Raw genomic sequence first — 72,089 nt, 5'->3', positions numbered from 1 at the left:
ACATTTTTGCAGTTATAGAATCTTGTGCTAAACAAGCAACTTGACTGAAAGAAGAATTAATAAATCATAAGTTCTGCAATTTGTAAATTTCTGCCTGTAGTACTGGGAATTATATCTATTTGAGATACAGTTGTGAGTATACTACCAGTCTCTTACATCTCCAAGTTTAGAGGATGACAAGACATCCAGTCAAGAAATGCTAAAGTAGGAGAAACTGACAACTAGATCAAGGTGCAATTAGGGCAGGCAGTATACCTGGCCAGTCTTCTGTAGACAACTATCTGATGGCTTTTTACTTCTAACAAACGCTGTACTTTATGTGACCTCAAAAGACTAGTGAAGTTCATCAATCTGTAGTAGGAAGACTTATTGAACTAACAGCCATTTTAACTGCTGAATAAGAAAAGTATGGTAAAAAATATTCCATGGAAAAGACAGTGTCAAACAGATATGAATTTGTATCTATATCTCCTATTTATTATCTGAAACTTGGTCAAGAATATCACTTAACCTGTTTTCTCCTTTGTAAAAGAGAGTAACAATACTAGTTCACTGAGTTTTTGTGAAGATCAAAGATATATATCTATTTATATTTATATGCACTAAACATGAGTTTTGGTACATAGTACATATTCAGAATATGTTCGTGACTGTTATTATTATGTACCTATTAAATCTGCTAACTTCCGTATATCCATTATATTTTTTTTTGTTATAAAATGGTGGTGATTTCTGAATTCTCTTTGTTAACATGAAAATTTATTCGGATTTGGCACTCATATATGATAAGTAAAAAACAGACTTAAGCCTTGGGGACCAACACAATCCTAGGCTTGATTTCTCCTATCCATTTCCTCAAAAAAAAAGTTCACCCTATTTCTCCCTTCAGTGTATGTTGTGGAGGTATATTCTTGAAGTATAATTGACATATAACATTAGTTTCAAGTGTAAAACATAATGATTTGACATTTGTATATATTGTGAAACAGTTACCACAGTAAGTCTAGTTAACATCTGTCATCAGAGTTATATTCTTAAGGATGAAGAATTAAATATTTGAGAATCCATTACTCCCAATATCTACTGTGCACTGAATAGTATTATATTTTTATCCCTGAAGGAACATAGATAAGAGGTGATGGTAATCTGACAATGCTGACAGCAGTGAAACAATTGTGATGAGTGACTTTAGTCCATTAAGATTCATTTCTAATGAATTTATCTGTTTCTCTTTCTGCTCCTTTACATTTATTTCACTGCTATTTGGCTCTACCAATTTTCTCACTTTTCCTGGGTCTTGATCTCTCTTAACTTACAACCAATAATATAGAATTGAAATGTATTTTTAAACTCTTTGATACATACTTTAATAATCTTTTTTTTTTACTATAAATGGCAATTGAGTTTAATAAACTTTAAGTAACTTATCGTGAGAATAGTTTTCTTACCCTCCGGTCCAGACATTTGAAAAAAAATATCCCCTCAATCTAAGACATGGGTTTAAAGTAATTTTTCAGTGATAAACAATAAATACTTCTCTGTCTTTATTTTTAAATGAAATTAAGACTTTAAGTAGGAGTCTTCCCATGTTTTCATATAGTGACTCAGAAGGAAAAAATATGTACTATTTTATCACTTTGTACCACACCTTCATGTTTTAAAAAACAAAATACTTTAGCTAAAATAAAGAACCAGAGGTATTTCAAACAAAATAAACTACTGAAGATCATTTGTGTTAACTTCTAGCCTTCAAGCAGATAAATTTATTATTTCCATATTAAAAGTAAAGTGTACAGCCTATTGACTTTTGTGCAGTATTCAAAAATAATGCCGCCATATTCTGATAGTCCGTTATCTTATGGGATAATGGTACGATATCTTGATACAACTTGACACTTGAGCATTCAATCTAGAGTATTCACAATGTATCAGATAATTTAGTAAATAAAATACCAGCTGTTGGGTAAATTCATTTAGACCTGGTTGAATACTATGTCTCAAAAGACAGGTCTACGAGAACACATGAATGTGACCTTATTTGGAAAAATGGTCTTTGCAAATGTAACTGAGTTAAAGCTCTCAAGGAGATCATCTAGGTTTATCCAGGTGGGCCCTAAATCCAATGCCAAGTATTTCTGTAAGACAGAAAAGGAGTAGACACAAATACACAAGTCCAAGAGGCAGAAAAGGCTATATGAAGACATAAAGAGAATAAAGCCATAAAGAGAATAAAGCCACATGAAGTCAGAGGCAGAGATTCAAGCTGTGCATCCCTAAGCCAAAGAATACCTGGAGCCATCTGAAGCCGAAAGAGGCAAGAAAGGATTTTCTCCCAGAGCTTATGGAGGAAATGTGGCTTTACTAACACTGTGATGTTTTACATCTAGCTTCCAGAACTATGAGAGAATAAATTTCTGTTGTTTGAAACCACAAGTTTGTGGTAATTTGTTATGGCCGCCCTAAGAATCTACTATACCCAATATTCGGCTTCTTCAAGTAAAAACTAAAGAGCTAGATCAACACTGTTAAATAAAATCATATAATGGATTATATTAGATATAATATATATTAATTATATATAACTACTTCCAATTTAAATTCATAGACATTAATAGTAACAAACTTTACTCAATTCTATCAAGAAAAACTAGCATGTTTCTCACTTTTCTATATACCAAGAAGAAAATTCACATCTCCTGTTCAATTATTAAACTCCCTTCATTCTCACCTTTATATGGTCTATGCGATCATCTGTACTCATTTTTCTTTGAAAAACAGAAGAAATTAAACTTAAATTCCTTCATCTTACACTGGTAAACCTGTAAACCTCCTGCACTAACAGATATTTCATCTTATTCCCAAATGTGACAATGGAGAATGTCCAAATCCACCACCTTTTATCAAAGAACATCTATCCAAAATGTTCTGAGGACCCACTCTACTCTTGCCTTCCCAATGAATGAACTTTAGTTTGTCTCTCTTTTCAGCACAGTCTGACTTTTTATCTGTTCTGAAGCACTCCAATAAGCACACAAGCATGTTCTAATATAGGCCATCTTATAAAACTCTCCATTGACCTCTTATCTGCCTTTAACTCCAATTCTCTAATTGTTTTCATAGAAAAGATATTGAGATTTGCTCACTTCCCAATAACTTTTAACATTCTTCAATCTGCCTTCTCTCTCCACCATGTTTTCAAAAGGACACATCAAGGTCATCAGGAACCTTTAGATTGTCCAATCCACTGAATAATTCCCTATCCTCATACATTAGATCTTTCAGTAACCATTAATATGGATATCCCCTTTCCTTCTTTCTTGAAGCTCAATCTTCTCTTAATGTCTTTACCACTACATTCTCTTGTTCTTTCTCCTTGCTTTGTGGTTCCTCTTTTTCTACTTGAGGTTTTAATCTTAATACTCTTCATGATTCAGTTCTAGGTCATCATCTTACAAAAAATAAAACAAAAAAAAAACTTCCTTTTCATGTGATGTCATCCATACTCATTTCTTTACATTACTGAGAATCTAACTCACATTTTTTTTTTTAATCTGAAGCTCAGACCCCAGTATGTGAGTTATAGTCCGTCTATCTACTTGCCTGCTAGACATCTTCACTTACATGTCTCACAGAACCACGCCCCAACCCCCACCTAGTTTTTACCTACTTCTGTATTCCACAAATAAATGGTATCACTCTCCACCTGGCTGTTAAAACTAAACATAATAAATCATTATAAATTCCATACTTCCCTCCACCCTCCACATCCCACCCAGCATAAAGTTTTGTTTATGATACTTACCAAATGTATTTCAACTTTGTCTAATTTTATTGTTCTCCACTGCTACCTTCCAAACAAAGGCCACAACTGTCTTTTACCACTATCTCCCACTAGACCAAAAGCTTTGACTGCATTACCTACTTCTACTCTTTTCCCTCCTCCAATTTATTAAGTCTCGTCATTTCTCTGATAAAACTTTTCAATTATTTATTCTTTTACTTAGAACAATATTGAAATTCTTTCCAATGGCTACAGACCCTCCAACATGTAGCAATTACCTATTTCCTTAAATTTACTGCATATACTTCTCTCTCTCTTTAATCATTGTATTCTGGCCTCATTGGTCTTTTTTTCAGGTTTTGAACATATCAAATATACTTTCTTTAGGGTACTTGTAATGTTCTTCCGTAGCTCTTCTCACATGGATTCTTTTTCATCTTCCAGTTATGAGCTTAACTTATCTAATCAGAGATGCTTTACTTGACCACCCTATATAAATAGCTCTTCATTCTATTATTTTCCATTCTAGTCTCTTATTTGTTTTCTTAGTGACATTAATAATTTGTAATTGTTTAATCTGATTTCTTTATAGTTTCTTGCATTAGAATGAAAACTCTATGATAGTAGGGGAGCGTATCTCCTTTGCTAATCATTGAATGTGCTTAAGAACAGTCTCTGATGATAAAAAAAAAAAAAGCTAAGTCTGCTTGCAGACTATCCATTTTATTAGCTTCAGAAAATTAAAATTGTACAATCGTTAACAAATGATGCCCAGGTAATAAGAGATAACTGAACTTTGAAAGTAATACTCAAGGGTTTCCTTATTTATTAATGTATTTATTTTAAAATAATTACTAATTGTAACTTTGTATCCAGAACCATCGGCTCTGGATGAGCTCAGACTATAGACCAACTCTCAGTATAATATCTTTATACAGTAACATAAGCCACTTAATTAAGGGAGGAAACTAGACACAAGACAAGTGTTAGAGGGAAGTTCTGTTATGCATGGTAACAAATCTACACTATTGTTGGCCAGTGTGGAATTGAAAGCGAGACATTAGATGACTTCTTCAGGGATATTTATATGAAGAAGTCCATAATACAAGCCTCTAATATCAGACTCATACACTTTTCAAATAAAATCTTCTGTTTTTTTTTTTTTCCATTATCATTATCAGAGATTCCTCACAGTAGCATTTTGAATTACTAAAGCAGATATGAAAAAAAAAAAAAATCAGAGACCTAAGTTAAGACCTCATTTCTCAAACATTCTGGATAAGAGGAGTTTACAGATCATTTTAAAAGAGGGAAAAAAAGGTAATTGATGGCAGACACATAGATAAGGATTGTATAGGAAAACTTCTGTCTGCATTAAATATCCCAGGGGAAGTGGCATGGTGTTATTTCTATATCAAGAGATGAATGTGATTTGCAGGTTGAGCCCTGTAATTAGGAACAAATGACTCTTGACTCTACAAATGAAACAATCTTGTTTTTTTCTAAAACCAAAAAAAGAAAGAAACAAACAAACAAACAACAAATGTGTCAAAGCAGAAACATAAATAATACAGATCAGATTAGGAAACAGTATGTTACAAACCAAGCTACCAGCTTGTGGATAGAATCACAGACTATAAAAAAAGCATGGTTCATATTTTTCATGTACTTTCTGAGAATACAGAAAATGCTTAATATCTTATGCTCAGGCTTTTAAAACAAAATAAAAATTATCAGTCTGGTTAATACATTCTCATTTAGTTTCATGTGGTATTAACAGAAGGGAAATGTAAACTTTATTAATTTCTGAACCTTTATAAGGTATTTACAATGAAATTCTAAGTAATTATATATTCTATTTTTGTTTTATATGAATATTACAGCTTTTATAAATGATATTCTTAAATACCATTTCAAAACATTACTAACTTGGCAGGCTATTTTCCTATTTGCTCATAATTTTAAAAATTTAAATCAACAGATGAGAGATCTTTAACCATAAAATAAATATGTGACCACTCCCAAGTCTAATTTTCTATGGAGAGTGACAAAATACTCATAGTCTGATGGCCTGCCTGTTTCAGCCCTTCTGTGGTCCCCTCATATGGAAGGATACCATATTTGAAGACTAGAACATGTTTGTCATTGTGTTTTGTTTTTTCTTCTGCCCATTGCAAGTACTCTAAATGGCTGAAATTCAATGGTTTCGTGTAATAGATCAAGGCATTGGTTTAGGGAAAGCTATGTTATTGTGGAACTAAGCATTTAGGACTTGATTGATTCAAAAAGTCTTCAGGGGGAAGGAAAGAGATCTAGCCAGATGGTGCTTAAGAAAAAAAATCTGAATCACTTTCACATAAATCAGCCAATTAATATGCTAAGTCACAAAAGGGTAAATCCCCAAACTGCTCCTTTCCAATTCCAAAGCTGTCCTTTTCTGACGTTCGCTCAATTTTTAAGCTACTTTTCAGTTTTTCCCCACTAATTTTAATGTTTAGATATAGAACTAAAGATTACTACTAAATATAAAAAGAAATGTATATTTATCCCAGATGTTGGCACTGGTCTGGTGGCAAGAATACATAGTAGGAGTCTGCTTTTCACTGACCTTATGCTGCTTAAATATGAACCATTCATATAACCTAATTATTAAATTTTCTCATGCACATGGTAGGGTGAGCATTACCTTCCTCCAGAGTTGTTGTAAGGATTCAATGAAGTAGAGGATTCATGGTTAAAGGATTCACCATTAGCTTAGGTAATGCCCAGCTGAAATGCAGACATATACAGACAACTCTTTCAAAGCTTGGTGAAGATGACCTAACAGCAGTTTATTTACCTAAATGCACAAGTGGCTTTCTGGTAGAAACCATTTTTAAAAAGGAGATAGAGAAAGACACAAAAGATGCAAATTAGAAGTCTCAGTTTCCTGAAAAGAAAGGTAATTTTGAGCCCAATATAATGATGATCACTTACATCTATTTTCTGCCCTAACCAATGAACTCATGAACAAATCCTAAAGATACTGTCCAAAGAAAACAAATAAAAATTCAAATAGGACAAAAAACTGTTTCATTAAGATTTTGAAGATATTGGACAACAAAAGTAGTCATTTTCAAACTATAGCACTAAAATGAGAAATTTGAATATTTTCTGCTTATACATGGAACTTGGCATGGCTATGCACATTTACTGCATATGAGAGCACCTGTCAGCTCTGTCATATCAAGGACTTCGGGGGACCATGGATATCCTTGCCAGGGACAACCAGAGATATCTGGCATCCTGACAGCAGTGGCTATAAATATGAAACTCCAAAGGCCTCTATTTTAGTGGCTTCCAGAGCTACAGACAACATTTATATCTGAATTGGGAATTTAATTTTGTTTTTTGAGAAAGAGGGTAGGGGAGAGGGTCAGAGAGAGGGAGAGAGAGAGAATCTCAAGCAGGCACCACCCTTACTGTGGAGCCTGACACGGGGCTCAACGTGACGCTCAATCTCACAACTGTGAGAGCATGACCTGAGCCAAAATCAAGAGTCAAACACTTAACTAACTGAGCCACACAGGTCCCCTTGAATTGAGAATTTTAATTGAGTATAGCCACAGGGGTGATATCCATATGGAAGTATCACATTTAGTGATATTTAATAAGGTAAAGTAAGTATAAGGTACAAGACAAGACACAAGAAAATGGCTACTTGGTACTCTGGGTCAGGGGTCAGCAAACTTTTTCTATAAAGGGCCAGACAATAAATATTCTAGGTTTTGTGGGCCATTTAGTCTCCATTGCAACTACTTAACTTTATTTCAACCACTCAACTACCAATGTAGTGAGAAAGTATCCATAGGTAATTGGGACATGAATGGGTATGGCTGTATTTGAACAGTTATTTTGTTAACAAAAACAGGTTGGGGTTGGGTTCGCTGCTGTAGTTTGACAGGACCTGTTTGTGAGTGTAATAGAATGATCCTTGAAGATTATTAGAAATAAATAACTAAATACTTAAAAAAAACTTGAAGCTATGACTGCACTGGCAATGAGTGTCAAATAAACAATGTTTCACACACTGATGTGATACTCTTCTTAATACCAAAGGAACTATAGTTACATATCCAATCTTCTTCAAATATAGGAGTCAAACAAAATTATTTCTCTCTCTCTCTCTCTCTCTCTCTCTCTCTCTCTCTCCCCACCCTCTCTCTATATATCTTCCAGAAGAGAAGTTTTTGAGCCTGTTCTTACATTTCTAACAACAGTTTCACTGTACCAAATTCCACTTTTCTGATAATGTAAATAATTACATTGGTCAGTGTCAACCTGATAGTTTGCCTACTGACTGACCATATATCCTTGATTTTAACCAAGTTCTGAGAATGTAGGATATTTTAGGATTCAAAATTCTTAAGAGTGACAATCATTAAGATCATTAGTAATTTTCCTTAAGAATATGGAACTGGAGAGTATGCAAGATATGATAATTTACAAGAATGAGGGTTATAGATGATTACTTTTGGAAATGATTGTGTCCTAATTCTGCTAATAAGTTATAAAATCAAGTATGCTGAAGATTATCTGGGAAGGATATCCTCATTGTTAAAAAGACAGATTCCCTACACTTACATCCTTCTTTTCTACCACTGTCAGCATCTTGTTCTCTTGGGCAACTATTTTCATAATCTAAGAATATTTCCAGGCACCATTAAAGACAACAAAATTGGGACCTGTTGGTTCTTTTTAAGAGTGCAGAAAGCTTTCCCAAAGGGTCTCCAGTAGCTTTATACCTAAAATGTTATGTAGATGTAATATATATCACAACTGAAGCATAAAAAGAGATTGGTAAATGTACCCATGTGGTTGAAGGCTGTAGTTTACTTAAAGTAAATATTTATCTTTAAGTAGAATGTAAAAGTTAAGCAATTATATTTGCAATCCACCACAGCAATACATAAAAACTATAGAGGAAATGGAGTGAAAAATTAATAGATAAATTATATGAAATAATAATTCAAATAATCAAAAGGAGATAGGAAGAAAAAAATTAAAAGATGGTATGGACATAAAACTAATAATAAAATGGTGGACCTGCATTCAACTGTATCAGTGACTACATTAAATGTAAGTGGTCTAAACACTTTATTAAAAGACATTCTGATACTGAATTATTTTAAAAGACCAAAATATATGCTGATATACATAAGAACTTCATATAAGAACTTGAAATAGAATGATTAAGGAGGCTGAAAGAAAAACAATGGAAAAAGCCGTATCACACAAACACTAATAAAAAGATGCCTGGGGTCACTATATTGATATCTGGAAATAGTGACTTCAGAAAAAAGGAAAATTAGTAGAAATAAAGAAGGATATTATGTAATGATAAAAATGTCAATTCATCACAGAGATCTAATAACACTGTGCCTACATGTAATAACAGTATTTCAAAATACATCAAGCAATAACTGATTATTCTAAAAGGAGAAACAGATGAATCTACAACTTCAGTTAGAGAGTTCAACACTCGTTTCTCAGTAATTGATAAAACAGGTAGACAAAAAAAAACAGTAAAAATTTACAAGTTCTGAAGAACATCATCAGTCATCCTGTTATTTGTAGAACATTCCACCCAAAATCAGTTAAAATGCACATTCTTTTCAAGTAGACATCAACATTTACCAAGATAGACCATATTCTTGGTTATAAAATACACTTATTAAATTTAAAAATTAAAAAGTAAATTCTTGGATCATAATAAAAATAAAAACAAAATTAAAAGAAATGTTTGCTAAAATCAAATATTTTGCTAACAAACAATATACTTCTAAACAATACCCAGGTCAAAGAATGTCATAAGGATATTTTTTTAATTTGAAGTGAATAAAAATGAAAATATAGCATATCAAAAATCAGTGTTTTAGATAAAGCAGCACATACTGTAAATGTGTATGCTAGAAAGAGGGAAGAACATCAATAACTTAAGCTTCTAACTCAATAAACTAGAAGAGAAAAAAATGCAATAGGAAATAACAGAAATTGATTAACTGAACACTGAGAATCATAGAGAAAAATCTATTAAATCAAAAGCTGCCTGACTAAAAAGATCAATGAAAATTATAGACCTCTTAATCAAAATGAAGGATTTAAAAACTGATGACTCAATTAGCATCGTCAGAAATAAAAGGAAGAAGACACTAAGAAAATGCTATAAACCCCTCTATGAACACACATGCAACAAATTCTATGAATTGGATCAATTCCTTGAAAGATGTAAATTACAAGAAATTGAATTCATCATTAAAAACCTTCTGAAAACGTCAAAATAAAAATAAATCCCATGTTTAGATGGTTTATAAGTAAATTCTACCAATAATTATAAAATATCACCAAAGCTACAAAATTTCTTCCAGAAAAAAGAACCAAAAAAAATATTTCCCAAATCATTTTATGAAGTACCATTACTTTAGTAGCAAAACTAGATAAAGACAATAAAAGAAAACAGGGCAGTCCAATATCCTTCATGAACACGAAAATCTTTAACAAAATATTAGCCAAATGAATAAGCAATATATAGAATGGATGAAACATCCTGATCATGTGGAGTTTGTCTCAGGAATGCAAGCTTGCTTCCACATTCAAAAATAAATAGACCTATTTACATCACCATATTAACAGATAAAACAATAGAGACTGATAAAATTCAGTATCTATTTATGATAAAAAAAAAAACAAGTGTAAATAAAAACTTTCCAAACCTGATAAAGTCCATCTACCAAAAACTTAAACCTATCACCATACTTAATCTTAATGGTGAAAAACTGAATGTTTATATCTGTTCTTTATACTCCTACTCTATATCATATTAGTTGCTATAGACTGATAAAGTGAAGGAAAAAAAAAAGTGTCAGTTCTCCCTAAATTAATCTATAGATTTCATGCCTCCCAATTAAAATCTTAACAGATATTTTGTAGGTATTATCCAGTTAGTTCTAATGGAAAGAGAAATGTACAAGAAATCTCCAACCAGGAGTGCTTGGGTGGCTCAGTCAGTTATGCTTCCAACTTTGGCTCAGGTCATGATCTTATGGTTTGAGAGTTCAAGCCCCACAACAGGCTCTAGCTGTCAGCACGGAGCCTGCTTCTGATTCTCTGTCCCCTTCTCTCTTGGCCCCTCCCCCACTCACTGTCTCTCTCAAAAATAAATATTTAAAAAAAGAAAAAAAATGTCCAAGCAATTTGCCAATAAAAGAGCAAAGTTGGAGGTACAATATTACCACACATTTTAAGACTGACTACTGACCTACAGTGATTAAAAGACTGTGCCATTAATAAAAAGATCAACATAGATGGAAGAGACAGAACAGATAATGCTGAATTAGACCCATGCAAATAGACCAATTGTTTTTTACCAAGGTGCATATATAATTCAATGGAGAAAGATTTTTTTTTTAAATAAATGTTGCTGGAACAATTGGACCACTGATTATGAATAATTCAAAACCAAAGAACCTCTAATTGTATCTCATTCAGTACAAAAACATCATTTCAAAATGGATCAAAAACTATAAAATTTTGTAAAAATACAGTAGAAATCTTTATAACCTTGGATTATGCAAAGAATTCCTATATAAGACACCAAAAGCATGATTTGTAAAAGAAACAACTGCTCAAGTAGAATTAATCAATATTTAATATATTTTCCCTCCAAAATACTTAAAAACTAGACATATACTGGACAAAAATTTCCAAATCAAATATCTGATAAGGGAATTTGAGTAGGTGAAAGATCTAAACAGATTCTTTACAAAGAATATATGCAGATGACAAGTATGTACATGGAAAAGATGTCCAATAACATTAGCTATTAATAATAAGAGTTAAAAATTAAAAAGTATTCAGGTACTACTACATACCTATTAGAACTAAAATTAAAAAAAAAAAGCCAAACAAGCAAAAAATTAAAAAATAAAAAAGTTAACAATGGCATGTGCTACTGAGAATGCATTTTGCTGATGAGACTACAAATTAATACAACCACCCTGTAATAAAGTGTCATTTTTCATCAAGTTAAACATAGACTCATGTGATCCAGAAATCCAGGTATTTTAGAATAAAGGTTCTTATTGGTGGGTGATTTTTTCACCCAGGAGATATTTGTTAAAATGTTGGGATATTTTTGCTTGTTACATCCATGGATGCTACTGGCATCTAGTTGCTAGAGGCCAGGGATACTACAAAACATCCTACAATGCCCAGGACAGTCCCCTGGAATAAAAAAACTGTACAGTATGAAGTATCAATAGTTTGGAGGCTAACAAATATTGTCTGAGAAAAAGGAAAAGGTTTGCTATGCAAAAACCTGCAGACAAATAGCACTATTATTCATAATTGTCCCCAAACAGAAAACAACCCAAATACCTTACAATTGGTGAATGGATAAGCAACCTGTGATACATCCATACAATAGAATACTACTTAGCAATAAAAGAAAATAAACTACTGATACATAAAACAACATGAATAAATCTCAAATGCATTATGCTAAGTGAAAAGATACCAACCTCAAAAGATTACAGTATGTATGATGCTTTTATAGGATGTCCTTTTAAATTTTTTTTTTTCAACGTTTTATTTATTTTTGGGACAGAGAGAGAGAGAGACAGAGCATGAACGGGAGAGGGGCAGAGAGAGAGGGAGACACAGAATCGGAAACAGGCTCCAGGCTCTGAGCGTCAGCCCAGACGCGGGGCTCGAACTCACGGACCGTGAGATCATGACCTGGCTGAAGTCGGACGCTTAACCGACAGCGCCACCCAGGCGCCCTAGGATGTCCTTTTAAAGAAAAACTCTAGGAATAGAGAGAAATCAGTGGTTTCCAGGAAATCAGGGGAGTGTCTGACAATGAAGGACATCAAGAGGTGATTTGGGGAGCTAACATAATTGTCCTGTATCCTGCCTTTAGTGGTGGTTATACCAATCTGTAAATATGTTAAAACTCAAAGAATTGTTTAACAAAACAAAAAAAGAAATTTATTGTATGTAAGTTTTCAAATGATTTTAAAAAGCACATAAATATTTTTTTTTAAACTGACAGAAGCAAAAAATTTTATATATTTATTTAAATGATTACATTTCTTAATGACATATTGACTTAATAGATTCTGGAGCAATGACAACTGGGTTTAAATTCCAGCTCTGCCACATATTAGCCCTGTGACCTTGGACACAGGGCTCATCTAACCTCTCTGAACAACAGTATCCTCATCTATAGACTGGAAATGATAATAGTCTCTATATCAGAGGCTTGTTGTGAGTTAATATACAATAACATACTTAGAGTATTGCCTGACGGATTATAAATACACTATGAAATTCAGTTATTTATATTATAAATGACAATATTTATATTGTACGTACTTTTATATTAATTTTTTAAAGTAGAAGAATTTGAAAGACGTTACTATATTAAAATTTTAATACATTTTCATCAAAAAATAATAGGTTGGATATTGTTACATATATCATACTTCATAATTTTTGTGCCATATGTTGGTGCACTTTCATGAACCCCATCAATGTCTTCTTTTCCCACTTATTGGATCATCAATACTTTTCCATTGCAGCAAGTATGTACATAAAACCCCATTTAAATGATCTAATATAGATAGATGATAGAGTACAGATATAGAATGATTTAACTGATACCCCACTACCAAACATTCAACTCATTTCCATCTTTTCAAAAAGTATCTTTTTCCTATAGAATTAGTTTTATACTAAATTAGAACTTGGTAATTCTTTCTCCAAGATATTTTATTAACATCTTTTTCAAAAACTGAAGCCCTATCATTTTGCAGTTGCTAGTTACTGAATATCCTTAGAAAGAATTCCCATTCTGCCTTTAAAAACAGTATGAGATGATAATCAATTTGAGAATGCAAATTTATATTTCCAGAACCACATATACATATATGTATATATGAAAAATATCATATATATCATATATATATATTTTTTTTTTTACCAAACAAAGCAATATGCCCCATTCTATCCTCTATGAAAAATGAATTTGTAACTTTATCTTAAAAAAGCAACCTCAGACTCTGTACTCTGCTTATTCACTTTTGATTCCCAGCTCCCAGCCTAGACAGCCATGGAAGATGGGTCACCTGCTCTGAAAGAGGACTCTTGTTTCCAAGAGAAAGCATCACTTCTATTATTTGTAGTGGCACAGGTCAGGTCTCCATCATGAATCTTTAGAAGAACATGTGTCAAAATAATTTGAAGTATATACTTCATTGGTAAAGAATCTGACTTTTGAAGATGTCTGAATTGCACACTTCCTAATCATGTTATCTAAAAACAGAAACAAAACACTGTGTCCAATAATAAATATTTTTTCTCACTAGACTACAACCTTTTTAAACCAGGAAACATAACCTTACTTATTTCATATCCCTGCAACATGCAGAATGCTCAAATGTGATTTAAATGAATACTTAGTGGATGTATTTTTAAAATAGATATATGTGCATTTGATAAATGCTTAGATTTCTTACTTGTAGGACAAGAGGATAAAAATGTTCTAAGCCAGAACTCTGCTTTGCTGTATAATAATATGATCATATAACCATATAATGACAAAGAATTATCCAAATAAGCCACAGACTCTTCCAATTTTTTCCCTTATGGTTGAAATGTGATATTACTGTTGCTCTTTGTTACTTAAAATTATAGATAGATAGATAGATAGATCTAAAAGTTATATATAGAGAGAAATGAGACATAGATATAGATATATACACACACTCAAAACATCTACAAACAAGTACTGAAAAGGAAGAAAAATATACTAACTTCCTTAAGGTTAGTATATTTACATTTAGGTTATTTATAATCTACATTAAGTGAAATGGTTATCTTCATAGTTATAGAATTTCCAATTATCTTATTTACTCTTATGCATTTTAAAATTTGTAATTTAGGAATTACCTAAACTCTACTATCTGACATTAATGATTTCTCTTCATGGTGATGGTCCTACGTGCTAATTTAGTTAGCTACAAAGAAATTTAAAGAGAAATCAGATGGATAATTATATAATTCTTTTGTTGGATGAACACTTACTATTTTTGATAGTTTAGGTAATGCCCAAAATTATCAGTAGGGAATAATAATACTCATTTTAGGTTAATCTGGCAATCAAAAATAAATATATATATTTTCCCCCATTGATCATATGTTAGAGACAATCATGAAATCTGAGTGGGAACATGTTGGGAAACATACTACCATAAATTTACAGCTGGGCTTAAGATGGCTAAGAGATTGATGACCCACTTGTTAATGTGGGAGAAATATTCACAGGGTATATAGAGTTACTTTATTGTGGGTAGTTTGATGTGTTGTATTATGTTAGAACTACTCTATTTGACCTCTGTTCAGTGATGCATTAAAAATGTGAAGTATTGTACTTCCTTAGAAAGCAGACTCAATGCATTTCAACCCCATGCTGGTTGTTACCCAAAGCAAGCATGGTTAAATTACACGCATCTCTTGGTTTTAAAGGAAGGGAAAAATAAGGGGAGGAGACACATTTCTCATGGATTAGCATCCTCTGATCTATTTTTGCAACTAACTTAATATAAATTCTGTAGATCATTTTTTCATGGTTGAAAAGAAAGATGTTTTATGTCTGTGTTTTTAATGTTGAACAGATCTGAAAAACATTTAAAAACAGTCCTAGCAAATGAAGTGGTCACATTAAATATAAATGTTTTTACTTTTATTTAAAATATTTAAAATGTAATAAACTGTGAACATGAAAGGTATAATGTGTATTCGGGGTGGCAGTAAAGTACATATTTCAAACAATAAAAATTTTATTGATTATAAATCTTTAAAATTGGATTTTTTCTTTAAATTGTTGATTTTAAAGACTGACTTAAAATAATGATCATTATTAATCATTCGTTGCAAGATGATTATCAATATAAATTTTTTATATAAATATAAGGGATATTAAAAATTATCTGCTCTGGGTATCACATATGCAAGATGTTCTTTTGTTGAAATCAACAGGGGAGAAGTTGGGGTAGGAAAAAGTAAAAGTAGTATGTTACCTAACAGTTTCTATCACATCAGAACATTTCTATGTCTTTAATTTTTTTTTAATTGTCACTTTTTTTTTCTTTTTTCCCCCGTGATTATAGCATTTCATTCAAGAAATTATTATTCATGATGCCTGATTAAAAATGTTTTATTTTCTCATATGCACTTGTTTCAAGGCTAATAAATGATAAATTCCCCCTGCTTGAGTTATTAAGATTGAACCATGTCTTCAAACTGACACTTAGACTAGCCTATAAAGGATGCATTCAGACTCTTCATGAGCTGTATTTCTTAGAAGCCAATAGGAAGTGAAGCCATGCTTATATAACATCCAATTTGCTCAATATTTTAATATAAATAGTATGTAGTTCCACACATGAACCCCTGAGGCTAAAAATTCTATGGGACATGTTTCTTTGAAATTTGAGAGGAGCCATCAGGGAACTGATATGGAATCATTCATTATTGTGAAACCCAATAAATGAAAAAAAATGAAATAACAATATTAACTCTTAGTAAATGTCACTGTTAACTGTAACTTATTTATCCAACATATCATTAACTAAAATGACATGTCTTGTGGAGTGCTGGGATTTTTCTGGGTCTGTCGCAGGAGGATGGTGGTGGTTGTGATTAGAAGATATTGGAAGAAGCAGAAAAGAAACAGGTATTGATTGGAAAATAAGAAAATAAATTTGACTTATGAGAGATGCTCTACTGAAAAATAAAGAATGAAGATGTGTTTCTAAAAAAAAAATCAGGAATGGAACAATAAATATAGTATTAAGCTGTTAAAATGAGATCGAAAATCATAGATGTTTAAGTTACCCAACACATTGTTGATGTTAAAGAGAAATATTGCTCCTCTAAAGTTCTAGTATTTTATGGTAACCAGGATTTTAAAACAACAGCAAAAATTGCTACATGAGAGTAGTACTTTAAGAAAATAATGATCTATCTTTCTATGCCCTTAACTAACATATTAGCTCTCAAGTTTTATTCTGGGGCTTAGTAAAATGAGCCACACATCTCCCCACATCAACTGTGGGCTTGCCTCTCCTCCATTCCTTTCTTTTTCTTGGCTTTCAACTCCTTCATTTGTGGTAAACTTTTCTTTCTTCATTATTCCTGTTTCCTGCCTCATCTTTTGGTTTAAGTTCTTTACCTAAGCATTCCTCTCCACCATATACTTCTGGGTGATATGGATTATTTGAGTTTTCAGGCACAAATGAGTAACGTTTGCATGAAAATGTAACTAATAGTAGAATAGCTCTCTGTTTGCTTTCATGGCAGCTATTCAATAGTGGTTATTCATTAACAAGTTCTCTTCCAGAGTAAAGTACTTGGAAAGAACTGGTTCAGAATGTAGTCTTTGTTTCCAAGTCTTCCTTTTATCTTGGTTTTTTCCCTATGTCCTCATGCTTGAAGCAGTTACTCTGTTCTTGCATGTCAAACTGTTACAATTACCTTCACATTCTACTCGAACAGTCATCACTCACAAACTCCCACTCAACGTCTCTGTATCAGTGGGAATGAAGCACAGTTGATATGATTTCCCACCAATTCAGCATTGAAGTCAGAAATATACTGCATGGTTTAAAATATATTTCATGGTTTTAGACTTAAAGACACTCCTATTGAAGGATATAAGGCCAAAGACTAATATATATGCAATAAGCTGTGAATGTATGGAACCTTGAGGATTTAAGCAAGGAGACAAAGCAAAAGAAAACAAAAATTCAAGTGCTCTGGAAGACAGGTGTAAAACCTATTGTGGGGCATCTGGAGGTAGTTACCTATTGATTCGGCTACTAAACATTTTCCACTGAAGATTAAAAATATGTAGGTAGCATTAAACACAGTTTGAGACTATTCACAAGATGTATAAATATAATGAAAGACACTGTGAACTTTTGTTTAAAAAAATGTATCCTTTTCAGGTGCCTAGGTTGCTCAGTTAAGTGTCCGACTTTGGCTCAGGGCCATAATCTTGCAGTTTGTGAGTTCAAGCCCCACGTTGGGCTCTGTGCTGGAAGCTCAGAGCCTACAGCCTGCTTTGGATTCTGTGCCTCCCTCTCTCTCTGCCCCTCCCCTGCTCATACTCCATCTTTCTCTCTCAAAAATAAACATTAAAAAGTATCCTTTTTAAATTACCAAAATAATAAAAAGGCAATACAATACTTGGAAATAAATAAAAATAAAATATATCATCCGTATCTTCTGTTATGGATTGAGTTGTGTCTCTTAAAAAGTCAAATATTGAAGTCCTAATTGCCAGTACCTCAGGGTGTGTCCTTTAATTGTGGACACAGAGGCATGCAAACGGTGAGAACACAATGTGAAGTGGCAAAGGAAGTAAATGGCGATCTACAAGCCACGGCAAGAGGGTTGAACAGATTGTTCCCTCATAACGCTCAGAAGGAACCAATCCTACTAATACCTTGATCTTGGACTTCAAGCCTCCACAACTATGAGACAATAAATTTCCGTTGTTGAAGCCACCTGTTGTGGCTATTGCTATTATTGCATCTACTGTGCTATTGTTGTGGTACCTTGCTATAGCAGCCCTAGCAAACTAGTGCACCCTCATTACCCAGAGATCATCTCTATAAAAATTTATTATAAATTATTTAATCTGTGAAGATTTGTTTTTTAGTATAGTTTTATGTTTTTTTCCACATAATAATAAATTGTGAATGATTGTTTTTTAGGCTTTGGCAGTGAGTATTTGTGTCCTATAGTGAAATCTGGTATTCCATCCTCCTGGTAGTAATACACCTATTTTGGGGCGCCTGGGTGGCTCAGTCAGTTCAGCATCTGATTTGGGCTCAGGTCATGATCTTGCAGTCCCTGGTTCGAGCCCTCTGTCGGGCTCTGTGCTGACAGCTCCAGGCCTGGAGCCTGCTTCCCATTCTGTGTCTCCCTCTCTCTGCCCCTCCCCCACTCATGTGCAAGTGCGCGCTATCAAAAATAAATAAAAACATAAAAAAAAGTAATACACCAACTTTACTGCTAAGCTAAATAATAACATTCCTCAGGCTCCCTTGGTTCTAGGTATACTTATTTGCCTAAATTGAACTAAGGGAAATTAGAAGAAATGGTGTGACACTATGAAGAACTGCAAAGTCTCCACAATCTTATACTTCCTACAATCAAGCAAATAAATTGGCACACCACAGTCCCTTAGAAGCTAGCAGAAGATATGAGATTCATGGGTCAGAGTTAAAGGATTTTATTTCTCACAGCAACAGCAGTAGTCAGAATATCCGCATTTTCCTATTTGTTAAAGAGCTAATTCTAAGCCCTTCAACAGGGCTCTGAGAAGAGGGCCAGGAAACATTTGTGCTTCTGGAGCCTGAAACTTATAACAGTCAGTAAGCCTGCCTACCCTCTGCCCAAGAAGGAGACATTATATGTATTGTCCAAGTATGATGACTATAAAAGCATTCTTTACAAGATGGACCAGTAGCCACATTCTAAGGTGCAACCATGTTCTGAGCCTGGCAGCCGTGTTCTCAGAATGACAGCAGAAAGAGAGGAAACTGAATTCCAGGCCACTACTGGCCTGTCTGACCCTACATTTCTTTTATGCCTGAGAAAAATTAAATTTCTATAGTTAAATCACTATTCTTTCAGAATTTTCTGTTTCATGATTCAAATCTAGTCCTAATTAATAAGAAGTCATATTAAAACATATTTAAAACATCCGTTTTCATAATGGTTAAGAAATTCATATACAGTTATATCATTTACTAATCTAATCCTTTTTATTTTGTCCCCTTTATTCTGTTTCCATGTTTTACTCTAATACAAAAAAGTTTAATGCACATTATCTCTGCATTTTTTGTTCATTAAAATTATTTCCACAAGATTGGTTAATGCTTTTCTTTTCTGTTGTGAGGTTGTTTTAGTATATTTTTATGTAAATATGTGCATTATGCAGACAAAAAATTAAAATCTTAAGTTTAAAAAATAGAATCACCATTTCTATCTCTGCCTTCTCTATTTTCTTTCTACATATATATAAAACACCAATCCAGGGGCGCCTGGGTGGCGCAGTCGGTTAAGCATCCGACTTCAGCCAGGTCACGATCTCGCAGTCCGTGAGTTCGAGCCCCGCGTCAGGCTCTGGGCTGATGGCTCAGAGCCTGGAGCCTGTTTCCGATTCTGTGTCTCCCTCTCTCTCTGCCCCTCCCCCGTTCATGCTCTGTCTCTCTCTGTCCCAAAAATAAATAAACGTTGAAAAAAAAAATTAAAAAAAAAAAAAAACACCAATCCAAAACTTAAGTCTTAAGAAGTAACACCACTTGAATTTTTCAGTTCTGGTAATAAACTGCATAGCTCTAAATGGCATGCTTTTATTATGATATCATAGTTTATTAAATCTAACTCACATCTGTTAAGATTCTTCAATGAATTCAGAGTAACTGAGTTTGTTTACATTACTTTTCTCTTTGTAAATATGATTACTTGCACATATATTTCTCTTATTTTTAATTTCTCCCTTGATTGCCAGTTGCTAATGCTTATAAATCCAACTTCTTTTATTTACTCAATAGATACCCTTTTTTTTTATTTTTTACTAATAATAGATATTCATGATCAATAAAAGAGATAAATGAGCCTATTTGGACAGAATTAATATCAATAGGTTCTCTTATTGAGGTTGAATAACAGAACTGTATATATTAACTAAGACTATGTTGGTGTGTTTGATAATGCAGAAAAGACCTGGTCATATCCTCCCAGTAGCTTCCAGCTTCCTGTAATTCATAGTGCTTTTAGCTCTTAAGATAATGATTTTGGATATAAGTATATTAAATGTAATGCATCTTGATATATATCCTGCATAGAAAATTTATTTTAAGTGTTAATATTCATGAACATAATTCATATCCATAACATTTTTTTGTGTTTTGTGAAATGGTGAACTCAGAACTTTTGCTTCTTACAGTGTCCCTGTATGTAACTCCCCGTGTGCGTGTGTGTGTGTGTGTGTGTGTGTGTGTGTGTGTGTGTGCGCGCGCGCGCGCATAAGAGAGAGAGAGAGAGAATGAGAATAAGACAGTCTTGCATGCCTGTATTAACAGCTGCACAAATGCATTTAGGCACCAAGTGACAATTATCTAGGAATCAGATCAAGGAAAGGAAAGTAATAATTATGTTAGATTCACGGATATGCTAGTACTAATACTGCAGAGAGAACAAACTAGGTCTGAGAACAAATGGAAATTTTCTTCCATGTAGGCACCAATAATAAAGACATTTTTAGTCAGGATTCACTAATACCAAGTAAATCCCAATAAAAGAGAGACTAACAACTGAATACTCAATCGATTTGTACATCATAATTTAAACTAAATCCACTGGGTTAGGATCATCTTATGGAGAAGACATCACCTTGGTACACTTCAACTCTTTATTGGTAATGAGCCAAAGCTGAATAAAAAGCTAAAATGAAACCTTTAATTTTTAGGAAGATTAATTTTGCAAATAAAAATGATTCATACTAAAGAGCATCACCAATGCATAAGAAATTCAGGTGGAGGTACAAACAACAGTTCAGAAAATTTTGATCATTTGGGAAAATATAATAGTTTGAAGCTTCTATGTGACCAACGTCACAATAGAAACAGGGATCAAAATCAAGGAGACAAACAATGAGACAGATATTGTTTCCTTTTATGGCTGATTAGCACTGAAATAGTCTTCCTATGATTGGGCAGTCTGACAGCTTGCAAGGCCTGGTGTAGTCTTCCTGCTAAAACCAAAAGGGCCAGTTCCATATTCTCATAAGCCCTTGGCAGCTCAAACATAGTGATAATGACCAAGTCGGAGCTTAGGATTTTTGCTCTATTGGTCAGATTCACTTGCCCTCTTAGGTATTTCTGTACTGACTGTTCACAAATCCTCTAGAACACTGTGGTGGCAGTTAAAATAGCCAGAGTCTAATGTCCACAGTAGCAGCTGCATTGAATTCCAACAACTCAGCAGGACATGTCCAGTAGTCTCAGTACTAGATCCAATTTTCTAACCAGACCCAATGCATGTTGTGATTTTGGCTATGTTCTTGACTGCCTAGTCTCCCTTTTGTCTTACTGTTTTTTTTTCCCAGTCCGATTCAGCATCTTCCTTTTTGGTTCTTTCATTTTTCTGTTAAACTAACCAAAGGTAGTTTTACTTGTTTGAAATTAGTAATCTTTGCTTGGTTACATTAATGGTCCCAGTGATAAAATGATTCTAAACCTCATTTGTAATCCTCATAAATTAAAGATATCCAATGTTTTACATAATCTAAATTAGTGTAATATAGACATTAGAAGTCTTAAAGCACACTTGAAATTTACAGAGAATTTGTAAATTAATATATCAGGTATTTAGAGAAGAGAAAGTGAACTTAATCTAAATAATTTGGAAAATTTCATAGTTTCAAATTCTTCAGAATAATACTTTAAGAAATTGCTAGTAATAAAAGTTCCCTGATTTGGGGAAGGAAAACTCATCATTCATTTCTTTCATTCTTATTCTCAGAATATATACTTATGCATACAAAGAATACACTAAGTATATAGGGGTGCCTGGGTGGCTCAGTTGGTTAAGCATCCAACTGTTGATGTTAGCTCAGGTCATAATATCATGGTTCATGGGATCAAGCTCTGTGTGGGGGTCTGAGCTGACAGCATGGAGCCTGCTTGGGATTCTCTCTCTCCCTCTCTCTGCCTCTCCCCAGTTCACACCCTCTCTCTCAAAATAAATAAATAGACTTTGAAAATACATTAAGTATATAATCATAATTTAACTGGCATTATGCACATGTCATTGAGAATACATGAAACAAACTACAAGAGAGAATATCCTGCAATATTCTCAGTCTTTTTTTCTAACCCAATTCAAGTGAGAAAACTAGCTATCCTTATTAATAACAAAGATGGACTAAATGTATGACATTTTGTTGAGGTCTATTTGATACTGTTTTGGTATGACTAATATGAATCTGTTACAATGTAGAATCACTGATATTTAAAAAAAAAAACTTGAACAGACATACACAGCATTAGCTAATTATATTACCTTTACCTTAGTTCTGGCCTCCTAATCCCTGGCTTCTAATCCAGGTAACATCAGCCTTAACATAGTGAATGCCCATCACTGCTTAGGGTCAGAAAGACTGTATAAGTAAAGGACTGAAGAAGTCTATTTCACCCATCACTTAGTAATTTTAAAAGCTCTTTATTATTTTTTCCTTGCCGTTTGCTAAAAATGACCATATCAAAATTGCAGTGTGACATATATCTTGGCTTATGATTGGGCTAATTGAAGAAAGGGAGGAAAGGAAACCTACTGGAGTGTATCAGGCATTTTAGAAGAAGATACGTTGTTTTGTAAGGCTCTTTTCTCCATTCAAATCATTGTGACTAAAGCATTCCAAGAATGGGTAGCAACATGAACAATGAAATGGAGCCAGCTCTGAATGTTGTGTACATGTATTGATGTATTTGCTGTACTTCAATATTTTAAGTGTCAGATGTAAGGAGATCGATCTGAATGGAAGGGCTTATATAAATTACATTAGAAATCTTGCCCCTATAATATAGACTGAATTGTACCATAACCCCTTAAAATTTGCATGTTGAAGCTCTAAACTCCAATGTGGTAGAATTTGGAGATGGGGCCTTTGGGTCACAATTAGGTTTAGATGAGGTTATAAAGTAGAATCTTCATGATGGAACTAGTTTATTTTTAAGAAGAGGCACCAGTGAACTTGCTGGTTCTCTCTCACCGCTATTTGAATACAAAGCAAGAAGGTGGCCATCTGCAAGCTAAGAAGTGTACCCTCAAAGAACCCAATTATGCAGGCACCCTGATCTCCAGACTATGAGAAATTATTTCCATTGTATAAGCCATCCAGTGTATAGAATTTTATTATAGAAGCCTTGGCAGACTAAGATACCCTACAAACGAGAATTTCTACTCTACTGTGAAACTTGTTATAATTCTTTCACTAACGAACCATTCATCATTATTTTTTCATAACACTAATGTGTTTTTTGAAAGCATCTAAAAGGAGAAGACTTTGAGATGCTTGTTTTCAAGAACCTTAAAACTTGAAGAAATATCACATGTACTTGTGGACAGCTAGAGAGCAATTCTGAAGTTATATAAACAAGTATACAGGCTATATATACATAAATGCTAAATACAAAGTGAGGTAAGAAAAAACAAGGGCTGAGGTCAGCACAGGTTCCTGGAAGAAATTTGGCAAAATAGTTGTGCAAATCTGGGGGGGTAGTTTAATCTTTTTAGACCGCACTTAACATTTTAGTTGGTTTCCATTCCTTAGAGTCTGTGAAATTATGATTCTTAGTTTAACTACCATAGTGGGAGGCATGCATTGACAAAGAGAAAGGGTAGGCTTTCTTAAGAGCAGGCACAAAGTTTGCTAAACATTTGTTCAACACATTTTACAAGACAGGCCTCTGAAGAGATTTGAGTAAATGGACCTGCAATTGTTTATTTGTTGGCTGACCAGACTGACTAAATGAATCAGCTCATTTGGAGTTCTTATATTTACACAATTATGTTAATATAAACATTCACTTATTAAGTATCATACATATACCAATCATCCTACATATTTTGTCAGTGACCTTTACTGTAGCTACTATTCAGTTATAAAATGAGTATAGTTGAATCTAATCTTTATAGAGGAAAAAATAAGGGTCAGAAAATTTAACATGACTAGAAGGGCAGAACTGGGATTTAAGGACAAATTTGATTCCAATGCATGTTATCTTTCCACTTTCCACTCTCTAACATTTAGTGAGAATTTACTGGGGACTTGTTCTAAAGGTTGTGCAGATATAAATTCATTTGATTCTTCAGCAACCCCATGAGATAAGTACACCTTTTATCCCTGTATAATAGATGAGGAATCTGAAGAACAGAAAGGTTAAGTAACATGTGGGTGATTACACAGCTGCAGTGATGACACTGCATCATGCAGGCTGACCTATAAAATGCTATGTAAATGCTGGTTAGATGTGTATGGTCATTACTAATTAGTATTAGATGGAGAAAATAACCCATTTTATCACATCTTAGTTATGTCTTAACTATTGGGTGAAATGAATAAAATGGTGCATAGTAAAAGGTCTGACCAAATATTAAGTAAATTGTTCAATCCACCAAGAGCCAAGGTAATTACTTGTGGAGAAATCCTAAAGATTTTCTCATCAGGCTGATGTTATCACTAATAAACATAGGCAAACATTTATTTACAATACCTCAACAGTTGAATTCAAATTTTAACTATAATCACACTATGGTAGCAGGGGGTATTTTTTGGAAATAAATTATATTTTATGTAGATATTATTGTCCTGTATGAGACTAGTCAGAGAAAATTCCTTCTCCTTCATTTTATTACATGGCACAACCAAGGAGGGTCTTGGAATGTTTTTCGATAAAAACGAAATAAGAAAAGTGGAAATTTCTATCTGGAGTGAAAAATGGTAGTATGTATCAATAGTGGAAATATGAGCTTTCTTTTGCAAAGAAGCAAAAGGAGAGCTGGTAGGGGACTCTGTCTCTATGGAACTTTATTCTCTATTTAGGCCTATAAAACAGAAAAATTACTTCCTGTCCATATCCCACATCCAGATGTCAGGATAATGATATTCTCTGTGACTTTTATTAAAAACACCACTGTATTTTTACTTTAATGTCATGGTGGCTAAAAATTTATAGAAGTATGTGGGAACCAAGGTTCAGGCACTCTTTTCATTAACAAGTTACTAAGAAATTCCTGAAGAGATTTTCATTCAAGTTTTGCAATTCAAGTAAAGGAATATGTGATTGAAATAATATCAAAGAGAGAACAGAGGAGGAAGAAGGAAGAGAAGAGTGAAGTGGGCAAAAGATTATAAATACTCCTGTAAAAATAGTAATTCAGCCAGAAAATCATGCCAATTATTGGGAGCTTAGAAGAGAGGCTTAGGTCAAAGTTGAGCAAGCCTTTTCCTTAAACAGCCAAATACAAAATAGGTTTTATGAGCCATATGGTTTTTCGCCTAACTATTCAACTCTGCCAATTCAATGAGGAAAAAGTCATAAAAACATGTAAACAAATGGATGTCACTATGTCACTAAGTTTCTAAAACTTCATTTAGAATATCAGTCCTCAGGCTTTGTCTAAATTATAATGCTAAGATTATATCCCTGTATACTTTCTGATAGAACTTTCCACTTTGAAGGAAATGTTCTGTATCTGTACAATTTGGTAGCCACCAGTCACAAGTGGCTGCTGAACATTTCAGATGTGAGCATGTGAGTGTGAAGAAAATTAAATTTTATTTAATTTTAATTATTTTACACTTACACAGTCATGTGACTCATTGCTTACTCCTTGGACTTCACAGCCCATTTCTGTTCTTTATTTTTTTCATCTGAGAGTAGAACTACAGAATTTCCTTCTATTGTTAATAAAGCAAAGAAAATTTATGTTGAAGATTTTCAAAGTGCAAAATTTGAAAAGGTGGGAAAACTTTCCACTATAATTATATAAATATTAAATTTAAAAGGCAATTTAACCTGAAAAAAAGACTATTAACCTCACTTTATGGCTTATGATATATTAATATAATATAAATATACAACAAATACCTGAATTTACACATTTGAGGTTCCTTTGCCTCAAGAGAAATTGTGAGAGAGAATGTAAATGTGAGAAAAATACAGATAAAATATATTTAATTTGTTCCTTCTTAAGATTTTGTTCTGATTCAATAATCAAACGAGACTGATGTCATTCTATACACAAGTTTTGGAAATGTATGTGGTATTCATTATATTATGAAGCATTTTTCTAAAAGGATAACAGTGTTATTGGCTGAGAAGAACCTGAGCTTTGTAATTAAAAGTCTTGAGTTCAAGAACCAACTTCATTACTAATTAAATAATATTTCCAAAATGTTACTTCATTTCTTGAAGTCACTGTTTTGCAGGTTCCTTGGTGGTAAAATTGGTATAAAAATATCACCTACTATAATAAGTTGTGGTGGGTTTTGTGGGACTTAATATTATATACCAGTTGCATTTACCATAAACTGGTACACAGGTGTCCACCTTTATTACTCTGAGGTAAAGGATAAGTAAGTAGTCCACAATGTAGTCTTTCTGAAAAGGTCTGCAATTAGTCATACTCACCTCTCCCACCAATGACCTAATTCTGCAATTAGCAATTTCAGCATTTGCTTCTGAAGAGGCAGTTACTGGATCAAATAAACCTTGGGTTAGGTTTTTAACATATGAATTAGAGGTAAGGGACCACACACATTCAGAGCATAGCTTTGTTCAAGTAAGTACTTTTATTCCTGGCTAATTTATTCTGAGGAATCTGTACATCAGGTTACTTCACAATCAGATCTGAATACTGTGATCATAATTTCTTGCTAATTGGAAGTTATTAAATCCCACTGAAATCAAGGAATGCAGCTATCTTGTAGAAATCTTCAGAATAGCATTACTTTTCTATAGACACAAATTGTTATAACCAGCAAGTACTCTATCTGGAATATACACATATATCCTTTGTCCTTTACTGAAAATACCATGTAACGAGATGGTTTACCACCCATAGTGAAAGTGAAAGCTCTTTCCTTATAAAGAACTGAAACTTCCACAGAATAATAGGTATTACAAGATCAACTTGAAGTCAAACTGTAGGAAGAGCAGTCATGTCTTAACAGAATGTATGGGCAACAATGCATTTTCTCTTTTTCTTTTTGGGTTTTACAGATTTTTAATTTCTGATGCTTTCAGCCTGTTAATACCATTTACTTATCAACAGTATAGCTTTCCTTTCTAATTCAGTTTCTCATCCCCATAAATTCAGCTTGGTCCTGGGTTTCTTCTGCCAGAGCACCGTGACCATTCAACATCAGAGTCCGCTGCCAGCTTATTTAAAATTTGTTACAAAGAAACAGATTATTCCTTTCACCTATAATGGAATGAGTTTCTTTGAGTCAGATGCTCACCCCTGCCCAATCAGCTATCACCAAGAAATAGTGTATGTGGTACAAAACTAACCATCCAGATTTTAAAAGTAAAAGGTGATCTGGGTAAGCACGAAAAATATGCACTCTACCAAAGGGCACCGAATCCTTGTTCATCACCAACTGAACAGTTTCTGGAAGATGAATGATTATACATGTCAGTCTTGTGTGAATGAATCTGGAGTGTGAGGAACTTAATATCCCATTAAATACAATTCTAGAGATATAATTTCTGTAATAGACTCTGAATAAGAGAAAAATTAAATCTAAAAATCAGAATAACATCTTATAAATGTCTTTGGCCTCCCTAAAAGAAAGACATAAAATGAAAAATACCACACAGATGCCATACAATTCTAAGATATATATATATAAATTTTTATTTGAGGCATCTTTTGTGATATAAAATATTTTATTTGAAAGATAAATATCTTAATATAAATCTAGCTAGAATAAATAGGATTCTGGGTAAGTCTGAATACAACAAATGGTTATTTCTTAAAATGCTAACTTCCCAAGCCTACAAATTATATATGGAAATAGCTATCATGCTGATCAATTTCTCATTAATCACGACCTATAAAGACATATATTTCTTCAGTTCCACAGATACATCACAGAAGATATATCTCCTTCACTAAAATGTTCTCAATAACACGAAGTTTTTGTTTTAGCTTAAATTTACATCTTGCATAGATAACTGGTGCCTGATTTACTGGGCTGGTAGTAATTTAATTATCTAATGTCCCCAAGTGAGGTTGTATACAGTGGAATAAAAAAAGCCAACTATATAAATCATTTTTTTTGAAGTTTCTGTTTTGTTTTGATGCCTACTCTCAGCAAACGATACCTTTTCATGGCAATCCAGTATGCACAAATATTTATATCTAAATATATAACTGAAACAAAAAATTACATAATAATTACTCCAACGATATATAGTACAATCTAATATTGTCTCTTCTCTTATGCTTATTTAAACCAAAGCCACAAAAGATTATATTGATTTTATGACCCACTAATGAATTTATCAGACCCCAAATTTAAAAACACTGCACGAAATAATTCTCAATGAGTTAAGATCACAATGATGGTGGGTGGCATTAGTTCAAATATTTGTTTAAGTTTTGTGCAGTCTTTCTGGTTTTGGGCTGGTTTTAGTGCTACTCTAAAGGATTATTGATGGCATTGTGGAACAGGATAGTCCTTTGTTATATGGAAGTCTCCTCTGTATTGTGAGATATTTACTCCTCATGACCCTTGCCCGCTAAATGCTAGAAGTACCCCTCAATTATTGAAAACCAAAACAGCTCCCACACATGTCTAATGTTTGGAGAAGAGCAGTGCTATGCTATTGACCCACTTGAGAACTCATGAAATAAATGCGGAGTATAATAGCCAGTTAGATTATTTATATATGGTACTTGTGAAAATCAACCCAGTAATATTTCAGAGTAATTACAATAAAATAAAGATTAAATCAACTAATCCATTCATTATTGTTTATTGCCAAATAATTCTCTTTAAGAGCCTATAAGACACCGTGCGTCACTTTCAAAAACAGAAAATTTGGATCTCAGATCATTCACTTACTGACAAATTTCTCATCTATACTGCGAGAATAGCACCAAATTCTCACTAACAGTGTTTTTGTGAGAAGCACATGAGTAAATATATTTAGAATATTTGGTACTGTGCCTGGCATATAGTAGGTACTCAATATATTTACTTTTAAAAAATAAGATAAGAAAAAATGCACACAGGAATAAATATGTAGGATGAGAATGTATGCTGGTAGGCTGAAAAGTCCTCAGCATAGCAAGTGGTGTCAGTGTTCAAAGCATCTTCCCTTGTGCAGTAGCAGTCGTGTGAGGGAGATAAAATGAAATTAATTTTGGAAAATCACTTGCCTAAAATAGACCACCTCTATTTTCTTTGTTCATTGTTAAAGATATGGCTAGAAAAAGCATGATACTTGCCTTTTTGGCAGAAGTTTATTCAAATGATTGTTAGTATCAGTAAAAGTATAATATCCCTAAATTATCATTTGGCCTCATGAAAAACAAAGAAAACAAATACCATTTTTGAAGAAATTATTTGGAACTATTTCTTTCTCTTTAAAATATATTTTATAAAAGTCAAATTCATACACATGTGATGTGAACATATGACTTAGTTGAATGCAAAAGAAAAGCCGTTAGATATAAATTGTATAAAGTTAGTTATATGTCTGATTATAAACAAAAAAAAATGGAATAAAGTACTTCACAGAAAAAATTATTTTTCCTAATTTCAAATTATCAAATTAAAAGATCAGGTTTTTTAAAAACCCTCTGAAGTTTGTAGACTATTAAATCTTTTCATATGTTAAGGAGCATACCATCTTATTTACTTATTTAGAATTTGTCTAGGAAATGTGAGTAGTAGTAGAAAATGACAAGAAATATATATGGTCTAATATATCTCCTAACATTACTATCTAAACCACTTATTTTTCTTTGAAAAAAAAGCAAGCAAATAATAACTGCTAATTTATTCCTACAGTATGTCAAACATATTATTATCATTATTAAAACACTAGAAATTTTGGGATCTGCAAGACAAAATAAAGAAATATCTGTAAGTGTTCCTGGCAATGATCAAAACTTTTGCATAAATGAACTCTATCTCTGTGGATTTTCTTCACCATTTTATTTTGTATAATAAAATGTTTCCTGTCACTTCTATTTTCCAAACAGTTTTAAAATGTTCTCCACTTTTTTTGGATATAATAAGTATATAAGTTTTACACCAACAAAGAATATTTTTCTGTCTTAAAATGAATCATTTTATTTCCAGGAGATTAATGAGGCCTGTGTTCAAGGAACCTATCTATAACATTGGTGACTAGAGACTATTCATATCAAATCACTCCCAACAAGGCAATTTTTATTACTCCTCTAGAAAAATTTTTTGAAATGATTTATCATTTTTAATCATATCAGTGTTCTACTGATTACAGATCATTCTATATAGCTTCAAACTATTTGCTCTTATTACGTTGTAAAAACAGGATATTTTCTCTCCCTGTAGAGAATGTCCGAGCCAGAAATTGAGAACTGTCTCACAAATCTCAACTACAAAATCAGGTTTCAGGGCTTCTAAGACAAAGGACAGATTTAAGTGGATCTTAAGGTTTTAAAAAAGTAAATAAGTACTTGCCTTTCCTTCATTCTACTGTCACACAAACATAACAACAAACATCGCAACAAACTAGGTACAGAAATAAATTCTATGAATGTGATTTACATTGAGCAATTATATACACATACATATATACATACTTACACATGTATGTGTATATATATGTATATATATATATCTATACACATATATATGTAAGTATATATATATATGCATATATATATACATATATACACTTTTCTGTTTAACAAAAAACTGGAGAATGAAAAACTCATAGTTGCCTAATGTGTAATAGCAATGTACATAAGACAAGTTAGAATATCTTTAAAACGTGTCTGTTTATTGTTTCAATAGATAAAAATTAGCTGAAATATGTTTTTCATTCATTTTTTTAAACTCTTTTTTAGAATATAAGTACAGCTGTCTTATAGAATTGGGGGGTTGTCTTAAAGCACAGCCAGGGTAGGTGGAATGGTGGCAGGAAAGACAACAAAGCAGTGGGGTAGTATAAAGGTCAGAGTACTTTGGCCAAGCAAAATGATCCCTCTTGGGGAAAGAAAGCTGATCCAGTGCTCCTGGGGAACACAATGATATACTGATATGTCCCCAGAGTACCTGGCTATCGTCATCAGAGTCATTTGGGAACCTCCAGGAGCACTTTAGCTTTAACCTTCCTATGGCATGGCCACATCTATGGAATCCCTCTTATCTTTATTAAATGGGAAATATTGTGCTGAAAGTCTTAGGTCAGAACAAAATACTGTGAATCTATACTTTTGGTAGATCACAGCTAGATATAATCAAAATTCTTGATTTTTTAAAGTAAAAAAAATGAGCAAAAGGACCAGTACCAGATATTTCACATACACTGCTGCAGCCACACATTTTATCAGTCCTTTTGTCTAACCAGAAATGTGGGGGATTGAGAGATGTACATCAGTTCCAGGGCTAGATATTTTTTGTCTTGAACAAATTCCTAGTTTTAATTGATGTATGTTAACACCAAGTGCTGAAAACAGATAATGTTTTTTAAGCTCTCACACAAGGAAGAAGAAAGCGGAATTATACATCCTTTGAGCATCCATAAAATTTGGGTTGTTAATGGAACAGAATTGAATAATTTAAGACTGATAGGTAATTTTTGAGGAAAAAGTCCTTTTTTTTTTTTTTTACCCCTCACCGATACATCATAGAACGTCTTACTTTCAAGTAAATCTCCTAACGTTAAAAGAACAGAACCACTGGGCACCTGGGTGACTCAGTTAAGCGTCCAACTCTTGGTTTCAGCTCAAGTCATGATCTTACAGTTTCATGAGTTCAAGCCCTGCATCAGCCTTCACGCTCTTGTCAGGCTCCTTCAGCGTTGACAGTGTGGAGCCTGCTTGGGATTCTCAGTCTCCCTCTCTCTCTGACCCTCCCTCACTCTGTCTCTGTCTCTCTCATAATAAATAAACCTAAAATTTTTTTTTTGAAAAAAAAATTAATCATAAAAGACTACAATGAGTTTGTGTCTCACAAAAGGCATCAGGAAAATGTGGCATATAATCAGACCTCAGATGACTAGTACCAGAACAGTTTAAAATACTCTCTTCTCAAAGACTGTAAACTCCACTTTACCTTCTCATTTTGATGACCATCAATTAATACTATTTCCCTGCCCATGTTCCACAGATACCTTCAATCAACAAGAAACTTTCTTTTGTAACTTTACCTTGTGATGACCTCTACCTGTACACTCTATTACATGCAAAATTTGGAAGCTCATCCTGATTACTTTGTTGACATTTCCTATGTAATGTGTCGAATTCTGGGGATTCTACTTTTAAAATATTTCGAAATCTGTTTTTGTCAAGCTGTTCTATCACTATCCTAGTTAGTTCTAGCCCCTTTCTACCTATGAACAACTCAAATAAGTCCATACTTCAAAAAACCACCTTCAGCGTAATCCAGTAGCTCCCAAAATTTACAGAGAACCGAAATCATTTAACAAGTTGGTTAAAATATTTATTCCCAGATTCTGCCTCCTACCTTACCTCTTGGATTGTGATCAAGGGAATCTGCAATTATAACTGACATATAGATGGTTCTGACACAAAAACAGACCAGATGCAAAGAAAATGAAAGGGATGTTAACTGTCAGAAAAGCCATGAGCCTGCATTGGAAAAGTGTGTGACTCCGAGAATCAAAGTAATCTGTGGATACCCAAGCATCAATGAGCCGGAAGTAAGCTAAGAAAGCTGTATAACCTCAGTTTAGAATTGATCAAGAGGATAGCAGAGAATAAACGAGATGAACAAAAGCTCTCTCAGGAGAATCATATTCTATTTAAGGAACCTCTTTACCTCAGTGGTAAGAGGCCTTCATAGTAATCTCAGAATAGCTATAAACTATTGACTTTTTTGACTTCCATCCTTCCCTTTCAAGTGGGACTATTTTTGCATGAGTGTTTTTCTGCCCCTGTTCTACTATAGTATATTGGGTATGTATAGGACAGATAACCTGTCCTCTTAGTTCTTAGGTCTCAAGGCCAAAAAAGCCACACAGATTCCCAATGAAGTGACTGCTGCTTATCAACTAAAGATTCTGGACTTTGAGCTATATTTAGTCACTGAATGTTATCTTTGGTTGTCTCCCAAGCAAATCAGTTCTATTAAGTACATTTCTACCCACAGATTCTTTGAGTAACTTTTAACTCCAATTTAAGAATCACTGACATAAATAAAACATAGTTTAGAGAGCTCCCAAACCTCTTTTCAAGCCTTATCTTCCCTACTGGTACATATATGCCCTGTGCTGTAGCCAAGCTGTTTATTGGGCCTTTGGGTTTTATCAGTTGCATTTGTCTGAATTCATAGTGGCAAAGATGAATTTCATAAAAAGAAAACTAGCTTAAAGAGCAAAATTATCTAGTAGATATTTGGGTTCATATATCTCATGGAAAGCTAGAGAATGAAACTTATAATGCAGACACCAACAAGAGAACTCTAAATGGTTTGTCCATAAGAACCACCATGAATCTAATCAGCAGAAATAACTAAATCAGTACCAGAGAATCCAGGAAGATGATAAAGTTTCCTGAGCAAAGATGCATAGAAAGTCACATACATTTTTAAAAGAAAAGAGTTAATTAAGGAAAGAGAGAAACTGAGAGACTAGCACTCGGTCAAGTTATAGAACAGATTTAGTGGGAGTGGGGAAATGGGAGAGAAAACAAGACAGGAAGTTTTGATTATACATGCCAAGTACAAAGTTTGAGTTGTTGGATGTGGATAGGCTGATGAGGTCTAGAGTCTGGTTGTATTACTGGGTGGTCAATCCAAAGTGAAGATAAGTAAAGGTCAGGGTTATCAGAAAGGGTAAAATGAAGTGAACTTGAAGAGTTACACTGATAGAAATATCAAAGTGGAAATTGTGAAAGTGAAGTCAGCTGAAGTTGGTTGAAAAATAAACATATGAACAATCCACTTAAGTTATCCATAGAGAAAAAAAGTAAATTATGTAAGGTTCAATGATAACAGTGATGATTTCACTGTAGACTCAAAATATGTAGCATTCAAATGAAAAGAGAGGCAGGAGACTCTGGTTCAAAAGTGGTGCTGGGAAGGAAATAGCACAACACCTTCATTGATGTTTCAGATGAATGGAAGGACAACCAATTAATTTAGTCTAACCCTATTATCACACAACGGAAAAGCCTTTTTTAGAGACATGATAAAATGGGTCAGAAAATAGGTATCTGGAGGAAACCCCATCATCATTAATGGGTCAATTAGTGATCAAGTACAAACTAAGTACTAAACTTTGTATTTAATTTCTTTATTATAAAAGTAATTTATAAAAATAAAAATCAAATTAGGCAAACAAAATATGTATGTTATCCAGTCCTCTCCTTACCACCACCATCACCAAACACACACATAACCTCCCAAGAAACCTTGCAGTTAATGATTTTGTGCATTGCTTGCATTCTATGTCATATATTCAATATTCTGCTTTATTTTTTATACCATCACCTTGTGCTTGTTTAGTTTTAACAACAGAATTACTGTCCCTTTATGTTTTATGTATACTAAATAGTATACAAGATGTGAACACATATGGAATTTACCTATGGAGAGAAAACAATGGTGCCGTGAAGATTTCAATTAATGCTTTAAAATAAAGAGTCCAAGAAATATATGTAAAACAACAGCAACAACAACCACCACCTCGGGCACCTGGGTGGCTCAGTCAGTTAAGCGTCCAACTTTGGCTCAGGTCATGATCTCACGGCTCGTGGGTCTGAGCCCTGCATTGGGCTCTGTACTGACAAATCAGAGCCTGGACCCTGCTTCAGATTCTGTGTCACCCTCTCTCTCTCTCTCTCTCTCCCCCTCCCCTGCTCACTGTCTCTCTGTCTTTCAAAAATAAATAAATGTCAAAAAAAAAAAAAAACTCTACCAAATATTGACACAGGTTTCCTATGAAACATGAAAATTGTCTTTAAATTTTTAAACTGATGCACTTATATAGAATTTGAACATTAAAATATCTGTATTAACTTTGTTTTCATAAAAAAATTTGAATATTTAACACTGGTAATAAAATTTGAAATTACACATGAGAAAATTAAAGGTTGAATAATTAATTGTATATTTTCAAAAATTTTTAGCATCTAAGGCACTTTCTTGATTTTTACACTGGCTCTAATACATCCTTCAAACTGTTAAAAAAAAATTAGTCTGATGCTTGTTAAACACAGTGAGAAAGACCTTATCCAAAACCATTGCTGTAACTATCAAGTTTATCTCAACAGGGGAGAGAGTTCTAGCTCAACTGTAAATACAATAAGGACAAATGGAGTTTAACAGCTCATGAACAGGTATGGTAGAGGTCATCAGTGGATAGAAATTATGAGATGACATCAAGGATAGGGGAGATTTTTGCTAAATCTTCTTAACAGACTTTATGGTATAGGGAGATCAGGATGATCAGATATTGAGGTGGGGGGAGATTCTCTAAACTGACTTAGCATAAGTCTTGTAACAACTAGGCTAGTCAGGCTTGAAGCCATGGCCCAAGGATGAGGCCTAGTCTTTAAAAGAACTCAGAGGAGTCTGACTGAAGTTTGGTCAAGGAGAGAGGTTTTTCAGAAATACCACATTAAACAGCTGGTATCTAGTTTAAAAGCAAAGGGTTTAAACTACAAACTTCTCCACACTATAGATCTAATAACTTTAATGATCATTAATAAGCTTGGATGTTTCTTTGAGTCTAATTTGATGTTTAACAGCATTTATTTTATGGCTTTTTTACCCCTCAAGGTAGAAGTATAAAAATTCTCAGTATGGTATTTTGTTGTTAACAGACTACTAAATTTGTGTTTCCCATATAATCTTGTATGCTTGGTGTTTTCTGGGAAATTCATAGTAAGTTGTTCTTAACAAGTCATAAAATTTATGTTCTCCATGGCTAATTTGAAGCAAGAATGTTAAATAATGTAAGTCTTACCCAGAAACTAATTAAAATTAACACTTCAAATTATTTTTTTTGTTGTTGTTAAATGTACTAAATCATTTTATGGAAATGTGTTCCTACTGACTCTCAGTGATTTATTTGGTACAAACCCTGAACTAAAGCTTAATATCTACATGCAGTAAATCACTTATGAAATGACACAAAACTATTTTGAAGTGACTAATCTAATTTTCTAAGTACCACCAAAATACAAAACAAGAAAAATTATACAAATATTTCTCAGACTAAACTTCCTACATTTACATCACTTCAACAGGGATATATATCATACTTTAACTGAAAGTATTAACATAGATGAAGCAAACCAGAAACAGTTTGGTAACCCATTTTCATGATGTGGTGTGGTATGTGTTTATATAGGTTTTTATGTTAAAGACAGTGCTTAGTCTTGAATCAATGTTAAAATATTTTGTCTTTTGCTTTTCTTATAGTCACACTTTACATTTAATTAAAATGCATTATTTTTTCAAAAATTTTTAATGTTTTATTTATTCTTGAGAGAGAGAGACAGAGCATGAGTGAGAGAGGGGCACAGTGAGAGAGGGACACAGAATCCAAAGCAGACTCCAGGCTCTGAGTTGTCAACACAGAGCCCGATGTGGGGCTCAAACTCATGAGCTGGGAGATCATGACCTGAGCCAAAGTCAGACACTCAACCGACTGAGCAACCCAGGCACCCCTAAAATGTATTATTTTAAATTACAAGTCCTTTACATAAAAGTTGAAAATCAGTAGATAATGGTATAGCACCACAAATAAATTGATAGTATTACACTTGTGAATTCATCAACACTTTTAACAATCATCTACAATTTTCAAATTAGTGATTAATTCCACTTTGTGCAAGGGCCTCTCAGAAAAGAAGAAAAGCAACTGTGTAGTTTTAATGTCATCCAACTGCTAAGATAACTCATGTTTTTTGTGTTTAACCCTATTAAGAGGCAAATTAATGTGATTTTTCTAAAACACTAAGGACCTGGTAGTGAGAACGTCACTTGAAACAGATTAAATCCCTGTAATTGGTGTTCCCTATTTCTCACTTCTGTCTCCATTCCAATGGGACAAGAACAACAGATCACAGATCATCTGCATGACGTTTCACTTAACCTTTGGGAAGATGAAGAGAGTGTTGATACAGTAAGAATGAGCAGTGGAAAATTTACCAATATGAGTTTTCAGTATAATAATTAAAGCATTTATTTAGATGGGAAGTCAGATAACTTGCAGAATATGAGGAGTTATTATACCACACAGCCACTGTAAAATTGAAAAAGGGAGCTGAACCAGTAACATTTTGGCTTTGCTCTTATTTCCTCTTCAATGTACAAAAATATGGCATCTTTAATGCTTTGTTCCTACATTCTAATTTTAAAAGTAATATGAACCTGGTTCATACAGCCAGGAAAAATCATGAAAGACTTTGAAACAGGCAAAAATGACTAACTTACCCCTCCAGGGTGTCTCCATCAATTCATAGTATTGCACATTATTATTTTCCACATACTAATTAATTCTTTCTAGTGAAGATACAATTTATTTTCCTCCATTCTTACGAAAAAAGCAAAATTTGCATCTATTTATACGTTCATTTTGGTATTCCTGACTTACCAACATACGTGTAGTGATTTGAAGTCTCATATGAACGAGTTGTAGCATCTTCATGTATCCCTTATTAATTAAATGAGTTAAATATTTGACACATGCATGTTCATTTTATATTTGTATGAGAGTGATGATTTTGCTTTTAAAAATATCTTTTACAAGATCCAAATATAGTATTTACAGATGTAGACAATATAAAATCAAGTTACCTTTATGAATTTTCTTGAAAATGCCAAATGGGGATACTACTTAGCATAGTACAATTTCTTAAAAGTCCACTTTCTCTCTTACACACACACACACACAAGGAACGAGGGGAAAAAACTGCCATCACCTCCCAATTAATTCTTCATCCACTCTCCAAACTCTCCTATCTCCACCCATTAGTTCTTGTCTCACTCATCTTTCCCTCTCCTTTTAGGTTATATTCCCTTATCTGCACTTTACTATATGTTTGAACATTAAGTCTCTGCTTTCCACACTACTATACCTCACTTTTTACCAATTTTCCACAACAAAATTCCTCCACTTAATCTAGTAAACAATTCTCCTGTGTTGAAATCAGAAATGTAAAGCTGTGCCTATCCATTCATTATTATATACTTCTCTGTCATATAAATGACAAAGAAGCATTGGAAAATGCATAGAATATGAAAGTAGTTGTAGTTTATGTTATGGATGAAAAGGGCAGAGGCACTCTAGGGATGGAGAACAAAGGGGCTTTTCATGGGAATTTAAAACCCAATGAGGTACATACAAGTTCTGCATTCTCAAAATCTTTTTAATCACATTAAGATTTTGGAACGACATTTATAAGAAAAAGGAGTTAGTTTGGGTGAACCTCTGTATCGTTGCAAATTCTATTTTATTCTATTTAGGTTGCATATATAATAGCAGAATAAAGTAGCACTATCTTTTTCCATTTTCTGTAAATCCACAATCTTACATGCTTACTGCTTATTTAATTATACCTAAATTACTCAAGTCTCCCCAAGATTAGAAATGCATTATTTTCATAAAGTTTTTAAAGTCCCATGTGCTCTTTTGAATAGACCGTCAATTAATCCTCTTCTACAGAGAGTACATGTGGAGTCCAATCAATACTTTTATTCTGAAAATATTTCATCATGCAGACACATTTAACTGATTGTCCAGATATTTCTTCTGCTACAAACCTTCCCCGTCCTCCCTCCCCATTCCCCATGGTCTATTAGGCAATGTCTAGACAAGAAGGTCATTTTGTTCAGTTAGCTCTGAATGTTTGGGATACGAAATAATAATCTTCACAGGAGGAAAGAAAGTTTAATATCTGAAGGAAAAATCTCCAGTGAAATTAAGCTAATCCTATTTGGTGGCTAGTTTCTAGCATTAACTTCCTGTACCTGACATTGCTTCTTTCTATACAAATGTCTCTACCTGTGTATGTTTTAGTGATACTCCCACAGCCAAAGGATATATATTTAAGAGCTAGTCATCAAGCAGAAACATAAGTCTTTCTTTAGTGTATATGCCTGTGTGTGCCCATGTGCATCTGTATATCAGCGGCCGGCTGGGGTACAGGAACGAGAACAGAGCAGACTTGTGTGGCAGGAAACAGACTAGTATAAATATGCATTGCTGTGTGGTTAACATAGTTTACATGAATGAGAACAAAATAACTGCAACATTTGCTTCTAAGATCTGTGAAATCACAGGGGTCTGGGGAATACAGAATGGTACAAAGCATGCTACAATGGAGGTACTCAAAAGTTAGATTTCTATTTTCCTTACAAAACTTAAAAGGACCTTGCTCTAATAATTTAAAAGTACATCAGGTGGACTTATTATTTTCACTTGCAGTATCCTTTAAACGGGCTTTTCCTCACCATGGACACACACATACATATACATATATCTGAAAATTTCAACTACTCTAAAACAAATGTGTCATCCTCTAGGTTACCAAGGGTGTGGGTAGAAAGAATGGATGAAGACAGTCAAAGGGTACAAATTTACAATTGTAGGATGAATAAATTCTGGGGATCTTATGTACAGCTTGATGACTATAGTCAGCCATACTGTATTATATATTTGAAAGATACCAAGAGAATACCAGTTTTTCAAAATTCTCATTACAAGAAAAAAAAAAAAGGTAACTATGAGCTGATGAATGTGTCAACTAACCTCATTATGGTAATCACTTTAGAATATATATGTCAAATCATCTAAATCCAGCTGTGAAAAAAGAAAGAGTACTGCAGAGCTTTTTTCTTCTCCTCCTTGTCCTTTTCTCCTCTTCCTCTTTGTCCTTTTTGCTACTCCACCAGTCTATATTTTGCTAACACTAGTATGTTTTTTAAGGCATTATTTTGAGTTTAAGTGGCAAGTGTGTGAGGTGATAGATATGTTAATTAGCTTGATTATGGTAATCATTTCACAAAGCATATATATATATATTAAAACATGATGTTGTATACCCTATTTACACTTTTTGTCATTTATAATACAATACACCTGGAAAAATAAAATAAAAACACATAAACAAATCTAATAATGCAGGAAGTACTTAAGAACTTGACAAGAAACAGATGTCCTGAATCTGAATCCATTCATAGCAAGATTAGCTTTGCATGCAGAGGTAAATTATCTGGTTTCTTGTAAATTTGGAATAAAACTAAATAAACTTTTGCCTTGTTCTAAACATGTATATATTTTGCAGATTATGTTTTGAAGCAAAAGTTAAAGTTACTGTATCTATAACAGATATCAACAGCATATATATATATACATATATATATACATATATATGCACATATATATATATATATACATATATATATACATATATACATACATATATATATACATATATATATACACACACACATATATATCTGTTTACCCACGTATCAATAGCAAATGATGGAAAGGTATATATAGAGTATAGATAGATATAGATATAGGTGATGGTTAATTTTATGTGTCAATTTGACTGAACTAAGGTATGTCCACAGAGCTGGTAAAACATCATTTCTGGTGTGTCTGTGCAGACATTTCTGGAAGAGATTAGCATTTGAATCAGACTGACTAAAGAAGATTAGCCCTCACCAGTGTGGGCAGGCATAATTCAACTGCTGATTGGAGGGCCCAAATACATCAGAAATGCAGAGCAAGTGGGGAGTTCGCTCTTGCTCTTCTTCAACTGATATGTCCATGTTTTCATGCCCCCTGAAATGGAGCTCCTGGTTCCCAGACTTTGGACTAGGACTGAATTAAATCACCAGGTTGCCTGGTTCTTCAGCTTACAGAAGGCAGATTATGAGACTTTTCAGCTTCCATAACTGTGTGAACCGATTCCTACAATAAATGTCTTGCTGTATCTACATTTATGTGTGTGTGTATATGTGTGTGTATTTATTGGTTCTGTTTCTCTGGAAAACCCTGATTAACAACAATAAATATATAAATATATAGATACTTCTATCATATTTCACCCTGTTTCTACAGATAAAGAAATATAATCCCAATGATATGCAAATTGCTTAATATATACAGTCTATTAGTGTAGTTACTAAGAACACAATTCTAAAGATTGTTTGGATGAGCTAAAGCATCTTTCTGAGTTGAAAAAAAGCATGTATCACAGTATGAACTATAGTGTCATTTGTGGTATAATGGTTATGTTTTAAAATAACGTATCCTGCTCCCACTCACATATTTCTTTAATGACACTTTAGACCGTATTCATAAATATTTCAAAGTCTTTCTTTCAAATAAAGTTGTTATTCTTTTTACCCCACAGATTATTTTTGGTTGCCTCTACTATTATATTATTCAGTATGCACATCCTGGGAGAAAGAAAATGGCATCATTTTGTTTACTTTGTGCCAAGCACTATACTAATATATTTTGTATACAATTGAATTTCTCACAGAAACCTAAGTGGTATTATCTTACAACAAACGTTTCAACAAACGGGAAAATGAGGGTCAGAGAAAATACATAATTAACCATTTCACACAGCTCAAAAATGGCATAGTTAGGTTACAAGCTCAGTTATTTCTGACTCCAATGGACAAGTTTGTTTGTTTGTTTGTTTTCCACAAGAAGATGCACCTTGAAGTACCATCCTACTATAAAATATTCATTTTCTTTATTTTCAGTAATCATTTATCTTATAACCCTATGGGAAAAAAACTGTATTTTAATAAGCTTCAAATCCCTGTCAAAATAACAACAGCATTTTCACAGAACTAGAATAATACTAAAATTTATATGGAAGCATAAAAGACCCCAAAGAGCCAAAGAAATCTTGAGAAGGAAAAATAAAGCTGGAGATATCACAATTCTAGGTTTCAAGATATACTACAAAGCTGTAGTAATCAAAAAGTATGGTATTGGCACAAAAATAGACACATAGATCAATGGAACAGAACATAGAGCCAAGAAGAAAAATCTATGTTTATATGGTCAATTGATCTATGACAAAGGAGGCAAGAATATATAATAGGGTAAAGACATTCCATTCATTAAGTGGTGCTGGGAAAACTGGACAGCTACATGCAAAAAACAAAAAAAAAACACAAAACTGGACAACTTTTTAACACCATACACACATACAAACTATGAATGAATTAAAGACCTAAATGTGAGACCTGAAACCATAACAATCCTGGAAGAGAGCACAGTCACTAATTTTTCTGACATCAGCTGTAGCAACATTTTTCTAGATAATGTCTCCTGAGGCAAGGGAAACAAAAGCAAAAATAGACTATTAGGACTACATCAAAATGAAAAGCTTTTGCACAGCAAAGGAAAGCACCAAAAAAAAAAAAAAAAAAAACAAAAAACAAAAAACAAAAAAGCAACCTACTGAAAAGTAGAAGAAGATATTGGCAAATGATTTATCTAAGAGGCTAATATCCAAAATATATAAAGAACTCACAAAACTCAACGCAAAATAAATAAATAAAACAAAGGACCTGAATGGACATTTTTCCAAAGAAGATATACAGATGGCCAACAGACTTATGAAAAGATGCTCAACATCACTAATCATTACGGAAATGCAAATCAAAACCACAATGAGCTATCACGTTATACCTATCCGAATGGCCAAAATAAAAAACAAGCATTGGCAAGGTTGTGGACAAAAAGGATCCCTCATACATTGTTGGTAGGAATGTAAATTGGTACGGCCACTGTAGAAAACTATATAAAAGCTCCCCAAAAAATTTAGTGGTAGAAATACCTTATGATCCACTAATTCCACTACTGGGTATCTGCCCAAAAAAAACAGAAACACTAACTCAATAAGATATGTGCACCTCCATGTTTATTGCAGACTTATTCACAATAGCCAAGATATGGAAGCAACCTAACCGTCCACTGATAAATGACTGAATAAGGAAGGTGTGGCACGCATATATGCAAGTGCACGCACACGCGCGCACACACACGAATATTATGCAGTCATAAAAAGGAAGAGATTGTGTCATTTGTGACACCATGAATGGACCTAGAGTGTACTAACTGAAATAAGTCAGACTGAGAAAAACAAATATCATATGATTTCATTCCCATATGAAATCTAAAAAACAAATGAACAAACAAAAAAAGCAGAATCAGACCTGTAAATACAGAAAACAAACTTATTGCCAGAGGATAGGAGGGTGAGGGGAATGGGAAAAATCGGTGAAGGGGAATGGGAGATATAGCCTTCCAGTTATGGAATAAATAGATCACTAGAAAAAAAGGCACAGCATAGGGAATATAGTGAATGATACTGTAGTAGCATTGTATGGTGACAGATGGTAGCTACGCTAGTGGTGAGCACAGCACAGGTATAGGGAAGCTGAATCACTACGTTGTACCTCTAAAATTAACCCAACATGTCTGTCAACGACACTCAAATAAAAAAGTAAAATAAAATAAATAAAAGTCATAATACAATGGTGGTACCCAATCCTTTGTTATGTAAATTTTTATTTTAAAAATAAGCGTATACTCGAGTAGTCAAATATTATACTTAAAACATTTATGTTTAAAAAAGAAACTACAACTGAGCAGAATTGACAATTTAGAAACTTAAGAATGTTTCAAAAGCAGGAAAACTGTACACTATATATTTTAATCTTACTATGTATATACAATTTTATTTGATGCCTGCAGCCAGATAAGAACTTTCTTAAACTCTAACCTGTTAAAGATAATATAACAAAAAAGTAACAGTATTTATTCTTAAACTTTAAGGAAATTAAAAATCAGTGTTTCACATTATTATTTTTTTTAACTGTATACAATATTCCCCACTAGGGTAGTCATTGGGTACAGATTATTAACGTGTTTATGATATAATCATTAATGATTATATATGTTATATAATTATGTATATTATATAATTATATATATTATATATGTTTAATGATATTAGCTGTTTTACTGGAGATTTCACCCATGATATTCTGGGAATTGCATTTTCAAAAGATGTCTATTTTTATAAATTTATCTAAACTTTTTTCCAATTTGGAAATAAAAAATGCTTCATTGTCGGTGGTAAATTATATTTAAACATAACTAGGATAATCATTCTTTTTTTTCCCAGCACATAAATACATTATAGTGTAAATTTTCAATACTTGTCTTTCTGATTCTAATCAGTCTTTACATAACACCTAGGAAAAGGAATCAGCAGATCATCTTTAGAGTATTCCAAGAGAAAAATATGTTCTGTTCAGCATTTCCCCATTATGTGACAGCTAAAATGAAAACTGTTAATATCGTAACCATCAAATGAGATTATATTTTTAAAAACTAAAATTGCTAGTGATTACATGACCTAATTACAACTAGTATTTAAAAATCTCTATATATTTTAAAAGCATAATTTTGGATAAAACATGTATACTCTGTAGAGAAATTTACCTTGTCTTTTTAACCTCTGAATAAAATGAAATTGACCAATCCTCTCCTATAAAAGTGGACAAGACACACACGTAGCCCTGAACAGTTGGATTTTCACACACAACAAAAAAAGAACTATGCTTCCCAAATCAATACCCCGGGCTAGGAAAGAAGGTTCATTGTATCACCAGGTAGTGGTAATGGTTATCTGAATATAAACATTTCCTCCCCTTATATCACTTGATTCTTCTTTGAATAAATTGGAGTAGTGCTACAATAGCTGCCTTCTATATCAAAGCGTCCCTTTAAATGTTCCCAGGTGATGCAAGTGTAATTTTGTTAAACACTTAAGAACTCAACCTAGATATCGGTTTACCTAGACCATTGAGTATTCCCTCAATGTAAATTTTCTGTAGTATCCTACAGCTTGTATAATGTGATTCAAATTCTCAAGGAAGAGCCAAGCATTACATGCTAAACAAAATGAGGTAAACTCTTGTCATTCATAAGCCTTGGGGACAGTTGCAAAAGTAATAACTGCTATTAATGAACATTTTACATAGAAACAGGAAGGCTGAGCATCTGGTGTTTACATCTCTTAGTAAACATATTACAGGCTTTTAGTCATTTAAATAATTTCCCCAGGTTTATCAAGTCGTTATTGCACTTCTGTATTCATTAAAACAGGAAAGGAAGAAACCATCTTTAAAAAATGCGAAAGCACTGATTCAATGAAATTAAAGTTGTACTAGTGTACTCTAAATATGTATGTATATACAACCTGAAGGTTGATAATATTTACAAGTGGCCCCAAAGTTTCGCTAAGAAACAAGCTCAGAGTCAACTATTTAGCTGGAAAGGGAGTGAGGCTTGAGGATTCATTAGAATAGCAAGTGCACCACATTTTACGAAGTCTGCGGGGGGGGGGGGGTGTTTTAGGGGAGAAAGCTCATGGAAATTATGGGAAAGCTAAAATACCTTCCCCTTAAAAAGTAAAGTGGTCAAAATCTAGATTAAAAATAAAAAATAAAAGGGGCTCCTGAGTGGCTCAGTCAGTGCAGCGTCCGACTCTTGGTTTCCACTCAGGTCATGATCTCACAGGTTTGTGAGTTCCAGCCCCCATCCCGCTATGCATTCACAGTGTAGAGCCTCCTAGGGATTCTCCCTCTCTGCCCCTCCGCCACTCGCAGAGTCTCTCTCTCAAAAAATATATATTTTAATTTATAAATATATACGCTTATGTATATTTATATGTATATTTATATATAAATATAATAGGGGCGCCTGGGTGGCGCAGTCGGTTAAGCGTCCGACTTCAGCCAGGTCACGATCTCGCGGTCCGTGAGTTCGAGCCCCGTGTCGGGCTCTGGGCTGATGGCCCAGAGCCTGGAGCCTGTTTCCGATTCTGTGTCTCCCTCTCTCTCTGCCCCTCCCCCGTTCATGCTCTGTCTCTCTCTGTCCCAAAAATAAATAAACATTGAAAAAAAAAAAATTTTTAAAAAAAAAAAATAAAAAAAATAAATATAATAAATATATAAATATATATATATGAATAGTCAAGCCCTCCGCCAGAGCCCGGGTCCCCTGCAATTGCCGGCTTGGAGAGGAGGCTGTACTTCGTCCTGAGGCCTCTGTGGGTCCCCCCTACTACCTCGGGCTGGAGGCCTGGCCCCTCAACGTGTACAAGTGAGCCTACTAACCCCTATCCCTTGAAAGAAGGGGTCTGCCAGAGGTTGTTGATAGAGCACCTAGTCCAGTGTCCAGTGAGGCTCTGGATACTATCGGGTGGTACTTACTAACTGAACACCTCAAGGACTAAGCAGAGGCCTGCGAGCAATGATAGATCCAAGGTGAGGACCCCTGAAGACGACCGAAAGGAAGCACAATGAGAGGAAGGGCCACGAGTACCACGAGCGGCTCCCTACCTTGTTTCCTCATCGCCATCGTGGTGAGCCCGCTGAACTGGCTCAGCACCAGTGGGGCCATCTCCCGGGCCGATTTTGTCCCCGAGACGCCGGCAAAGGACGGTGCCGGCACCGTGGTGTTCCAGGTGCCTCGGCTGCCCTGGATGCACTCGCTGACTGCGTGCTGCAAATGCCCACAAATCTGAAGAGAAGCTTTCAGACTAGCTGAAGATGAACTGAATGTGGAAGGAAGGCAAGGTCAGGATCCCAGTTTCCTATAAGCCTTTGGACTTCTTTGGAAATACCCTCCTCGCCTTCAGGATGGCAGCAGTGGGCTTGGCTGTGTCATCTGCCAGCTGAGTGCAATGTCTGTAAGAGAAGGAAGGCTCAGGGCTGGCTTTTCATCAACTTTAAACGTCTTCTTTCACGATTGTGGGCAGCGACATGTGGCAAGGAGTCCCCTTCAGAGACACAGCAGGAATGCATGAGGCCAAACTAGCAGTCAGAGGCTGTGGATTATCTGAAGAGGCTGTCATGCTTCCAGCGGTGGGGCGCCAAAGTTCAGAAGGGCCGGCCGTGGTTCGCCAGCCCACCGCCTCGGCTGGGGGAAGACACGGGGACCCAGGCAGGCCGTGGCACGGGAGAACCCCACGCTCTTCCCGACAACAGAAGCCCGACGTCCACGGAGGTCAACCCAGGCCTCTAACACGCCGCTGATTTGTGGAGCCCCTCCAAGGAAGCTCCACAAGGGCCCCTGGCATCTAATTCCTTGATGAGATCCGCGCCCTGGGCAATAAGTGCCCCACGAACATGTCCGGCTTCCACAACCACGAGGAGAAGTGGACTCTCAAAACAGCTTCCGGTAGAAACGGATGGAATGGGCACCACCACCCGGGTGTCCACCAAGTGAGCTGACATTTTGGATAGCCCTCCTGTCGAGGCTAGACAGACTCCCCTGTCTTCTTTGACTTCTCTACACTGTAGAGCAGCAGCACCTGAAGACGCTGAAGCTGGCGCGCCAGCTCGGCAGCTTTCGCTCGCAGAGTCCGTCACAGCTGGTGCCGGGTTCACTGACGCTGACGCCTGGGGTATCAGTAGCGCCGCGGTGGAAGGCTGCGTGTACGTCCGCATGTGAATTGCTGAATACCACGTGCAGCGCGTCAGCGTTGGAACTGCCCCAGGGAAAAAGATCCCCTCAAAGGGGGGAGTGAGGTGGCTGCCTTCCGAGATCTAGGCGGTTCCGTGGCTGGCTAGTGGCTGGAGCACTCCCAGGCTGTGCTGAAGATTTCCGCCTCAGACAAACACACTGTGGGCCTGGCCCCGATGCCCGGGAGAGACCAACATCTCTTCACCAAAAGCAGCTGTTTCAGTGGATGTGCATGGCCCTAGGGGGCCACCCGGCTGGGACCAACTCCTTCAACAATGTCATTTTTCCATGCAGGACGACCTAAGGAAAGTCACCCGTAAAACCTGCTTCGTGGAGAAGCTGTTTGTCGTGGCATGGGGGCGCCTCACAGGTATCCGTGCCCTTTCAGCCAGGGTTTCCAGCAAATGAGAGCCCATGAAGTAAAACTGCCGGTGGGTAAGACCCACGGGCACACGTGGAACCTGTTCCGGGTTAGCGTTAACAAGCCACAGGTGGGGGCGAAAGTGAGCCTGTAAAAAGCGGTTAACTGTGAGCACGTGGAAGCGCTCAACTCCCGCCTCCTTGCCGGCGTAAGAAAATGGCGCTTCCGGAGTGGAGCCACACTGAAAGGGAGAAGCAAGGTGGTGGGGAGCAGGAGGCGTCTCATCGGGCCCCTTTTCCGGGGAAGAGACTGAGAAGGAACAGTCATCTTGGCCCAAATAGTTGGATGTCCTTGATGGTGCTTGTGGGCGTGTGGCGTTTCTGTTGGATCCGGTAAGTAAACTTCTTAAATGGCTGTTTCCCAAGTTTCTTTTTATTTGAAATTTTTAAGTATGTTTTTTAGCCCTCACGGGCCTTTGCTGCAGGGCTTCTGAGATCTATTTATTGATTTTCCTATCCACATTTAGTAAACTCCTTTGCAAAGAGGAAAAATAAAACAAGGCGTGGCTTTAAAATGGTATGCTATGGTCCTTTTTACTCAGACTTCTCACACATAATGTGTTGAGATGCCATCCTCAGCCAGACAGTAGTGTTCATACTGAACGGACTTCCTCAGAATGGCATGTTTTCTCTTACCTAGAATCTTACAGAACAGTACTTTGTTGGCCTAGACACGAATTACAAGACATCACCGCATCTATGCCCTGCTCTACCTAGCTAATAGATTCATTCTTAAGGATCGTTTGGATATCAGTATCTCTTATAAGCTAAGTTAAGTACTTCTGTTAATAAATCCACGTGCTTTTCACTTCTCACATAATACTGAAAAAACTCGTACAGTGATAATTCCCTAATGGATTATGAGCTTCTGGAGGGGAGGTAACATGTATTTTAAGCCCTTTAATAAGTAGACTGAATCCAGTGAGGTTACAGATTTAGAAAAATAAACGGTGTTCTCTCATTTTTCCTCCACACTAGTGCCTTAAAATATTTCTGTTATTCCCTTCTCTGCTCTGGATGGAATCTTTTGCTATACATTTCAGTTGTAAGAACAAGTTTCATTTAGTAATTGACTCCTTTTGGTATTAAAAAGTCCAATCCAGTTTCATTTAAAACTTAAATCTCTCATACAATGCAAAGCTTCTCCCACCTGCCAATGCAGCTTTGACTTGGCTTGGAGACTGTTAGCAGGAAGGCAAGCATGGTCTCAATTTTCTTTCTCGGGGCGCCTGGGTGGGTCAGTCGGTTAAGCGTCCGACTTCGGCTCAGGTCATGATCTCACGGTCCGTGAGTTTGAGCCCCATGTCGGGCTCTGTGCTGACAGCTCAGAGCCTGGGGCCTGTTTCGGATTCTGTGTCTCCCTTTCTCTGACCCTCCCCTGTTCATGCTCTGTCTCTTTCTGTCTCAAAAATAAATGTTAAAAAAAATTTTTTTTTTAATAAAAAAAATTTTTTTCTTTCTCTCCTGTCCTTCTCACACTTGCTTCTGGGTCGCATTTCCTCCTCCGGTGTATTTTGACAAAAGATGGGGAAATATCTTTTGTGATTGGTTTTGATATCATCTGAGTACTCTGTATGTCATGTACCAAATGTAATTCTTTCATTGATTATATTGTACTTTTTTAAGGCATCGGTGTATACCTCATATTTCATGGTTCTATTCAGTTTCCCATCTTGTGGAAATACTCCATAGAATACCATTGCTTTAGTCCTTTTCCCCAAAAGAACACCCTCTTGCAAAGGATGCTGTCAAGATGGTTTGTGCCTGGCTATTTCTGCAGAGCTTTCACTAAATCAACAGATCACTCCTACATCATTGCCATGTGTCATTTGCAAGGGTTCAGGGTGCTTGCACTGCATGACTTTCTCCTTACCTTGCCCAGTGGACCCAGATGAAAAATCACACCAGCTGCTTTCTTCGTAAATACTCCCCGAATTATGGAGCTGAATGTCAAACTTGCTCAAGAATATTATCTAAATGTGTTCTAGCCTATATGCCCAGAGGTGACCTAATGAGTTTCTGTTATTTAGAAAGAATCCAGGAGTGGAGTGAGTAGCAAAATACCCTTCTGGAGCTCTCCTCATTTCTATTGAGGTTGCAACTGGGGGAAGAAAGAGAAATAGAGCTCTTTGACTAACGTGATTACTCATTCTGTCAGTAAGTCACTCATTCAAGTTTCTAGTGTTCTCTTATATATTGTGGACATGGGTGAACTGTGTTCATTACTTTAGTAAGTCCAACTTGATTGTAGCTAGAATATCTATAATGTGTAAGTCTTATTTTCTATTTTCAGTTTTGAGGCATCAGTCAAATTCCAAGGTACCATAAAATGTCCTACTTAAAACCAGAAAATCAGTACAACAAAATGGTTAATATCATACACTCTTGTACCGACCAACTGGAGGCAAAAACTCGAGCTCCATTGTTACTAGCCATATGTGACCTTGGTCAAGTTAATCAACCTGTCTGTGCCTTAGTTTGCTCATTAGAAACACAGGGATAACAATAACAGCAACTTTCTAGAGTATCTACTAACCTCTTAGAAATTAAGAGGATTAGGTGAATGTACTATTTACCATATAGTAAAGGAATTTGCCATATATAAATTGGTAAATTTATATTTATTACATAAATTGCTATTTGCTGTGTGCTATATCATGTTAGTTATTTTCATCATCTGTCCCATTTGCCATTACTTTTCCTAAGTCACATTGGCCCTTCATCAATTTTTATTGAATGGATATCTTCACCAGTGTAATACACAACTTAATCAAATGATACCACTAATCAAATAAAATGTTTTTTGTTTTTTTTTGTTTTTTTAATTTTTTTTTAAATTTACGACCAAGTTAGCATATAGTGCAATAACGATTTCAGAAGTAGAATCCAGTGACATCTGTTTTGTACCTTAAATTCCACATATGAGTGAAGTTACATTTGTCTTTCTCTGACTAACTTCACTTAGCAAATTACACTCTAGTTACGTCCACGTTGTTGCAATAGCAAGATTTCATTCTTTTTGCTTGCCAAGTAATACTCCACTGTGTGTGTGTGTGTGTGTGTGTGTGTGTGTGTGTGTGTGCGCGCGTGCGCGCGCTATTGTCAATAGTGTTTCTATAAAACATTTGGGTAATTGTGCCCATACGAATCAGCACCTGTCCTTTAGGATAAATACCTAGTAGTTCAATTGCTGGGTCATAGGGCAGTTCTATTTTTAATTTTTTGTGGAAACTCCATACTGTTTTCCAGAATGGCTGTATTTGTTTACATTTCCACCAGCAGACCAAAAGGATTCCTCTTTCTCCACATCCTCACCAACATCCATCATTGCCTGAGTTGTTAATTTTTGCTATTCTTACTGGTGTGAGGTGGTATCTCATTGTGGTTTTGTGTTGTATTTCCCTGATGGTGAGTGATGTTGAACATTTTTTCATGTGTCTGGTAGCCATCTGGATGTCTTCTTTGGAAAAGTTTCTATTCATGGTTTTTGCCCATTTCTTCACTGGATTATTTGTTTTTTAGCTGTTGAGTTTGGTAAGTTCTTTATAGATTTTGCATACTAACCCTTTATTTGATATGTCATTGGCAAATATCTTCCGTTCTGTTGGTTGACCTTTAGTTTTGCTGATTGTCTACTGTGCAGAAGTTTTTTTTATCTTGATGAGGTCCCAATAGTTCATTTTTGCTTTTGTTTCCCATGCCTTCAGAGAAGTGTTGAGTATGAAGTTGCTGCAGCCGAGGTCAAAGAGGCTTTTGCCTGCTTTCTCCTCAAGGATTTTGATGGCTTCCTGTCTTACATTTAGGTCTTTCATCCATTTTGACTTTATTTTTGTGTATGGTGTAAGAAAGTGGTCCAGGTTCATTTTTCTGCATGTTGCTGTCCAGTTTTCCCAAGACTATTTGCTGAAAGGACTGTGTTTATTCCATTGGATATTATTTCCTTCTTAGTCAAAGATTAGTTGGATATATGTTTGTGGGTCCATTTCTGGGTTCTCTATTCTGTTCGATTGATCTAAGTGTCCGTTTTTGTGCCAGTACCATTCTGTCTTGATGATTACAGCTTTGTAATACAGCTTGAAGTCCAAAATTGTGATGCCTCCAGCTCTGGTCTTCTTTTTCAGGATTGCTTTGGTTATTCAGTGTCTTCTCTGGTTGCATACAAATTTTAGGATTATTTGTGCTAGTTCTGTGAAGAATACTGGTGTTATTTTGATAGAGATTGCATTGAATAGTAGATTGCTTTGGGTAGTATCAACATTTTAACACTATTTGTTCTTCCAATCCATGAGCATGGAATATTTTTCCATTTTTTATGTCTTCTTCAATTTTCTTCATAAACTTTCTATACTTTTCAGTGTACAGATTTTTCACCTTCTTTGGTTAGGTTTAGTCCTAGGTATTTTATGGTTTTTGGTGCAATTGTAAATGGGGTCGATTCCTTGATTTCTCTTCCTGCTGCTTCATTATCGGTGTATAGAAATGCAACTGATTTCTGTGCATTGATTTTTATATCCTTGACTTTACTGAATTCATAGATCAGTTCTAGCAGTTTTTTGGTGAAATCTTTTGGGTTTTCCATATAGAGTATCATGTTGTCTGTGAAGAGTGAAAGTTTGACTTCCTCCTTGACAATTTGGATGCCTTTTATTCTTTTGTGTTGTCTGATTGCTCAGGTTAGGACTTCCAATACTATGTTGAATAACAGTGGTGAGAGTGGACATGCCTGTAGTATTCCTGACTTTAGGGGGATAGCTTTCAGTTTTTCCCCCTTGAGTATGATATTAGCAGTGGATCTTTCAAATATGGCTTTTATGAACTTGAGATATGATCCTTCTATCCCTACTTCCCTGTTTTTTTTTTTTTTTTTTTTTTTTTACCAAGAAAGGATGCTGTCTTTTGTCAAATGCTTTCTCTGCATCTATTGAGAGGATCATATGGTTCTTGTCCTTTTATCAGATTGACTGACTTGAGAATATTGAACCAGCCCTGAATCGCAGGTATAAATCCCACTTGATCATGGTGAATAATTCTTTTAATGTATTGCTGGATCCAGTTGGCTAGTATCTTGTTGAGAATTTTGGCATCCATGTTCTTCAGGGAAATCTGACTATAGTTTTCCTCTTTAGTGGAGTCTTTGTCTGGTTTTTGAATGAAGGTAATGCTGGCTTCATAGAATGAGTTTGGAAGTTTTCCTTCCATTTCTATTTTTTGGAACAGCTTCAAGAGAATAGGTGTTAACTCTTCTTTGAATATTTGGTAGAATTCCCCTGGAAAGCCATCCGACCCTGGACTCTTTTTTTGGGGGGGGAGATTTTTGATTACTAATTTGATTTCTTTACTGGTTATAGATATGTTCAAATTTTCTATTTCTTCTTGTTTCAGTTTTGGTAGTTTATATGTATCTACGAACGTGTCCATTTCTTCCAGATTGCCCAATTTATTGGCATATAAATGCTTATAATATTCTCTTATTATTTGTATTTCCACACTGTTGGATTTCATCTCTCCTCTTGCATTCTTGATTTGATTTATTTGGGTCCTTCCCTTTTACTTTTTGATAAAACTAGCTAGGGTTTTATCAGTTTTTTTTAATTCTTTCAAAGAACCAGCTCCTGGTTTCCTTGCTACTTTTTTTTTTTTTTTCAGTAGTATTGATTTCTGCTCTAATCTTTATTATTTCCCATCTTCTGCTGTTTTGGGGTTTTATTGCTGTCCTTTTTCTGGCTCTCAATGTGTAAAGTTAGGTTGTATATCTGAGACCTTCTTCCTTCTTTAGGAAGTCCTGGATTACTGTATACTTCCCTCTTGTGACCACCTTCACTGCATCCCAGAGGTTTGGGGCTCTTGTATTTTCTTTTTCATTCACTTCCAGGTACTTAATCTCTTCTTTAACTTCTTGGTTAACCTGTTCATTCTTTAGTAGGATGTTCTTAAGTCTCCAAGTATTTGTTGTCTTTCCAAATTTTTTCTTGTGGTTGATATTAGTTTCATAGTGCTGTGGTCTGAAAATAGGCACAGTATGATCTCGATCTTTTTGTACTTGTTGAGGCCTGATTTGTGTTCCAGTATGTGATCTGTTCTGGAGAATGTTCCATGTGCACTCGAGAAGAATATGTATTTTGCTGCTTTAGGGTGAAATGTTTTGAATATATCTGTTAGGTCCAACCAGTCCAGTGTGTTACTCAAAGTCATTGTTTCCTTATTGATTTTCTCTTACATTATCTGTCTATTGCTATAAGTGGGGTGTTGAAGTCCCCTAATGTTATGGTATTATTATCAATGAGTTTCTGTATGTTTGTGATTAATTGATTTATGTATTTGGGTGCTCTCACGTTTGGAGCATAAATGTTAACAATTGTTAGATCTTCTTGGTGGATAGACCCCTTTATTTATGATATAATGCCCTTCTTCATCTCTTGTTACAATCTTTATTTTAAAATTTAGATTATCTGATATAAGTATGGCTACTCCATCTTCCTTTTGGTGGCCATTAGCATGATAGATGGTTCTCCATCCCCTTACTTTCAGTCTGAAGGTGTCTTTAGGTCTACAGCGGGTCTCTTGTTAACAGCATATAGACGGATCTTGTTTTGTTATCCATTCTGTTACCCTGTATCTTTTGATTGGAGCATTTGGTCCATTGACATTTAGAGTGACTACTGAAAGATATGAATTTATTGCCATTGTGTTGCCTATAGAGGTGGAGTTTCTGGTGGTGTTCTCTGGTACTTTCTAGTCTTTGTTGCTTTTGGCCTTTTTGTTTTGTTTTTTCTCTCCTTAGAGATCCCTTAAAATTTCTTGCAGGGCTGGTTTACTGGTCACAAACTCTTTATCTCTCCTTCTATTCTGAATGACAGCCTTGCTGAATAAAGAATTCTTGGCTGCATATTTTTCTGATGCAGCACGTTGAATATATCCTGCCACTCCTTTCTAGCCTGCCAAGTTTCTGTGGATAGGTCTGCGAACCTGATCTGTCTTCCTTTATAGGTTAAGGACTTTCTTCCTTTCCTACTTTCATGATTCTGTCCTTGTCTGTGTATTTTGTATATTTGACTATTATATGCCTTGGTGATGGTCGTTTTTTTTTGTTGAATCTAATGGGAGTTCTCTGGGCTTCCTGGATTTTGATGTCTGTGTCTTTCCCCAGGTTAGGAAAGTTTTCCGCTATGATTTGCTCACATAAACTTTCTATCCCTTTTTCTCTCTCTTTGTCTTTTGGGACTCCTATGATTCAGATTTTATTCCTTGTTAATGAGTCACTGAATTCTCTAATTCTTATATCATGCTTTTTTTGCCTTAGTTTTCTTCTTTTTTTTTAATGTTTTATTTTTCTCCATAATTTTGTCTTCCGTATCATTGGTTCACTGCTGTTTGATCTTTACCTCCATGCCATCCATTCAAGATTGCATCTCAGTTACATTTTTAGTTTCATCATGACTAGATTTTACTTCTTTTATCTCCACAGAAAGGGATTCTATGCTTTTTTCAACCCCAGATAGTATTCTTACTATCATGATCCTAAATTCTAGTTCAGACATCTTGCTTATATCTGTGTTAAGTCTGTGGCAGACATTTCTTCCTGTTGTTCCTTTTAGGGTGAATCCTTTCATTTCATCATTTTGGAGGAATAAAGAGAATTAATAAAATAAAAAATTAAAATTAAAAAAATTAAAAACATCACAAAAATCAAAGGAAGCTATATCCTAGGTGTGTTTTGGTCTGGTTATTGAAAGAAAAAGGGGAAATAAATGAAAAGCAACAAAACATTCAAAAATTTATATATATAAATATATATATATATACACACACACAATAAAATAGAATAAAATGAAATAAAGAAAATAACATAGAATTTAAAATTTTACCAAAAAATTAAAAATATGGTAAAAATTTTTTAAAATTTTATAAAAATGAAAAAAATAATTTTTCTCTTTTTGTATCCAAGAATAAGAAAAGTGAAAAGATGGACCACTAAACAAAATAAAATCTAAATGAAATTACATCCAGTTTCCCCTAGACTTCAAACTACGAAGCACTTTACAGTCGGTCACTAAGCAGGCGGAGAGACTTGTGGTGGTCCTTTAGGGTTTGGTTGGCGCAGTTGGACAGGGCTTGGTGTGATGGCTTCGTTGACCACTAGGTGTCACTGCTTAGCTTACTCGGGTGGATCAGTATATGTGCAAGTGCAGGGGAGGTGAAAATGGTGTCCCCCAGCTTCCTAGTCTCTAGCACCAGAACTCTGTGCTCTCACCCACCTGCAGTCAAGCACCTTTAACTTTGTCTCTGGCTTCCGTCCACTCCCTGCTTCTACACTGTCCACATCCAATCCGACAGCCTGCCGGGCTATTGCTGTTCTCCAGGGTCTGCTGGGATCTTTGCCTCTGGGGAAGCCATATGGCGTCTTCCAAATGCCCTCCTAGCAGGGGAGCTGTTTCTCCCCCTGTGGCCCGTGGACTCCTTGGATCTTGTTGCCTGCTCCTGGGGATTCATGCTTCCCACCAGAGCTCCACCAGGTATTGGGCTGCAGAATTTCCCACTCCATTGTTACAGAGTCCTAATGGTTTGGAAACCCTCTCCTTTCTCCATTTCTTATTCAGTTACTTGTGGGTGTTTCCACTCTCTGTCCAGCTACTTTCTGGGGAAGAGCTTCTCCTGAACTCTACTCCCTTTCTCTGTCTTCTCTCCACAAAAACAGCTCCCTACCCTCCAGGACTTCTCTCTCCCCTAATTCACCTCTCTACACCACATAACTGCTGAGTTCTGTGGCTCAAGTTATGCAGATTGTTGTGTTCTCAGATTAATTTTCTAGGTGTGCAAAATGGTTTGGTGCTGATCTAGCTGCATTTCAGTGACAAGAGAAGCAGAGAACTTCCATGCTGCTCTGCCATCTTGGCCCCTCCTCTTCAAAATAAAATATGTTTTACAAGTTAGACATATAGAAGGCATCTGGGTAGCTCAGTTGGTTAGGTGTCCAACTTCGGCTTAGGACATGATCTTGCCATTCATAGATTCGAACGCCACATCAGGCTCTGTGCTGACAGCTCAGAGCCTGGAGCCTGCTTTAGATTCTGCGTCTTCCTGTCTCTCTCTGCCCCTCCCCTGTTCATGTGTGCACATGTGTGCGCGCGCTCTCTCTCTCTCACTCAAAAAAAATGAATAAACATTAAAAAAAAGATATACAGAAGCAACTAAATTGCATCTAAGTTATACCAATAATGTGTTAGAAAATGAGAAATAATATGGAGGTTTAAAGTTCTGACACATATCAGTGTGCAACCAAATCACATCACTTCAAGAATTTCAAGGTTACAAATGAAGAAGTTTGAGCCACATATAGTAAGTTCTTTGCAAGATGGGTAAATCCAAAAGGAAGTGTGAAAAGATGACAGGTATACATATGCAGTTGGTTCATGGGTATTACAATGCACAGAAATTAATGAAAAAATTGATTTTACATTAGCCTCCTTCAGTAATGGGCCATCACTTTCTAAAATCATTTTTTACATTATAGACAGGGTTGTAATACCGTCCCCACAAGTTTTCCACTCCTGAACTTTGTTCTGAGAAGACTAATGTTTATTCTGTTTAGTAAGAGCTCATACCATTAAGGTTATTGAATAGTTGAATATTTTTCATATTACTCTCTTATTATAAGGATATATATATATAAGATATTCAATCAAATTTATTTTACTGAAAGTGTGAAATGTTAATACATCTATCTGAAAAATACATACCTCTTTATTTTAAAATTCTATCTTGAAAAATTGCCAAAGTTTTCAATTTATCCCATGGAAATCAAATTATATTAAGTTTTTTGTTTTTTTAATGTCCTAGAAAGTTGGGCTTAACACTTATCTTTATAATCAAATACAAATATATGCATGTTTCCCATTTAATCAGAGACTCATGAGGTAATGTTTTAGAAAGTACTAAATCTCTTTTAATTGCATTTCAAAATCAGTTTAGTTTTTAGAAAGTATTAAAATAGTTTTTTATAGATAATATTAACAAAACCTGGATGATATACAGATTAATTTTTACAATAAAACACAAAATGAGAATAATGTGTAGACTACATTTAATTGGTTTCCTCTTTAAAACATAATTAGCATTCCATAGATAACATGAGTAATACCATCCAAAGAAGTTGCTTTAACAAGCAAAACAATATAGAACAGCGGGGCAGCCGGTTCATGAGAGCTGCCATTCAAAAAAAAAAAAAAAAAAATTTCACAGTTCACATTTAAATGCATTTTAATCCATTTTCAGACCTCCAAAAATGGAGTGCTATTGTTCTATTAGATAATGTTTATATTAAAGCAACCAACATTTTATATAAAATTTTATTAAAATCGTATAAGCTTTTTTCGATATTATTTTATAATATGTTATTTTAGGGAGAAAGAATGGTCCACACATAAGAGTCCTGAACAAGAGAAATTAAGTTCTCAACTATAGGCCTAAAATCAAGCTTAAATATAAAAACAAATTGTTATTAATCAAGTCATATCAGAAATATGTATTTCTTTTAGTAATAAGTAGCTAAGGTAGAAGTGAATAGAACAAAGCTGTAAATATCTCTGAGGGTCATCATAGATAGATATACCACCTAAAGAAGCTATTCATGTATTCTAAACTAGTCATGTAACTAAACATCATCATCCGTTCCTAGCATATCTAACTTCATACAGTTCTAAAAGGAAGTGTTTTATGTGTATATAACTAACTTCTATTTGGAATTATGCTCTGACAGCACCCAAACCTAGGAAATTCCTCTTTAATGGTCCATGCTACTAATTCTAATAATGTCATTAGACCACACCTAACTTTGGTAGAGTGAAGTATTTATTTAGTCTACTATGATCAATTTTATTACAAAGTTCTTTCATGTAAATGTGCACTGCACTTTTAAATCTTTTTAAAGAGTGAGATTAGAGAGAAAACAAAGAATTTTTTTTTTACACTTAGTATAATATGCTATTTAATAGAATTAGAACCTAAACAGATTTTATGTTTCTGGAGAAAATATACACTTCAAAAATATTCTGGTTTCAAATATTTAACATTAGTCTGACTCCCCCTTAATATAAAAATTACCAAAAGCTTAGTGGAAATTGTGGAAAGAATCTGAAATATGTAACAATATATCCTGATAAGGATAGACAAGTAGGGAAAAGAATGAACAAGACTTCTACATGAACATGTGTAATTATTTGAGAAAAGTTTTACTCTATAAAATTCATGGTCTAAAAAACAAGTGGACCATTTTGTAAGCTTTGAAATCATATTTGAAAGAACAGCAGTTATCCAGAAACTACCATTCTGTAGTTGTCTAGACGGGAAATAGCAGACTCAAGAAGTAAAATATTGGCCTTTCATTAAATGATAAATTCTAGAGGGAGTTCAAAAATTTTATCTTTAGGAATTTTCAATTGCATAAATGTGTTTGGACAAAGAATTGGTGTCAAAGCTTTATCGATTGGTCAAAATGTCTGCTTTTAAGAGTAAGAGGATCAAAAATGAATTTATCACCTCTATTGAAAAATTTTGATTTAGGTGCTCAGAATAGATAACTATACTAAATATAGTGATGTTTCACAGAAGTAGTGGAATTAAATAAACACCACAAGTCACTATTTGCACAAAGAAGAAATGGAACTGTAACCCTTTACTACCTGCTTCCAAAAAAAAAAAAAAAAATTCATTTGCTGCTTGGAAATAAGCTAAATTATTTTGTAACTGCTGAATGCAATGGAAAGGATTCACATCTAGGAAACACGTATTTCAGATTTATCTCTTTAATTATTATCTGTTTCTTTGGGTAAATCACTCAAACTCTCTGAGTCACTTTTTTGCTATCTTAAAAAAGATTGCTAAGTGATGCAGTGTTTATGAAATCTCTTGAATGCAGTGCTTGATCTAAGTGTAAGGAATTGGTTTTATTTCTACACTAATTTCACCAGAATAGGATTTGTAGTGGATCCAGATGAGGAGATCTATTAGATTCTTGCTACTCAAATGTGACCCATTAGCCAGCAGAATCAGCGTCACCTGAAAACTTGTTGGGTATGCAGAATCTCAGGCCCCACTGTAGACCATATGTTTTATAAAGATCCCCAGCTGATTCATATGCACAAAATGTTTGAGATGCACTGTTTTAACACAATCATGATGTTATTGCTAAGACCAGTTCTTTTGTATCATTTATATTCAAAGCAGTATTTTAGGTGCTGTCATTTACCTATTGACATATAATTAAATTGCTTTAATACAGGCATTCTTTTATATGTAATCAGGTCCTCTGATACATTAGTTGTGTTAATTAATTGGCATCATGCACATGACTTTTTGGAGCACTGAGTTAGTTATACCAATTCCTAAGTAACAGACCATAGTAAGAATTAAATCTAATGAGAATGTATTAGAAAACAAGCACAGTACTAAGTGAGGCAACGTACATTTTTCAATGAAAAATTCGCACCTTTCCAAGTAAGATGAGTGGAAAGTCAAGATGCAATAGTAAGGACCTCCCCCCTCCCCCCCCCCCCAAAAAATCTAGAAGCCAAAAGTAAAAAATAAGAGAATTATTTAAAATGTCTAGCTTTGGGGGCTCCTGGCTGTCTCACTTGGTTGGGCCTCTGACTCTTGGTTTTGGCTCAGGTCATAATCTCATGGTTTATGGGTTCAAGCCCTATATCAGGTTCTGTATGGCGGCATGGGGCCTGTTTGGCATTCTCTCCGTCCCTCTCTGCCCCTCCCCTGCTTGTACATATGCTTTCTCTCTCTCTCTCTCTCTCCCTCTCCCTCTCTCTCCCTCCCTCAAATAAATGGATAAACTTTTTAAAAAATCTAATAAAATGTCTAGCTTTAGTCATTAGTATAGTAATAATTAAGCTTACAAATTTCTTTAATTTTTAGTCTACTTTGGATGAGATTATTATTTTATATCTGGGTAAAAATTATACATTTTAGTTTGTGAGAAAAAAATAAAATTCTCACATCTGCATAATTTGAGGAAAATTATTTTTCTAATTTGTAAGTTGGTTTGAATGGAGGATAATAAATTACACATATTTCATAAGGATTTACTATGATTCTAAACTATGCTTTTCCTGTCTCCTATTGCGATGTGTTTATTGTCCAAACTATTTATTTATATATTTATTTATGTAAGATTTTATGCTACTAGATTGACTTACTTACCTTGTGTTACCTCGTAAACTCTTTTTGAAGTAAATCATTGTAGTAGAGAAGATAATAGAAGTCTAGGATTTCTTTCCTACTCATCTTACTCTTTCTCTTTACCTCCCTTTTTGCTTTTTTTTTTTTTTAAAGGCTACATTATTCTATTTAAAGTTTATTCATTTTGAGAGAGAGTGAGGCAGGGCAGAGAGAGAGAATCTCAAGCAGGCTCTGCACTGCCAGGGACTCAAACACATGAACCATCAGATCATGACCTGAGTCAAAATTAGACATTTAAACAACTGATTCCCCCAGGCGCCCCTAAAGGCTATTTTAAACAAATTATGATTTGTCCTGAAGAAATCAGAACTAGAGACCAAATTGTAAAGAGATTTTGCCAAATGTCTTTGATAAATCTACTCTATTCCTTGGGTAAAACAGGTGGTTTTCTTGAAGAGAGTGAATATTTGAGACAAAACAATACATAAAATGGTAGCAAATGAATTATATGGAATTGTGGAGGGGTTAAGATTAAAAGGATACCACTAATTCCAAGAGGCAGTTGTGTAATTTTTTTCATATAATTATATACTTCTGTTATTATCTTGTGCAATGATCAAAGCAAAAATTAAGAAAGAAGTTAAAGAATGCTTTTGGCTGTATTTCCACAACATTGATCTCATCCTCAAACAAATTTGCTGCTAGATTTATTAATAAGATTTCCTGAATTGTTTCTTCATATGACAGGATGACCTGTTGGAACTTCTAACATTCCTTTCTTTGCTATTTCATACACAGAAAATTATCAGGAAATTAGACTGAAGTAAAAACCAAATTATTTTACTAATTTTGGATGATACTACAAATTAAAATCATGAAGAATATGAGTGATTTCTTAGATTGTTAAATGATGCAAGATATTAAAATCCACACATATTAATAATGAAATGTAATCTCCACATGGGCTTGAATTTTGTTTTATCTGCCCTTGAACTTCTGTACAGAGAGCTTCAAATAAAAATTGTGTTTAGGGCAGGAATTACAAAATGAAATTTTAATATATTTTTGTTAATGATGAGCACATCCTGCCTATATAAAAAAATATAGTACAGCAGTCAGTATAATGTTTAAGAAAGTCAAGAGATCAAACAACTAAACAAAGTTTAAATAAAGACTGGATTAGCACTCTTCTCAGTTGTCGAAGTCACTAAAATAGCAATAGCTTTTAAAAAAGGAAAAATCGAATCATATCCCTAAATATAAATGAGACAGTCACTTCTCCACAAGCTACATGATTCATAATGTTTAACTATACAAATTAACTTGAGAGTTTACATAGTCAAAAATTGATGACTTAACATATTGAAGTAAAAAATCAATTTGAGAAAACAAAAAGCAACTTCTAATTGAAATTATTTTCAGAACTTGACTGCTATGTAGTTTGTTCAATAAATACTTGCTGTAGGTTTGATGAATGAATTAAAGACTGAGAGGATGAAGGAAGTCAAACAAAAACATATGAGAATTCTTTGCTTATCTTAGAGAAACTTAAACAGGCCAACCACATCTATATAAGTTGTATTACATTTTTTTCTACATTCTAATCAAAAACTAAATCACAATTAAACATGAGTTAGCTAGGAATTGAAAATATGCACAGTAAATTCTAAAAACGTAGTGACCTCAAGTATAGCTTTTATGAGCTATACATAAAATTGAAAACATTGATCTGCCCTTTGAAAATGGTACATTTACACTGTCTTGTGTAAATTTTCTCTAGAAAATATGGGCTTTTGAGTGGCCAATATGTCAAAAAGGATTAATATTAATAATTTTCATAATGACTAACACTGAAACTGAGTAGAACTTTGGACTTTTAAATGTTTCATTATACTGTACTCTGGTTTTAAAAATAAAGTATTTAGAAATGCAAAATTTTTATTTGGCTTATGATATTTACAGTGTACTTTTTGTCCTTTCCATGTATCTGCTTTATTTGATTACATTGATAGGTGGACGTCATTAGTAACTGTTTGTATATTGTTCTTCCAAGCTTGTTCACAAAGCTACAAATGAAAGCAAATTAAAAAATAAAAAAACAATTAAGTCAAAGTCAAATTTTTCATAATTGTTTAATTGTTAATATAATTATTTTAATCAGGTAAAATACCATTCCTGTAAAAAAAAATGATACAATACTTGTTACATACTCAGCAAGCATGGAATAGATTCAACATAATTTTATGAGATGTGTTCAACTTCTTTTCAACACTAACTTTGCCAGAAAAGTTATTGTGATTTAAATTAAAAGATACTTTTCTTACACCTTTTATTTTATAGAAATAAGAAAAGCTATACTTATACTAAGAAAATAGCTTATAAAGAGAGTAAATTTAAATCAATAATAGATCTAAATAAAGGTCTATAATAAAGTCTCACATGATTAACTTTATCACTTATAAATCTTGCATGTTCCATATATTGCTGTTGGCTTTTTGCCAGTTTACAAAATACAGCACTTCTGAAAAGCTATTCACTTTCTGAGTAAAATTTTCAAAAAGTATGGAAAATGGAAGTTGGATTCCATTGTAACACTGTGAAAATACTCCTAAGAATACTTTTGCAGAAAGAAACTATAACTACATACATAAAACATAAACGCATGCGCGCGCGCGTGCACACACACACACACACACACACACACACACACATCATGTAAGTCAAATGATGACTTAAATAGTTACGAGAAAGAAACAGTTCCATCAGGATCCTAAGTATAACATAAAAAAAGCTAACTTAAACCCTATACAGTTTACTACTAATTCTCTGCTTTTTCAGCAATTGGGATAATAAGGAAAAGTACCTAATGTTTAAAAAAAAAAAAAAAAAGTGACACTGAAAACATTCTAAAGAATCTTTATATACATTTGATGCTCAAAATACCTTGATAGTTTAGAAGTATATTTCTTTAATTTTCTATTAAATCACACAATTTTTTTTGATTGTGGAATTTTTTTTTTCAAAATTGTGGAAAACAAATCCTCTAACTCTAGTAATTGGATCTACCATTTAGCTTATCATTCATAATATTACTGCATAATAACATGCATAGCCTAATAACAACATATCTCTGAATAAAAACGGGTTGTTTTGAGTGGTTATATTTTTCGTGTGCTACAATATGCATTAAGACTGGTAAGGTAAAACAACATGGTATTATTATTCTTCATAAAACAGTGTTAACTTTCTGTAGACACATGACACCATATATTTTCCTTGGTTTTTAAAAAATGTCTTCCATGGAATACAATTTGTTATTATATTTACATTGTACTTCAGAATCTTTTAGTATACCCCATCATAAGGTATATCCCATAAGGTCACTTTTTATTTTTTTAAGTTATTTATTTCAAAAGAGCGATAGAGCATGAGTGGGGGAGGGGCAGAGAGAGAATCCCAATTAAGCTCCATGATAACAGTGCGGAGCCCCATGCTGGACTCAAACTCACAAAACTGGGAGGTCATGACCTGAGCCGAAACCAAAAGTCAGATGTTCAACCCATTGAGCCATCCAGGCACCCCCATTAGGTCACTTTATGAATATAGGAGTGTGTAGAAATATTTCAGTTAAGAAATTTATGACTCTACTTCCCGTAAAAAAAATTAAGATGTTACTTTTTTTAACATCTTTCACTTACCTTCACTTTTTACCCTTTTCAAGGGTAAAAACTATCCTCCAAACGGACTTATTTTTCTTCAGATGTGTGTTCTGTACTGATAGAACCAAAACTTTGCAACTGTTCCATTCATATTTCTTTTTCTTAATTTTTTTAATGTTTATAATTCTTGAAGAGAAAGCACGCAAGCTGGGGAAGGGCAGAGAGAGACACATATATAGAATCTGAGGCAGGCTCCAGGCTCTGAGCTGTCATCCCAGCTCATCCCAGCCCCCCAGGTGCAGGGCTCAAACTCACTGACCTTGAGATTTTGACCTGAGCCAAAGTCACATGCTTAACCAACTCAGCCACCCAGGTGCCCCTCCTTTCCTGTTTCTGGAAGCAAACTTTAATTTAGTTTCTACTCTTAATGAAGAACTTTGGAAGAGTTATAGGTAATAATATCATTGAGGGAAAAAAAGGTGATACTAACGTATTGAAAAGACACTAGTAGTTCAAATTTAAAACAAGTTTAGAAGGTCTTTATTGAACCAATGTTCTTTCCTTTAATAAAAATATAAATCTTTAGTATACTGTTTGGTCGGGTACTCCCCTCCTCCTTTTATGTGTGTTTAAATGCACACACATATGTATGAGTTTCCTATCTCATACTGACATGATTTTTTTCCCCCATACATATCTTTTCTGGGATGCTTGTGTGGCTCAGTCTGCCTAGTCTTGTTAAACAAAATCCTCTCATGTCAGGTTGACTTTCAAACATTTCAGTGAATATATTTATTAAATTAATACAGCTTATTAATGAGTATGGAATCAAAAGGAAGGAAGGAAGGGAAGGAGGAGGAAAGGAAGGAAAGAGGGAAGAAGGAAGAAAGGAAGGGTCAACATTTAGAAGATCTGCAAATTGCAGTGAGTCAAATGTTTTCCAATAAAATCCAGTAACATTGTAAGATAGGCCAGTTGATTTTAATGTAACAAAATATGAAATATTTATTGATATTGTTTCAGTTCTTTTTCTTTTTTACTACCAACTAGGCAACAGAAATTTAGCTACATTACAACTAACATTTTAGAAACTATTTGTAGAGTTATTTTCTTGTATCATGAAAAGAATATCCACCATTACCTAAAAGGTTAATAAGGTGTCTTACCTCTTCCAACTGTGAATCTGTGTAAGGCCAGTTTTCTTCAAATGGGACCTATCACTTTCTTAAAATTGTTTGGAAAAACTGGGGCGCCTGGGTGGCGCAGTCGGTTAAGCGTCCGACTTCAGCCAGGTCACGATCTCGCGGTCCGTGAGTTCGAGCCCCGCGTCGGGCTCTGGGCTGATGGCTCAGAGCCTGGAGCCTGTTTCCGATTCTGTGTCTCCCTCTCTCTCTGCCCCTCCCCCGTTCATGCTCTGTCTCTCTCTGTCCCAAAAATAAAAATAAACGTTGAGAAAAAAAAAAATTAAAAAAAAATTGTTTGGAAATACAAGTTTTTAGCGCATTATTTCTGTTCATATTTAATCCATTATTTATGTTCATATTTAATCAGTTTATTGTAATTTCAGATGAATTAATATAAAGTTTTGTCAGCTTTAAATATGTCAACAGTTATCCACATAAGTAAAATTCTGGAGTGTTTAGACATTTTTAGCACTACAAACAGGTCTTGAGAGTAAAATATTCCTGAACTTCTGATTTGAAGGAGAAAAAAACAGTAGGTAGCATTAAGCTATACCATGTGGAATTTGTATTTATATGACAGCCACACATTAAGCATTCCACATTTGCTTTCTCAGTTTAAGAATACAAATACCTGCAAGGTTAACATAATTATCTCCCTTGAGAAATGAAGATTTTAAAGTTCTATGTATAACACTACACAATAGAAAAGCAGTTATATCTTGTTTAGAACTGTGTTTCAAAATCTTTGGGAAGAAAGAATACTTGTGTTCCATTTTTTTTTTTCTGTCTGTAAATTAAATATAGATGACTATTGTAAACATTTTTTTATACTTTGAAATTCTTACAGTATAAAATTGGAAGCTATTTCTTACACATCAATAAACTCTAAAATGGGCATTGCCATATTAAAAAATTAAAAATTAAAAACATCATATTTTCCATTATAAAAATTATGGCAGCTCATCTAAATAAGGTAGTGAACAGATACAGCTTCCCTTACCCTAGAGTTTGTGACCACAGAGCCATGGAAGTTATTAGGGAGCTTTGCTTTTTCAGGCATTTATTTTATTTCTCAGACCTATACTTTAGAAGGGGATAGAGATCATCATATATTAGTATTTAAAAATATCTTACCCTAATTAAAAGAGGGACATAATCATTTTCATGTTCTATGCCACCATAAAAGATTAACAGACTATACTATTAGAGAATTCTGCTTCAATTTGTTGAAAATGCCAAAACCTTTCTTTGGGGTGGGGAGGGGGAAGAGGGATTGATCTATCCTGTGTTTCACAAAATAAACCTGAAAAAAATTATTAACTTGAAATATATTATTTTTATAATGAAAATTTTTTATAAAGAGGGAATAAATTTTTCATATATATGTCATAACTATGCAGTATAATGTATTCACCATTTACCTAGATTGCTTAATACCAGTTAGAAAGACTGTATATAGTAAGTTTGACCTCTCACATTTTGTGATCCTAACAAAGTTTGAATTGAAATTTCAGCAGCACGATGGTTCTTCGATTGATTTGAATTCTAGCTTTACCAGGGTAATTCAATACTATTAATTTAATAAACTCAGAAATTTGCCTTCATGGGTATATATATTTTTATGGACAAAATTCTTCTATGTTATCAACTCTATACATCATCTCTTTTGAAAACAAAAAATGCATTACTTAGAATTTGTAGTACAAATAACAAATCAGATTATTAAATCTCAATGGCATGCAAATATAACTGTACAACTTCTGAAGACCTAATACAAAGATTATCCCTTTTTAAAATATTTATATTTTGAGAGAGAGAGAGAGCATGCAAGTTGGGGAGGGGCAGAGAGAGAGGACGAGAGAGAATCCCAAGCAGGTTCCATGCTGGCAGCACAGAGCCTGACATGGGACTCAGTCTCACAAACTGTGAGATCATGACCTGAACTGAAATCAAGTGCTAAACACTTAACCGACTGAGCCACATGTACCCCAATGTGAAGGTTATCTTAACATTAGAGAGACTAGAGCCCAAAGTTTAGCTGCTCTTCTTCTATAGTTTCTTAATGTTCTGTGGTACTCCCGTGAGGTCCGTAAAATTGAAGTTTTTAGGAAATGATAAAAACACACGATGCTTGCTCTCAAGGTGCTTACAATTTAGCAAAACCCAAGTGATAGAAGAAACCATGAAAATGAAGATGGGGGATAGTGTCCCAGTAAGCTTTACAAATGTTTATAAAAATTCTGGTACATAATAAAGAATATGTATTGGGAAAGGAATTAGGAAAAAAAAAAAAACAACTTCAGAGCTTTCTATGTATTCTAGATTTTTAAAGTGTCTCTGATGTTTAGTGACTGTCCTTGCTTTTCCATATATATATATATATATATATATATATATATATATATATATATTGTCAGAATCCATCTACCTATTTTTTAAAATGTCATGGCAAAGATAATCCCTGCAGTTCATATTAATTTCTTTAGATGAAATTTCATATTGTGCGTACAGACATTGTAAATAGGCCAATAAATAGTTGTCTGTGTAAAACCTGGTCATCCCAACAGATATTGTTAGAGACCCTTCTCCACTCTCAAGCTACCCCTCCCAATGTGATTTAAAACACAGGACTAGTAGTTGCATGGACACTTCATAGAATAAGGTAATGATAAGAATGATTCCACAAATAGAAGCAGAAGCTTTCAGATGTTAGGGTATTTTAAACCTGGGGTGGGATGACATGGGGATAACATTTGTCATAACAGATACCAAGTAGCTCAGGTAAAAGGCAACATTGAAAAGCCTATCTGTTTCATAACCAAAAGAAGGTAAAACTACACCAAAAACCTACAAATAAAAATTTTAGCTACTGATATTTGAAGTTTGCAGTGGAAGAGAGCAAAGATAATCTTTGACTGAAAAGGAATGCATGAGATTGAGAGAACTACAAACAAAAAATACCACACATAGGAGCATATAATTATATATATATTTTTTCAGGGAGATGGATACAATTTTCATTTGGGAAGTTTCACTCAAAGATTGTTGCTTTCTTTGTATTTTTAAATATTTTAAGTGTTAATTGTGTTTATTTTTTTCCTCTCATTGGACTATAGAATTATTGAATATAGGGATTCAGTAATACTTTTTTCTTACTTTATCCTATGTCAAATAAAAATTCCCATCCCTGTCCTTATTTCTCAAAATGAAGAAGAATTAAAAAAGGCCAACTGAAAATACATTTTACCACAACACATCCTTAGAAATGTTTTAAAGTGGAAACAGACTTTTGAAAGGAGAAATGTCTTCATCCCGTTTATTGCTTTTTATTGTCTACAACCTGGCAAGAGTTCATTGGATATGAAAACTCACGTTACTAAGCAGAGATTGTTTGGGTAAACATGCTTTTACTTACTTAAACTTTATTTCACCTAAAGAATCTATTATATGTCTCCAGAGGACATAAAATATAGAACACAAGAATCTAGAATGTTATTGTTGGTATGCTGTTGAAAATCTCTTAATCGTGAATCTCAAAGCAAAAGGAAAAAAAATCCTTTTGCCAGTCTTCCCAATATTTTTTCTATGTATGAAAGTGTGCCATAAATTTTTAATTATATGAATCAAGAACCAATCATGTTTCAGCAAAATGTTTTAGTCCCGAGTCTAACTCCTACAGATAACATGGTTATTGTCAAGTTGTGTCAGGTTAAATTAGAATGTTATTTTGATTCATGATAAAATCCTCAGTATACAAATTGATCAAATATATACCTTCATTTAGTTTTTACTGCATTCAAGATACTGTGCTAGTGTTATGGAGAGTAGAAGCATAAGATACAGTTCTTATCCTCAAAGGGTTTTTAGATCTAGGGAGGCACAGAGACATAAGAAAAAATTACTATAAAATCAGCTAATTCTAATAGGCCCTAAAATAAAAGTGTTAATAAAAACCTTCAGAATTAAGAGGACTAGCAAAACAGTGCTGATTAAAAATTGCTTCCATCAGCAGCAAAGTTTAAATAAAGTGACAAATGAAGATCATTCCTCATATTTTCTTTGCATTATAAATCTTCTTTGGGCTTTGTTACAACATAAAATGAATGCATGTGTTTGTATTCTCCCAGTTAGTCTAGGTTCCTTAAAACTTGTCTGGAAAGGCTATTATTTCATTTGTAGTATTACAGAGGCATGATATCATAGGTTATTTAATTTGAATTTTTTAAAGAAGTTGATTTCATTATTATTTGCAGTCAATATGATACTTTACCCATCTGGATGTAGAATTTTTAAGTCTTGAAATTTACTTTTAGCTTTTTTTCTTACCAATTCTGCCCTGCAGAATCAAATTTTGGTTTCTATCAAATAAAAGAATCTACAGAGCAATGTTTCTTGATTTCTCTTGTTTATCTCATACATTATTTGTACTATCTAAATCATGATGTTTTTAAGCCAGTGAGTCTTACATGGTCTGTGTACAAAATAACGTCAGCACTACAGTCATGCTATTCTGTTTTGTGTTTATTTTATTATTACTAAATACACAGATGTGATCATATCATCTGAATTCTGACATGATTTTAAAATCCATTTTGATGTATAAAATTAAATATTTTGGCAAAAAACATGGAATGTGTCCTTTGAAAAATTAGTGTGGCCAGTTTGGAGAGGAGGCTGGAGAGATAGAGAGAGAGAGAGAGAGAGAGAGAGAGAGAGAGAGAGAGAGAGAAATAAAGATAACTAACCAGATAGGCCCAAGAAAATTGTTACATTTGCCTTAAATATTCCTTAATTTCACTCCATGCTGTCTTCCCAGTTGTGTCCCTGTTGCCCTTCAAACTAATGGCCTATTCATATCCTATCCTGTTCCTAATATTAAGAAGAATATTTTAACCCAGCAGCAGGAGCCAAATTCCTGGGAATAATCCCAGACTCATCTCTCTCTCCCACCTTCTACACCCAGTCACGTGAATCATACGGTCAGGTGAATTCTGCTTTCTAAACAACCCTCCTATCTGCCAACTCTGCTCCATAACCAGGGCCTACCCTATCCAGGGCACTAACATCTCTCACTTGAACTACAACTCTCATTTGAAATCATCAGAAAATGACTATACCATCTGCTCCAAGCTTGTCCCCACTCCAAGTTACGTCAAGATTACAAGATGCCAATCTGATTTTACCGTTCCTTTCAATGGCTTCCATTGCTCTTAGGTAAGATTTAAACTAGGCAAAATGGCTTTCAAAACTATACCCCACTGTCTCTCTGTCCTTCCACCATCCTCTGGAACCTACCATTTCTTCCATTGGACTGCTATCTCTCTGTTAATTCTAGGATCTTGTATAAACTCTTCCTTCATCCAACCAGCATTATCCTATCACCCTTACATTTGCTTAGCTCCAATTCCATTTCAAAATTTCTTCTTTGTTATAGATGTCTCATTTTCCCAGGGCACTGGTGCCC

At 34.4% G+C, this 72,089-nt stretch overlaps 1 long non-coding RNA gene across 1 annotated transcript; it reads left to right on the top strand.

Annotated features, from left to right (window-relative positions):
• Window positions 1–23,625: 23,625 nt before the first annotated feature.
• Window positions 23,626–41,608, top strand: LOC123606381. The gene is made up of 2 exons (XR_006716258.1): window positions 23,626–24,098; window positions 41,274–41,608. It is a non-coding gene; the product is annotated as an uncharacterized LOC123606381 (long non-coding RNA).
• The last annotated feature ends 30,481 nt before the right edge of the window (window positions 41,609–72,089 follow it).

The sequence above is a fragment of the Leopardus geoffroyi genome, chromosome A2 (genome assembly GCF_018350155.1).
Source record: "Leopardus geoffroyi isolate Oge1 chromosome A2, O.geoffroyi_Oge1_pat1.0, whole genome shotgun sequence".
Taxonomy (NCBI): domain Eukaryota; kingdom Metazoa; phylum Chordata; class Mammalia; order Carnivora; family Felidae; genus Leopardus; species Leopardus geoffroyi.
This window is presented reverse-complemented; position numbering and strand designations above follow the sequence as displayed.